This window comes from Cervus canadensis, chromosome 11 (assembly GCF_019320065.1).
Source record: "Cervus canadensis isolate Bull #8, Minnesota chromosome 11, ASM1932006v1, whole genome shotgun sequence".
In the NCBI taxonomy this organism is placed as follows: Eukaryota; Metazoa; Chordata; class Mammalia; order Artiodactyla; family Cervidae; genus Cervus; species Cervus canadensis.
Window position 1 is genome coordinate 46,026,304 of NC_057396.1, and position 72,089 is coordinate 46,098,392.

At 40.1% G+C, this 72,089-nt stretch overlaps 4 protein-coding genes across 4 annotated transcripts; 1 reads left to right on the forward strand and 3 right to left on the reverse strand.

Annotated features, from left to right (window-relative positions):
• The first annotated feature begins 14,226 nt into the window (after nucleotides 1-14,226).
• Nucleotides 14,227-27,506, forward strand: TRIM21 (tripartite motif containing 21). Its single transcript, XM_043482344.1, has 7 exons — nucleotides 14,227-14,311; nucleotides 15,634-16,077; nucleotides 16,569-16,664; nucleotides 17,929-18,159; nucleotides 23,202-23,224; nucleotides 24,451-24,551; nucleotides 24,829-27,506. Exons 2-7 carry the CDS (start codon nucleotides 15,670-15,672, stop codon nucleotides 25,377-25,379), a joined length of 1,410 nt encoding a protein of 469 aa, XP_043338279.1. The 5' UTR covers nucleotides 14,227-14,311; nucleotides 15,634-15,669; the 3' UTR covers nucleotides 25,380-27,506.
• A 3,491-nt stretch (nucleotides 27,507-30,997) lies between these two features.
• On the reverse strand, nucleotides 30,998-31,948 carry LOC122450245 (olfactory receptor 52B4-like). Its single transcript, XM_043482476.1, has one exon. The coding sequence runs from the start codon at nucleotides 31,946-31,948 to the stop codon at nucleotides 30,998-31,000; it is 951 nt and encodes a 316-aa protein (XP_043338411.1).
• Nucleotides 31,949-43,808: 11,860 nt separating this feature from the next.
• On the reverse strand, nucleotides 43,809-44,753 carry LOC122450628 (olfactory receptor 52B4-like). The gene has a single exon (XM_043483003.1). It carries the CDS (start codon nucleotides 44,751-44,753, stop codon nucleotides 43,809-43,811), a length of 945 nt encoding a protein of 314 aa, XP_043338938.1.
• A 17,866-nt stretch (nucleotides 44,754-62,619) lies between these two features.
• On the reverse strand, nucleotides 62,620-63,564 carry LOC122450608 (olfactory receptor 52B4-like). The gene has a single exon (XM_043482982.1). It carries the CDS (start codon nucleotides 63,562-63,564, stop codon nucleotides 62,620-62,622), a length of 945 nt encoding a protein of 314 aa, XP_043338917.1.
• Between the last annotated feature and the right edge of the window lie 8,525 nt (nucleotides 63,565-72,089).

Here is a 72,089-nt window from a genome sequence, read left to right on the forward strand (position 1 = left end):
ATTCAAATCATGATCAGAATACTGAAGAAAACGAAAGGAAAGCATGGACATTTAAATGAGCATATGCTTGGGGAGGAAACACAGTGATCAGATCTGTTTCAGGAAGAGATCTCCTATCATCACCTTATTTAATGATCCTCACTGGTCCCTGATACTGCAAGATCAGGTCTAAGCAAGATCCTTATACTGGGTCCAGAAGAGGAAGAGGAAGGATGCTGTTCTTCTGACATCTTTAGCCTACTCAGTCACCTCTCCCCTAAGCATAAACACTATTCATAAGGTATCTTTCTACTCAGCAAATTGACCATATTTGATAATACTTAAAATGTCTTTATATATATACATATAACTGATTCATTTTGCTGCACAGTAGAAGCTAATACAAAATTGTAAAGCAACTATATTCCAACAAAAATTAATTTTAAAAAATCTCATTTTAATTGAAATATAAAATACACATAGAAAAGTCAATATCTCCTAAATGTAAAACTTGATGAACTTCCTCCAAGTGAACACAGTCACGTAACAAGCACCCAGATCAAGAAACAGAATTTTGTCAGCCACCCAGGAACCCCTTGTGACTCCTTCCAGTCACTCCATCCTCTCAGTGATAACCACTATCCCAGCTTCTAATACCACGGATTAATTTAACCTGTAAGAATCATGCAGCATATACTCTTTTCTATCTGCCTCTCTTCATTCAAGGAGTGAACAGATGGTTTGATTTGTTTTACTCACTGTGTTACTAAACTGACTTTCCATTATGTGTCAAGTGCTGCACTAAGAAACAGCATATAGCAATGAAAGCTCACGTAAGACAGGAGTCCCCTAAAGCAGTGGTCCCCAACCTTTGCGGCAACAGGGACCAGTTTCACGGGAGACCATTTTTCTATGGACCAGTGAGGAAGGCATGATTCAAGCACATTACATGTATTGTGCACTTTGTTTCTCTTATTACATCAGTTCCACCTCAGATCATCAGGCAATAGATCCTGTAGGCTGGGCCCCTGCCCTAAAAGAATGTGCTTATTTGTTCCAATATGGGCCTGTGAGCTTCCTTCCACCCATCAGTTTCTGATGGTGATTACAACAGTAAGAGGGATTGCTATAATTTATTGACTATGTGTCAGACACTGAGTGAGCATGTTCCTACCATCTTCTCAGGTTGAATAACTTGCTGTAAGCCAAAGTGAGTGATCCTGATCTCAGCTCAGCCCTGATACTCAAGCAGAAAGCTTATGAAATATTTCCCAATCTGTCAGGCATGACATGCATTATCTGATAGGACAGAGCCCAAGTAGAAAGACTCTTCTCCATATACAACCTAGCCTATACACAAAATAGCAGCTTGAGGCCCACCTGTGTGCAACGTTTTCGTGGACTATCATTCCATATGGCATCATATAGTTTTGCATAAAGCTTCTGTCCACAGCATAGTCAAATGACAACCACGTGTCCACAATCCAATTTGAAAAAGAGAACAGCCTTCTCAAATATTTGCACCTTCTCAAGCAACTTGGACATCCCCCTTCTCTTTGGTCCCTAGAGATCCCTGTATCACTGTGCTGGAGTTACATCCACCTTGCCTTATCCTAATTTTTCCCCTTTTTGCCAGGTCCCTCGCTTTCTGACACTTCTTCAGAGTCCTAAGTTTATTTATTTATTTTTTTCACTAAATAATAGTAAGGGTCAGAAAATTACATTATTTGTCCTTTATAAATGCTCTCTACACATATACTTGGGCTTCACTTGCGATTCAGATGGTAAAGAATCTGCCTACAGTGCAAGAGACTCATGTTCTATCCTTAGGTCAGGAAGATTTCCCTGGAGGAGGGCATGGCAACCCATTCTAGTGTTCTTGCCTGGAGAATCCCAAGCACAGAGGAGCCTGGAGGGCTACAGTCCATGAGATTGCAAAGAGACACTACTGAGCAACTAACATTTTCACTTTCACTACACACATGCTTACTTAATCCTCTGACCCTGTGAGACATTTTTTGATTTTCTGATGAAGAAATTGGGGCTCGGGGAGGCTAAGTAACTTTCCCAAGTTCATGATGTTGGGTGATAGATCCAGGATTTAAATCCCAGCTGGCCTAAAGAGAAAGGCTATTCACGTAAGTGCTTCATATAAGAAAAGGCAATTCTGATACTTTGTGATTATTAGATTTTTTGTCCTCAGGATAATTTAAAGATCAGTTTTTCTGTCCCCACCCCGCCTCCACCCTCATCTCCCTTTAAAGCAGATGAGGACATCTGAGACCAGAGTAAAATCACCTAAGAGGAGTAGTCTTCAAACTAGTCCAGCCAAGCCTCTCTGCTTCCATCGCTCCCAGATTTTCCCAGCCTTTCCACACGTTGTCGCTCATCATCCGGATGCAATGGCCAAATTACCATGCACAGCCTGCCTGCACCCAAGACCCAAGAATTCAGCAGTGTGTGATACCAGGGAGGCTGCCTCCTCTTCCCTCCATTCTAATGCTGCAGGCGTTACAAGAAGCTCATCAAAAGGCTGTACCCTTATCATGCTTTAAAAAAAAAAAAAAAGAACAATAACTCTGACTTCATAGAGTCGTTGTGAACATGGAAAAGTCTATAAACTTCTTGAGCACACCATTGTTGTTTAGTCACTAAGTCATATCGGACTCTTTTTCAACCCCATGGACTGAAGCCCACCAGGCTCCTCTGTCCATGGGATTTCTCAGGCAAGAATAGTGGAGTGGGTAGCCATCCCCTTCTCTAAGGGATCTTTCCAACCCAAGGGGTCAAAGCCACGTCTCCTGCATTGGCAGGCAGATTCTTTACCACTGAGCCACCAGGGAAGCCCTGTTGAGCACAGAGCAGGCATTTATTAAAAATGTAACAATAAGCAGAGACACCTACTATTTCCACACCCATTATTTCAGCAAGTCTCCTTCCTTCCCAAACCTGTAAGTGGTGCCATTCCCCTTCTGTCAATGAGGAACTAGAGCCTGAGAAGTGAGGAAACCTGTCAGTGACCCTATTAAGAGGAAGGAGAAGAGACTGGCTTCAAGCACAGTCCATCCGACTCCAAGCCTCATGCATCTATCCATTTCTCAGTGCTATCAACTTTAAAATGTTTGAAAATAATGTGTCTCTCGAGATCAATATAGAGACTGAAATATATGCAGAGGACTTCTGATAGTGTCTTGCACATACTAAGCACTTAAAAATAGTAATGCTTGATCTGTATAAAGCAAGTACTTATGCCTTATGATAGGAATAATTTTCATTCCCATTTTGCATATAGGAAAACTGGGCACTAAGTGGTCAAATAACTTGCCTAAGCTCATAAATTAAGAAAGTGGATGAGCAAAGGTTTAAAAGTAAGCAGTCGGACTCCAGAGCCCACATTCTTTTTTTCCTCTAATTTTATTTTAATTTTTACTTTACGTTGGAGTATGGCTGTATTAGTTTAGGTGTACAGCAGGGTGATTCAGTTATACATATACATACATCTATTCTCTTTCAAATTCTTTTCCCATTTAGGTTATTATAGAATACTGAGTCGAGCTCCCTGTGCTATACTCCAGAGTCCACACTCTTAAGCACTGTGTTATGCTGCCTCTGCCTGCTAGCTATGATGGTTATTAATATTATGAAAGCTGCAAATTCTCATCCCCAAAGAAGATGAAATAGGATTTCAAATTTATGAGATCTCATTTACCATCCCTGCCTCCTCCCTGACTGCTTATATGCACCAGTCCCTGAACTGACAATTTTTGTATTGCACACTACATGAGTTTAGTTATAGGCTCATGGCTTCGGAAGAAGAACTTTCTCCTCAAATAAGAACTCTCCTGAGAGAGTAAAAGAAAAACATGGTAAAACTATATGTGGAAAGAAAAACAATGAGAAAGGGATGGTGAAAGTGACAGAGAATCAATGCATAGCACACCCTTTCAAGGATGAGTTAAAAAAAACCAAAACTGAATTACGCTCTCTGCCCCTCTACCATCTTATTCATCCAGGTTCCAGAAGGCCATGAACAGTACAAAAACTATATTTCTCTATCCAGAGAAGTCTGCCCCCAGTTTGGTTTGAGACCAAATTGTGAGCCACCAAAAAGAAATGACCCAGCTTGGAGAAGATTAGAGACCTTCTTTCCATAAGGTGATCTCACGGCAACCAATGCCCAAGAGGATACAAAGCTTTAAGCCTCTGGATTTTCCAGCTGAGTCCTGGGACCGAAGAAGCCCCAGGCATGGGGCTAAAAGGAAGGTTACAGATAAACAGGCCCTGGCACTGCAGCTCTGGCTTAGCAAGGACTATGGGGAGCTGGGGAGCCAAGTTTTCCCCAAGACCATGAAGCTGTTGTGCTTTAGCCAAGAATAGCTCTAATACTGCTCTGCTCAGAAATAAGCTTAGCATAAACCTATCTAGGCTGGACACCTGTAACTGGGCAGCCACTCGCTATCTGCAGGGCTCCAGCTCCCCAAAAATAACTCAGACCCCTTTACCTTCTGCTGCTTTCCAGCAGCTTGAAGCCTTCTTATGTTCTAGGAATGAATAAGAGATGTTCAGCCCACACTGCATATAAACTGAATGGCCACTGCTTTCATACAAGACTTAAATCCTGAAAGCTATCAGTGAAATGGGGCTTCCCTGGTGGTTCCAATGGTAAAGAATCTGCCTGCACTGCAGGAGATGCAAGTTCGATCCTAGGAAGATCCCCTAGAGAAGGGAATGGCTACCCACACCAGTATTCTTGCCTGAAGAATCCCATTGACAGAGGAGCCTGACAGGCTACAGTCCATGGGGTTGCAAAGAGCTGGACATAACTGAGCAACTAGGCACACACACCAATAAAACTGCAGTGAAATCTGAGTATAGGAAGAAAATAGTAATTCCTCTAAAGGTTTTAGTTTGTTTATAGATATGCAATTCATATAGAAAAAAATCATTATTAAATAAATCTGATCCTATCAGTCATCTAAACATTTTTTATCTCTTTATTTTTAAACAGTAGATCCCCTTCAAATCTGACTACTGTATATGTATTGTCTCATTTCAAAAGCTGGCAACCAAAACTCTTGATTAGATTTAACTGGTGAAGCCTGGTTATTTAGGAAGAGATCCCTATGGTCTGGAATGAATCCAGAATGTCTCTAAGTGTTGAATATTTAAGTTAAAATGACAGGTAGATAGGTAGAATCAATCTGGTTTAGAGGCTTGTTTGTGTAAATCACTGGTACCTGTGAATATACTATAACCCAGCCTTCTATTGGTCTCAAATGGTTTTAGCAGGTCTCATATGTCTGCAAATGTGATATCTCTTTAATTTCCTTGAAGGCCTTAAATACCATGAATAATGGTTGTTCTATTAAAATCATGAGTCTCCTCACATTAGCATTTCAGAGGTTGGAATGTTCAGAGTCGGCATCTTACTTACACATATATTATCCAGGCTAGGCAGCACAGAGTAGAAGAATGTGTTCCAGACCCAGATTGCCTAAGTTTAAATCCTGGCTCCACTACTGATTAACTACATCATCATGGGCAGATTTCTTAACATTATCTCCTAATGCTTTAACCTGTAAAAGGGAAATTTCTCTCTTGAGTTATGGTGAGGTTATCAAGAAATCATAATCCCTTAGTGAACAAATGTTAACTCTGATCAGCTGTTACATAGCTGTTAGCCTTCGTGACTTGGGTTAGCTAAGGATTAGTAACCCCTCTATGCCTGCTCAAACTAGTCAGAACATACAGTCTAAGGGGAGGTTTGCTCATTCACTTTACCCCAGATTAAGGCAGAATCCATCTTCTATGACTATCTTTGTCCCATAATCAGAAGCCCCACAGTAGGATGCAGGAAAGCTGTCAGTTTCAGCCTGGGCAAAGAGCAGGCCCTGTGGGGGGTATCTGGGGCTTGTTCTGTTGGCTTGGCTAGTTGGCTGCGGACTGAGGAGGAGCAGTGTTTCCTTTTATCATGAGGTCACCATGTTTCTCAACAAGGAACCATCAGTCTCAGAAAGGACACTAATGTGGTAAGAAATCATTCCTGATGCCCACCAAGCCCAGTGTGTTATAATAAGGAGGATCAGCAAAGGCCTTGAGGTAACTCGCACCTCTCAGTTTATGGAAAGACCCGAAGGATAGTTGCCTGCCCTAAGCAGAGATCATTCAGTGCTGCCCTGAGGCAGCATGTGTAGGGCTGAAATGCTGCTGGTGTAGGGCAGTGGTGCAAGACCTTCAGGCCCAGTCTCCTGGCCCCAGGCCGCGGCTCCGACCCCCCAGTCCCAGAACTCACCATGGCTCCAGAGCTTGCGTCTCCTCTCATCTGAACCAGTGTTTGTGAAATGCATTTTCTGCTGTCAATGAAGACCAGTACTTTATAATTCTCCTGATGAAGTTAGGGAAATAACAGGTCTGCTGGGATCTGCGTGCAAATCCAAGAGATTTTTGAAGTTGAACTTTCTGAACCCCTTGAGTGCTGGGCCAGGCAGCTGGGGGACTTGGAAGAAAGTATCAAGCAGTACATGCTGGGACTTCCCTGGTAGTCCAGTGGCTAAGACTTCACGGTCCCCAGTGCAGGGGGCCTGGTCAGGAAACTAGATTCCACATGCCACAACTAGGGAGCCCGGGTGCCACAGAGAAGATCCTGCATGAAGCAACAAGGATAACATGTGCCACAACTAAGACAGGGTGCAGCCAAATAAACATTTCAGGAAAAAAAAAAAAACAGTCCATCCTGATGACTTTCAATAGGAGGCGCCAGAAGGAGGTTAAAGTGTGCCTGCTCCTTCCCAAAGAGCCAACCCCTCAAACAGCCTGGCTATAAATGGAGGTAGGTAGGGACTAAGAGGATGGTTATGAGAAGGCTGGGGCCTGGGACCCTTTGCTGCAATGTTGCAAAGCTTGCATTTGGACACACCTCTCTTGGAGCAACAAAATACAAAGAAACTGTATGGGACTACAAATAACTGCATGCATGCACAGTGGGGGCAAATTCTGGCCCCAAAAGATACAAAAGAGACAAAAAAAAAAAAAAACTGCTACCTTGGAAGAGCCTGGAGGCAAAACATGGTGTTGGGAACAAAAGCAGGGTATTGCACAAACCCCCCTTGCAGACATCACCTCAGAGATGGGCAAAGCACCTAAGCCACCCCTCTGGCCCCACCAATAGACACACCTCTACCCTCAAGCTTGTGCCCCTCAGGGAGCAAGCAAGGAAGGGAAGATGTTGCTGGTTGTCACTTAACCCCTTCTGCAGCAGGGCCGCAGTAAGCCTTGCCTGAAGTTCTTGTCTGCCCTCTAGTCAATTAGTCCATTTCTATTGATTGGGGAAGGCCAAGAACCCTGGTTGGTAATAGAGTTCGAGCTGTAGTCTGTTCCTCTGGGGCAACAGAGGCTCCCAGGAATTTCCATTTCTAGAGAGAATGAGAAATCAGGCATGTAACCAAAGACACGTGTGTGAGTGCTTTAAACACGGAGAGTCTGTTGGAGAGGAGAAAAGTTTTCTATCTAAATTTACACCTGTACCTAGGGAATGAAGGTGGTTGAAAATAAAGTCGTAATGATGAAGCAACAGCTCTTACCTGTTAATACACTCAAGGATCAAGCATGATGTGGCAGAAAAGTGGTGATTTATTTCTGAATCTGTCACTCATCAGCTGTGATAATGAGCAAATGACTTTAACTCCTTGAACCTTTCATGCTTCACTTGTAAACTGGGAACAATTGTTATTTCATGGGATGGTTGTTAGAATTATATTAGAATGGGAGGGCACTCAGAAAGGAACATCATATAAACTTTGTACATACTCCCCTTCCTTTCCAATAGGATATTGAGAACAGGCTTCAGTCATCTGCCTGGACTTCTCTGCATTGTCCTTCCACATGCCACACTTCCTCCACCACTCAGAGTCAGAGTTTGGCATCTTTTAAAATAAATTTTATCATCTTAGGATACATACATCTTTAGATTTACAGAAAAGTTACAAAGATAGTGTAGAGAATTTCCATATACCCTTCACCCAGTTTCCTTAATGTTAACATAATACATAAACACAGTATATTTGTCAAAGCTAAAGGACCAATATTGGTACATTACTATTAATGAAAGCTCACAGATTTTATTTGGATTTCACTAGTTTTCTCACTAGTGTCTGTATTCTGTTTCAGGACTCAATGTAGGTACCATATTGCAATTAGTCATCATATCTCCTTAGTCTCTTCTGGTCCATGATGGTTTCTCAATTTTTCCTTGGTTTTCATGACCATGAGTCTTGAGAATGTTGGATAGTTATTTTGTAGAACTAACTTCATCCATTCCCTCTTCCTTTCTCTCCAGCGTAGAGAGAAGACAATGTAGAGGTGACAGACCACACTGCAGGATGCGCTGACTCCTTTTTTATTTAAATATTTTTTATTTTTTATACAATTTTTAAAGCTTAGTTTCCATTTACAGTTACTACAAAATATTATCTCTATTCCCCATGTTGTACAATACACTCTTGAGGCTATCTTTACCCAATAGTTTGTACTGCCCCATTCTCTTACTGAGTCCAAGCTTGCTCTGCTCACCACACAACAGGCCAGTAAATCCGAGAGATGAAGTGTTGAGGCAAGGAATATGACTGACCCAGAAGATGGCAGACTAATGTCTCAAAACAATCATCTTATCTGGTTCTGGATGCCAGCTTCTTTAGTAGAACAGAGATGGGGGAAGGTGAGGAAATTTTTTTTTAAAGGCTATTTATCTTGCAAAGTTTCCCTAGAATGGCAAGCCTTGGGGAGACGATGTGTTCATTTCTTCCTTCCTGCCACCCAGGTGAACTGGATCCTGAACAAAGGCACTTTGGGTTAATATTTAGACAGAGGGTCAGGTTTCCCCAAGGCAGGCCATTATGTATAAACAGTATCCTTTTGTGAAAAATAATAATGAGAAGCAAAGGTTAAAGAAACAGCAGATTCAACATGGGATCAATTCTTCCCTGTAATAATTCCCCCACCCCTATACTGCCCCCCACAATCACTATTTCTCTACATCTGTGAGTCCTGACTCCTCTTTATTCCACTCCAGGTTCCAGTGTTTCCTGCAGATCAGAGAATAGGATATTTTCAAATTCTGCCTGCTTGAGGCTGTTAGCAGTTCCTGGGGTTTTCCGGGTGGTTCTTTCAACCAGGACACCAGTTTCTGTCCTCAATGGGTTGCAGCCTAATATAAACTTTCCAATAACCCTTTTCTCATTCATTGAGATTTTAACATTTTGGGAGGTTCTTGTCATATTTCAGTTTCTAGGGGTAAAGAGATCACTTTTTAATGGATTTTTAACTGTTTGTTGAAATATTGACATTTCTCTGATGAAATGCTTTCTTTAGCTTTTCTAGCACCTAATTCTAAAATGATTTCCTTTCCTTAAAAGTAATAAATATGAGCAACCTAGATGCCCATCAGCAGATGAATGGATAAGGAAGCTGTGGTACATATACACCATGGAATATTACTCAGCCATTAAAAAGAATTCATTTGAACCAGTCCTAATGAGATGGATGAAGCTGGAGCCCATTATACAGAGTGAAGTAAGCCAGAAAGATAAAGAACATTACAGCATACTAACACATATATATGGAATTTAGAAAGGTGATAACGATAACCCTATATGCAAAACAGAAAAAGAGACACAGAAATACAGAACAGACTTTTGAACTTTGTGGGAGAATGTGAGGGTGGGATATTTCAAAAGAACAGCATGTATACTATCTATGGTGAAACAGATCACCAGCCCAGGTGGGATGCATGAGACAAGTGCTCCGGCCTGGTGCACTGGGAAGACCCAGAGGAATCGGGTGGAGAGGGAGGTGGGAGGGGGGATCGGGATTGGGAATACATGTAAATCTATGGCTGATTCATATCAATGTATGACAAAACCCACTGGAAAAAATAATAATAATAAAAAAATTAAAAAATTTAAAAAAATTTAAAAAAAAAAAAGTAATAAATATGGCTAATGCCAGATCATCTCTCAAATCAGGGATGGGATAGAAAATGATAAATGGAAGTAAGCAGGTGAAACTTCATTCTATATGCTTAGGAGAGATTGCTCCCCATTCAACTCATTCTAAAATCTAAATTATCCAACAGTCTTTGAGGCAGGAGGCAGATGGCCCCCAAACCACCCCCATAGTAAGGCAATTGGAGATTCATTCTCTATTGACCAAAACTCCAAGACAAGAATAGCAGGAAAGTTACGGGAGGAGGCTGGGCCCTGCTCAGACCACATATTTCTCAATCCAAAGTCAAGAGACTTCCCCAGTGACACATGCACAGAAAAGGTTCCTTGCAGGCCAACGGGGTAGCAATGTCAAGGGATGCTCTAAAAAGACGCCTCTTTGGAAGGATCCATCTTGGCTAAGAGATCCATGTGCATACGTGGAAAGATCCTGAGATATACCAAATATAGACTGTGAACCAGGCAAATTATAATGATTTGCCAAAGGAAAACCAAAAGAAATAACCCATAAAAGTAATTCAAACTGCCACGAGGGTGCAACTCAGGGACTCTCCCTCTGAGTCTGCCCCCGTGTGTCTATCCACACGTACTATACTCTTTTTCCTCTTAATAAATACTTTACTTGCTTCACTACTTTCCATCTTTGTGGAAATTCTTTCCTACAAAGCCAAAGGGCCAGGGCCCTTGTCACTGACCACTGGTCGAGTGGCTAGGATCTGGTGCTTTCACTGCCTCAACCGGGCCCCAATCTCTGATTGGGAACCCAAGCCCCGCTCCAAAACTTTGCAGGCCAAGGCTACCCAAAATCATATCAGCTCACAAAATTGGGGTTCATTTACTCACTGTGTTTTACCCAGGGATTAATTAGGCACCAATCCTACCCTCTAGTAGTTTATGCCTCTAAACAAGAGTACACGCTCAGTCATGCCTGCTCTTTGCCATTCCATGGACTGTAGCCCATCAGACTCCTCTGTCTATGGGATTATCCTGGCAAGAATACTGGAGTGGGTTGCCATTTCCTCCTCCGGGGGATCTTACTGGCCCAGGGATTGAAACTGTATTTCCTGAGGCTCTTCCATTGGCAAGTGTATTCTTTAGTAAAAGTGCCTAAAAACTAAAGTGGTATATTATTCTCTACTCTAGCAGACAAAGAGAAAGAGGAAATGTTTTATACAAAAGAGGATGGTGTTTGAGTTGAGACTTTAAGGATAAGTTGGCCTTAAATATATATATATTTTTAAAAGCCTGCCTAGATTATAGTTAAGATTACCGTATATGGAATCAAGCAGAACTTCGTTAAACTCCTTACTTTTAGTTAAACTAGGTACCTTGTGCCAGGTACCTGGACTCTAAATGCATCAGCATCCACTCTATAAAATTGAAATGACAAGACTATCTAGAGAGGTATAAATGAGATGACATGTATAAAACACTGAGCCAATCACTTGCTCTCAAATATATCCCTTCTCCCTCTTCATTGCAAGAGGTTAATTCCTAAATGCTGGGTTTCCAAGGCTCCCTTGTAACCTGGTTACTAACTGGGTTTAGGCATTGCAAATATTGAAGGAAGATTGACCAGATCCTCTAGATGAGCTGAGGTATGGTTAAATTAGTGATCTTTATTCAGCAAGCAATGAGAGTAAGAAAAAAAAAAAAAAAGGAAGACAAGCAGCCTTGGAGAAAAGGGAAGTGAGGCAAGGAAAAACACAAAACAATGCAATACATTATCACAGTGGATGACATTCATAACAAGTTTCAAAAACATATGACAGGCCCCTCAGTCAGTGGGTTTGCTCATCAGAACTACAAAAGGGAACCTCACCTTGAAATAGTCCATGGGAGGAAAATGAAGGGAATTTACCTTTCCCACTTTCTCCCATCAATGCTCACCTCATGAGGAACTAACTCCCTGCAATTTTTGTACTTGTGCCATTTGCTTATAACAACTGCTCAGAAATCTGGGTCCCATGCCCTGTATGTGATGTCTCATCAAATCCAAAAGTGTGTGTACAGAACAGTAACCAGCACTGCTAGGGTGCTGACTAAGAGAATAAGAGGGGTTCATGAGAATCTGAGATGGTACACAAGATTAGTATCCAATACACATCACCCTGAAAGACAATGGTGATGGAAACTCTTCCCAGTGTACAGAACTTGAAGCAAGAACTTGTCCATTTTGCTTGAAACCAAAGATGAATTGATATATATGATGTATATGCACCACCTGATTTTGCCTTACAGATTGGCCTGTAGGTCCAGGACTGAAAAAAAGATTGAAAGATTGATGACAGAGTTATGGGTAGAAGTATACACTGAACATCTAGGAAAGGGCCCAGAGTGAAAATGTTTTTGTCTTATGTGAATTCCCACCAGAGGACATATAATGCAGAGAAGGCACCCAATAATCAGGGGAATAAGATGACCCATCCTATTCACTGGAAGGACTGATTTTAAATCTGAAGCTCCAGTATTTTGGTCATCTGATGCAAGCAGATGACTCATTAGAAAGGTCCCTGATGTAGGAAAAGATTTGAGGGTGAAGGAGAAGAGGGCATCAGAGGATGAAATGGCCGGATGGCAATACCAATGCAATGACCACGAACTTGGGCAAACTTCAGGAAATGATGAGGGACAGGGAGGCTTGTCTCGCGTGGTCCAGGGGAGCTGCAAAGAAACAGACACAACTGGGCGACTAAACAACAACAATCAGGTAAATAAGATGACCCATCCTCTGAGTATTGATCAGTCTTTTCTCAGTCACCTGGTGTTTATTCAATGGACTCTTGTACAAGTATCCTTATCAGTAGTGGTAAATGGATAAACCCAAGGAATCCATACTCAGGCAGCAATTGTATTTCTACTGCTATAGACACCTGTACATAAAAGACCAACTCCGAGCCTGATTTTTCCATATTTCTAAGAGAATCTAGACAGTCTTTTAGTGACACGTTAATGACATTGAACCAACGGCAATTTATCCTCACAAAATAGGTACTATTTCAGAGAATAATTCATTTGCTGTCTTTTATTGCTCCTGCCAGCACCACTGTTTTTTGATTTACAACATCAGGGTCTCCAACAACATCCCTTACAACCAAGAAACTGATTTTACAGTCCAAAACTTCTGATAATGGGATTGCACTATGGAATGCAGTGGTTTTACAATGTACATCATCAACCAGAAAAAGATGGTCCAGTAAAAATATGAGATGCAATGCTAAAGGCTCAGATATGGCAGCAGTTTGAAAACCCTACTCTATGATATAAGAACACTGTACCATAAATTCTGGTGCACACCTAAGATCAACAACTAATAGGTGATGGTATTTTTCATAGCCATTATAAACACACTCTTCATAGAATAAAGAAGGGAGGTGGTTGCAGCTCCTATTTCCCTCAAACTGGTAACGCATTTACAGATCATTTTCTTTCCATCCCCCAACATAGGGCTCAGCCTTGTTCTAAGGGTCTAGTAAAGGAAGAAGTTCTTCCACCAGAGTGAAAACTCTGATTCTCATAAAGAGAAATTTGCCACTACTCCCTGGCTCTTTGAGGTTTCTTGTGCTTAATCACTCAGTTGTGTCTGACTCTTTGAGACCCCATGGACCGTGGCGAAGTACACAACTGTAAATGTATTTAATGCCACTGAACTACACACTTAAAAAGGGTTAAGATGGTGAATGTTATACGTACTTCACCACTTCACTTCACTTCAATAAAATAAACATTTTATTATTTAAAATAATAATAAAACAACCTGAAAAAGTCCCTGGCTCAGGGAGAAGTGCACAGTTGGTGCCTCAATAAATGGCAAGTCCCTTCTTACCACTCACTGGTGTGATAATGCCCTGAGGTACTGCGGAATAAATCGCTCTCCCCCTGACGTTAAAAGAATATCAAGTCTCCTGAAAAGGGAATTGTTTTTGGAAGTAGGGAACAGAAGGTGGCCTTTAGAGGAGAGCTCCAGGCACCGCTGTCCATCCAAACCTCCTCAAAAGCAGCTCCCACACAAGGGCACAGCACCTAGGCCTGGGGTGATGACCTGCATCAAAGAAAGCAGCATGGCTCCTCCACGTAGCAGATACGCTGCTTCACTCTATTACACAAGGAGGACACCGGAGGGAACGCAAAGCAAGGACTAAACGCTGCGGAGTTTTCAGTCCCCCAGCAAGAAGCTCCGGACTCTAGCGGCACCTCAACCCCTCCTCCTTCCTCCTCCCTTGGCCCCGCCCACTCTCCGCCCCCTCTGCCCGCCTCCCTTTCAGATTTGCAGTGGACGGGAAATCGAAAGTGAAATAAGGAAGCGGCTGCTATCTACTGCGTCCGTTGAAAAGGTGAGTGAACTTGACTAGACCGAGATACCCCAACTCTCCCTGGGGGACCTCTCTCCCCTGCCCCGGGCCGGAAGAGCCTCATTCTAGCCGTCCCCACCCCTAGAAACTTCGATCTCAGGTTTTCTTTCGCAATAGGTTTCCTTCAACCCTAACCCAGCTGTTCTTCCCCTGCAGCCTGGGAGGAGGCTGGGCTGTCCTCCTGACTGGGATGTCCCCTGGAAGGAGCTCGGATTGCCCTGCTTCCGCCGGCACCTGAGCTGGGAAGAAAGACCCAGAGAAACTGGGAGAACTAGGATGGCAACCTAGCTCGGGGTTGGTCCAGGGGAGCCCGGTGTGGGGGTAGATCCGCGATCCCTGAGACTGCTGTCCCCAAAAGGCCCCCTCTGGAGGTGAGAGAGACAGGGTTGCTTAGGATATTAGAAAACTATGGGTCTATGCCCTAGAAGAAACAAAGGCGGTGCCAGGTTCAGAGTAGCTGAGAGAAGAGCCCAGGAAGTTCTTAATAAACCACACGCTTCTGTGTGTATGCACATACATATATACACATACATATACATATGCGTGTGTGTGTGTGCTCTGTCGTGTCTGACTCTTTGCTACCCCATGGACTGTATGTAGCCCGCCAGGCTCCTCTGTCCATGGTATTTCCCAGGTGAGATACTGAAGTGGGTTGCCATTTCCTTCTCCAGGGAATCTTCCCAACTCAGAGATCAAACCTGCTGTCTCCTGTGTCTCCTGCATTAGCAGGTGGATTCTTTACCACTTGCACCACCTAGGAAGCCCATGTACTTAATACAGATATACATGTATCCTTAGGAGAATATGTAAGAATAAATATAAATATTCTTATATATATTCATGTTACTGATAATTAGATACCAATAACCCCTGCCTATTGCAAAGATTAATGAGAATGTATGTGAAGTATGTGGCACCTGGCACGTGGAAGGAGCACAGTCAATGGTCGCTACTGTTAAGATTAGCTTCTCAACAGAGTGGAAGACCAGTGGCCTGAGGCGGAAGATCAATAGGTAAAGCCTGGACTCTGAGGGGTTAAGCAGAGGTGAACATGATGAAAGTCGAATTGTAAGCAGCTGTCTCTCAGGTTCTCAACAATTTTTGCTATCTCTTGGGGATTCATTGTCCCCTTCTGTCTGACTGGATCAGTGACCCAGACTATGGAAGAGGAGCACTTGCTGTTCAGGTTGAGGTCCTTGTCTTTTCTTGTTTTCACTCCCTCCAGGTCACCCTCCCTCCGGTTCCCTTTTCTCACCTGGCTCTTCTCTTCCCTCCCTTTCCCCTTCTCCTCCCCTCACCGCAAGATCTCCCCAGCACTGCTGAAGAGGAGCATCACGCCAATGGCCTCAGCCATACCCTTGACAATGATGTGGGAGGAGGTCACGTGCTCTATCTGCCTGGATCCCATGGTGGAGCCCATGAGCATTGAATGTGGTCACAGCTTCTGCCAGGAGTGCATCTCTGAGGTCGGGAAAGACGGCGGCAGCGTCTGTCCTGTGTGCAGGTGCCACTTCCTGCTCCAGAACCTCCGGCCCAATCGACAGGTAGCCAACATGGTGGACAACCTTAGAAAGATCAGCCAGGGTGCCAAGGAGGGCCCCCACGGGGAGCTGTGTGCGGTGCACAGAGAGAAACTTCACCTCTTCTGTGAGGAAGATGGGAAGGCCCTTTGCTGGGTGTGTTCCCAGTCCCAGAAACACCGTGATCATCCCATGGTCCCTATTGAGGAGGCTGCTCAGGAGTACCAGGTGAGGCCTCAGCACAGAGGCAGGAACAGGTAAAAAGGAGATGGGGCCCTGTTGACGGCTTTGTTCCCCAGAGCTGGGAATGGGAGAGAGTTACCTGTGGGGCTGGGGAAAGGATAGGGGTCTCCTGCCTTCTACGTCTTATTTAAGGGGGAAATGGCAAGCTCAGCACAGTTTTCTCATTTTCCAGGAGCAGGGATGTGCCATGGGAAAATGCTTCAAGAATCATCTTCCCTTGTGCCCTCCTGCTTAATTAGGAACAAGCAGTGCCCCCACCCTTTGTACCCCAACCATGTGGCCCTGTTTTGTAAGAAATATCAGGCTTTTTCCAAAACCTTCCCATCCACAGAGTTCCTACCCCGAAGAGACTCTAGTCCTTCCTTGTCCTCTGCACTCAGGCCCTAATAAGAACCGGTATGATCTTCCCCCACTTTACACCCCTGCACCCTCCTTCTTGACCTGATTGGGTATCATCTTGCTTTCATTCTCTGCAGGAGAAGCTTCAGGTGGCATTAAAGAAACTAAGAGATAAGCAGGAGTTGGCTGAGAAGCTGGAACTGGACATTGCAATGAAGAAAGCATCCTGGAAGGCAAGAGTCATATCCTGAAGGGAATCTTAGATCAGAAACCTGGGGAGGGTCCAGCTATGCCAGTCCCTATATCTCACTCTCCAAGAACCAGCTGCCCCATAGGTCTCTTGATGGAGGGGATTGAAAGAGTATGGAGATCAAAAAGCGCTCCCAATCAGATGGAGAGAGAGTCTTAGGAGAAGGTGCTGAGGGACAAGATACCCCCTAATGCTCCTGCTTCTTGAGCCCAGTCTCTGGAGATGACAGCACAGGGCCTCAGGGTCTGGGACAGAGGAATGCCAGGAGAGATGCCCAATGTCAAGAAATGACAAGTTGTCAAGAAATGACAGTGACTGTGAGGACCAGACTTAAGGGAACCATAAAGGCCTAAGATGGACTTCCCTGGTGGCTCAGATGGTAAAGAATCTGCCTGCAGTATTGGAGACCCGGGTTCAATTCCTGGATTGGGAAGATCCCCTGAAGAAGGGAATGGCTACCCACTCCAGTATTCTTGCCTGGAGAATCCCATGGACAAAGGAGCCTGGCAGGCTACATACATCCCATAGAGTCGCAGAGTCAGATATGACTGAGCAACTAACACTTTCACTTTCAAAGGTCTAAGATAGGAAAACCAGTCTGACGAGGTAGTTACTTGACCATGTCCAGCTCACTGGTCCAAAATGTAATGGGAGAGCTACAGCTTGTTCCACCCCAGGGATTAGGAGGTGGGGTGGGTCAGGGACTAGAAAGGAGCAGAAGGAGCTCATGGCCAAGAGGTCCCAGAAGAGGAAGACTTGAGACCCAGGAAGGGTAAGGCAGGCTGTGGTGATCTTGAGTGACCCTCCAGTTAGAAGCAGGAGAGGGCAAGCATAGAATATCTCAAAGAGTCCTTTGTCCTAGACTTCGGAACCAGGTTATGAGCCTGGCTTTGCAGGTTTGTTGGAGTAGGGCCAGGTGTTACTCGCTCAGTTACTAAGATATGAAGACAAAGGGGCACATTGGGGGAGCGGGGGTGACTTGAAGGAGGTTGAGGAAATCTCTGATACCACAGGCTGATGCAGCTGTGATAGGAGAGCAACTACGGTGCGCCTCCCCCACCGCGCCCCACCAGTCCCATTCCCCTCAGGCCCAGAAGCCTCACCCACCTTCCTTCCCAGCACGGTTGTGTATGTGTGTGTTCCCAGACAGAGCCAGAGTGGAGTAGGAGTAGGTATGGATACTTGCATTCCCAAATCTTAGGGGATTATGATTAAAAACCACCTCTTTCTTTCCATTGACACCAAAGGGGAAAGTTGAGGCGCACAAATTGAGAATTCATGAAGAGTTTGTAAGGCAGAAAAACTTCCTGGCTGAAGAGGAGCAGAAGCAACTGCAGAAGCTAGAGGAGGAGGAGAGGCAACACCTGAGAACCCTGGGGGACACAGAGGCCAGGCTGGCCCAGCAGGTCCAGGCCTTGCAGGAGCTGATCGCAGAGCTGGAGAGGAGGAGGCGGGGCTCGGCGCTGGAGCTGCTGCAGGTGAGGCCTGAGAAGAGCTCCCCTCTGAGATTCAGGGAGTAACTGAAAAAACCCAGAGTGCCTTGGGGCTACCTTCAGGGCACACAGAAACTTGGTCCCTGGCATTTTCTTAAATAAACTGGAATTCAGACCTATGAGTGGTTTGCATTCAAGGCCTGGAAAAGTACAAATTAGAAAGGAATATTCCATGCAGCAATGAAAAGAAATGGACATCACTAGTAAGTGTCTGTTCTAATACACAATCAGATTCATGATCTTGAGAACATACCTTACTCTTTCCGAGGATTAGGTTGCTCCTATGTTAAATGGATATTTTAATATTACATATCTCAGGGCCCCAACCTTGCCACCAATTCCTTCCGTAACTCTAAATTAAGTCATTTTCTTTCCCTAGACCTAATTTCTCCATTTGTGAAACAAGGGCAGCGGGAATAGACTGAATGACAAGGAGTTCCCCAGGCTTTAGTTGTAAATGTAACATGTTTACACTTCTATGAGCTATATATGTATAAATGTATATATGTATAACTGTATCACTCTGCCATATACCTGAAACATTGTCAATCAACTGTGTTTCAATTTTATAAAAAGAAAAAAAAGAGGCAGAGAACACAAGGGATCTGTTCTTGGGAGAACCCCATGGGGTCTGCTAGGTTTCCATACATAAACATAAAATGCTTAGAACAGTGCCTGGCACACAGTATGTGGCTGCATAAATATTATTTAATTTTATTATCATTTATGTTATAAAATACCTACTGAATACCTACCTCTGAGGAGGCCTTACAAATAGCTGAGAAAAGAAGAGAAGTGAAAGGCAAAGGAGAAAAGGAACGATATACCCATTTGAATGCAAAGTTCCAAAGAACAGCAACGAAAGAGAGATAAGAAATAAGAAAGCTTTCCTCAGTGATCAATGCAAAGAAATAGAGGAAAACAATAAAATTGGAAAGACTAGAGATCTCTTCAAGAAAATTAGAGATACCAAGGGAACATTTCATGCAAAGTGAAAATAAGTGAAGGTGAAAGTTGTTCAGTCATGCCCAACTCTTTGCGACCCCAAGGGCTATTCAGTCCATGGAATTCTCCAGGCCAGAAGACTGGAGTGGGTAGCCTTTCCCTTCTCCAGGGGATCTTCCCAACCCAGGGATCAAACCCAGGTCTCCCACATTGCAGATGGATTCTTTACCAGCTGAACCATAAGGGAAGCCCAAGATGGGCACAATAAAGGACAGAAACAGTATGGACCTAACAGAAGCAGAAGATATTAAAAGGAGGTGGCAACAATACACAGAAGAACTATGCAAAAAAAGATCTTTATGACCCAGATAACCACAAGGGTGTGATCACTCACCTAGAGCAAGACACCCTGGAATGCGAAGTCAAGTGGGCCTTACAAAGCATCACTATGAACAAAGCTAGTGGAGGTGATGGAATTCCAGTTGAGCTATTTCAGATCCTAAAAGATGATGCTGTGAAAATGGTTTACTCAATATGCCAGCAAATTTGGAAAACTCAGCAGTGTCCACAGGACTGCAAAAGGTCACTTTTTATTCCAATCCCTAAGAAAGGCAATGCCAAAGAATGCTAAAACTACCACACAATTGTACTCATCTCACACACTAGCAAAGTAATGCTTAAAATTCTCCAAGCCAGGCTTCAACTGTACGTGAACCGTGAACTTCCAGATGTTCAAGCTGGATTTAGAAAAGGCACAGGAACCAGAGATCAAATTGCCATCATCCGCTGGATCATCAAAGAAGCAAGAGAGTTCCAGAAAAACATCTACCTCTGCTTTATTGACTACACCAAAGCCTTTGCCTGTGTGGATCACAACAAACTGTGGAAAATTCTGAAAGAGATGGGAATACCAGACCACTTGACCTGCCTCCTGAGAAATCTGTATGCAGGTCAAGAAGCAACAGTTAGAACTGGATATGGGACAACAGACTGGTTCTAAATCAGGAAAGGAGTATGTCAAGGCTGTATATTGTTACCCTGTTTATTTAATTTATATGCAGAGTACATCATTCAAAATGCCAGGCTGGATGAAACACAAGCTGGAATCAAGATTGCCAAGAGAAATATCAATAACCTCACATCCATAGATGATACCACCCTTAGAGCAGAAAGTGAAGAAGAACTAAAGAGCCTCTTGAAAGAAAGTGAAAGAGGAGAGTGAAAAAGTTAGCTTAAAGCTCAACATTCAGAAAACTAAGATCATGGCATCTGGTCCCATCACCTCATGGCAAATAGATGGGGAAAGAGTGGAAACAGTGGCAGACTTTATTTTTGGGGGCTCCAAAATCACTGCAGATGGTGACTGCAGTCATGAAATTAAAAGATGCTTGCTCCTTGGAAGAAAAGCTATGACTGACCTAGACAGCTTATTATAAAGCAGAGACATTACTTTGCCAACAAAGGTCTGTCTAGTCAAAGCTATGGTTTTTCCCGTAGTCGTGTATTGATATGAGAGTTGGACTATAAAGAAAGCTGAGCACCGAAGAATTGATTCTTTTGAACTGTGGGGTTGGAGAAGACTCTTGAGAGTCCCTTGGAGTACAAGGAGATCCAACCAGTCCATCCTAAAAGAGATCAGTCCTGGGTGTTCATTGGAAGGACTGATGCTGAAGCTGAAACTCAAATACTTTCAACCCCTGATGTGAAGAGCAGACTCATTTGAAAAGACCCTGATGCTTGGTAAAGATTAAAGGCAGGAGGAGAAGGGGACAACAGAGGATGAGATGGTTGGATGGCATCACTGACTCAATGGACATGAGTTTGAGAAATCTCTAGGAGTTGGTGATGGACAGGAAAGCTTGGCGTGCTGCAGTCCATGGGGTCTTAAAGAGTCGGACACGAATGAATGACTGAACTGACTGACTGACCTACTGAATATAAAAACAGTCGGTTGCAAATGACAAAATAAAGCTAAAAGTAAAATAACTGAGAAAATAAAATTAAACCTTGTGCAAGTTATTTTGCCCTCCCAGGAAAATATGGACAAAGAAATGAGAATTTTAGAGAAATATTAAAATATGACTTTGTTTCTCCCTTATTTGGCCTAAGCCAGGGTTCTCATTTGGTAATACAGCTTTGATGTATATGCTCATTGCACAGATTATTGAGTTATATAGCCATCCTTGTCACTGCTTTTTCTGTGCCTGTTTACTAATCTTTAAATGGAATATAAATAACAGTACTTACCTAATAGGAGTTTAGAAATAATTAAACAATTTATACCACAAAAAAAATCTGTTCTAAGCCATAGTAGCCATGTGTTGTTACTGCTACTTTTCCTAATTTTTGTTTTTTGTTGTTCAGTCACTAAGTTGTGTCTGACTCTTAGCGACTCCATGGACTGCAGCACACCAGGCTTCCCAAAGTTTGCTCAAATTCATATCCATTGAGTCAGCAATACTATCTAACCATCTCATCCTCTGCATCCCTCTTCTCCTTTTGCCCTCAATCTTTCCCAGCATTGGGGTCTTTTCCAATGAGTCGCCAAAGTATTGGAGCTTCAGCATCAGTCCTTCCAATGAATATTCAAGATTGATTTCCTTTCAGAGTGACAGATTTGATCTCCTTGCAGTCCAAGGGACTCTGAAGAGTCTTCTTCAGCAGCACAATTCTAATTTATTTCATAATACCATGAATAACTGAAAATTCTTAAATAGCACATAAAATTGTCAGGCATTCAGTCCCTCATGACAATGAAATGAGGTGGATGCTATTATTATTACCCCTAGTTCATAGATTAGAGAACTTAAGGTACAAAGAAGTGAAAAGATTTAGTGATAGACTGAAGCTAAGAAACTTAACCCAGTTGACCTGAATAAGAGGTATTATCACCTGAGTAAGAAGTATTAAGTAGAAAACACATCAATGAATTTATTTTTAAAATAGTTTTTGTGTTTTTTTTTTAATAAATTCACTGATGTGTGTTCTACTTAAAAATCATCTCACACCCAGCAATGATGAGCTTGCCTCACTTTGAGAAACTTTGGACTACATGGTCTCAAAAGTCCCTCTGCTGTAACATTCTGTGGTTCCTCTTTTCCCCATACCTCTTCATTGTCTCTTGGTCAGATACAGTCATGGGAAAATTTGTTTGTGCATAAAAGCCAATAAGATTGATTTGACTTGGCAGCTCTCTTCTTCCCATGATCTAAATCATCTGCCCTTCTCTGAGTGGAGCTCTCTGAGGCACTTTTTGACAGGGCCTAGGAGCCTGCCAATTCCTGGGTAAGGACCCTAGTCCCTGCCACAGAACATTCTCAGATGCTTTGGTTTCACATACATGACAGGGACATTAACCATAGCATAGGACAGCGCTTTAAGCCCTTCCTCCCCAGCACTGCAAGTCTACTGATGAGAGCAGTTTCTGTGCATTCATGTGTCCTGACTCGGCCATTCTCTCTGTGACTGGGTCTGGGCCTCAGCCAGGCAGAGCTATTTGTGCCTTTCTTCTCCCCCACCAAGAATCTGATCTTTTTAATTTGTTTTCTGAATCAGATTTTGTAAGCTACTTTTCCTTCCCCTCTCGGAGAAGGCAATGGCACCCCACTCCAGTACTCTTGCCTTGCCTGGGAAATCCCATGGACGGAGGAGCCTGGTAGGCTGCAGTCCATGGGGTCACTAAGGGATGGACATGACTCAGCGACTTCACTTTCACTTTTCACTTTCATGTTTTGGAAAAGGAAATGGCAACCCACTCCAGTGTTCTTGCCTGGGGAATCCCAGGGACAGCGGAACTTGGTGGGCTGCTGTCTATGGGGTCACACAGAGTCGGACACAACTGAAGCGACTTAGCAGCAGCAGCAGCAGCTTCCTTCCCCTGATTACAGGTCACACCCATGCTGGGTTTCTGCTTCCTCATCCATTTCAAGGTGGTCAGAGGCATTTTTCAGGCCTTGGTCCAGAAGCTTGGGGCAGAGCAGTGTTCTGTAGATCTCAGAGTGATATCGCTTTACCCACACAACTGAAGTCTCAGTTGTAAACTAAGGACTCCAGAACTTACTGTCTGTTTCTTATCTCCTCAGGAGGTGAAAAGTGTCCTGGAAAGGTAAGGAAAGGTTTTCTTCATTAGAGGAGGGGGCAGTATATACCTTAAAAAAGAGTTTTAGTTAGAAAACATGCATTGAAGTCATCCCCATCCTCCTTCCTATTCTCAAAGACCCAGTCCTCCTTAAAATATGTCCTGGTCTCAGAAGGCTAATTAATGGACAGCTCAGTTGGTGAATGTCAACCCACTCCAGTATTCTTGCCTGGAGAGTCCCATGGACAGAGGAGGCTGGTGGGCTACAGTCCCTGGGGTCACAAAGACTTGGACACGACTGAGCAACTGAACACACACAGTTGGTGAGGTGCCCAAAGTAACTGGCATGTCATATCTTCACAAAGTGAACTTATAACAGACAGGGAAGTTGAGTTTACAGCCTGCTGGGACTCTTTTAAAAAGTATCTAACCGGTTTCAAACCTCTCCAAAAGAGCCATGGGTAAGACCCACAGCATGGGCGAGACTCCTTGAGGTTCCTCATGGAGGTGATTCAGCCTGTATCAGACACCTTGAGTTATGAAGTGAAACAGAAGGTACTTGTGTAATGACCCAGAGAGACATACAGGCTGGCCAGATGATACAGACGCTCATGTAGCCATCAAGGCTTAGACTGAAACAAAATCCTACCTACTTTTGCCCTCCGTCCACAGGGATCCTAACACAGATTGTTGTGGTTGTTGTTGTTTAGTTGCTGAGTTGTGTCCAGGCTTCCCTGGTGGCTCAGATGGTAAAGAATCCGTCTGCAATGTGGGAGACCTGGGTTCGATCTCCAGGGAAGATCCCCTGGAGAAGAGAACAGCTACCCACTCCAGTAATCTTGCCTGGAGAATTTCAAGGACAGAGGAGCCTGGCAGGCTACAGTCCATGGGGTCACAAAGAGTTGGACATGACTGGGCAGCTTTCACTTCACTGTGTCTAACTCTTTGCAACCCCATGGACTGTAGCCCCAGGCTCCTCTGCCCATAGGATTTCCCACACAAGAATACTGAAATGGGCTGCCATTTCCTTCTCCCGGGGATCTTTCTGACCCAAGGGATTGAACCCATGTCTCCTGCATTGGGAGGTGGATTCTTTACCACTGCATCACCTGGGAAACCCCCCTAACACAAGAGCAGTTTGCAAATTTGCATTGAATTAAATTATCAGTCATCCACAAGGGTGGTATAGCCATCGGATTTGGGCAGGATGAGGTAGGAGTTGGAGACAGGTTCTCTAACTCTTTTTCCCACAGGAGTGAATCCTGGAACCTGAAGGAGCTGGATGTCACCTCCACAGACCTGAGGAATGTATTCTATGTGCCCGGGATTAAGAAGATGCTGAGGACGTGTGGAGGTAAGGCCAGCACCAGGGGTGTGGGACTGGCTTGCCAAGGGAGTGAAGGGGATAAGGAGGGTGCCCAGTGCATCCCTGGGTTGGAAAAAGATGGCAGGTTAGAGTAGGTGGGGCAGGTGCAGAAATCGAGAAGGTGGTTCCCTCAAAGGAGTTGGCTAGGGATCTTCTCCTCACACAGTGAGGCTCAGGGTCACCCCTTCATCCTCATCCCCCACCACCGGCACAGGGTTCTGACTCTGCACACCCTCCCAGCCTGACTGTGACCCTCTCTCTGCAGTACACATCACCCTGGATCCACAGACAGCCAATCCATGGCTCATCCTTTCGGAGAATCGGAGACAAGTGAGGCTTACAAACACCCGGCAGGACGTGCCTGAAAATGAGGAGAGATTTGATGCTTACCCCATGGTACTGGGTGCCCAGCGCTTTAACTCCGGGAAAGTTTACTGGGAGGTAGATGTGACGGGAAAGGAAGCCTGGGACCTGGGGGTTTGTAGAGACAATGTGCGGAGGAAGGGGCAGTTTTCGCTCAACTCCGACAATGGCTTCTGGATTATCTGGCTGTGGAACAAACAGAAATATGAGGCTGGCACCTGCCCCCAGACTCCCCTCCACCTTCAGGTGCCTCCAAGCCGAGTTGGGATCTTCCTAGATTATGAGGCCAACACTGTCTCTTTCTACAACATCACTGACCACGGCTCCCTCATCTACACCTTCTCCGAATGTGCCTTTGCTGGACCTCTGCGGCCCTTCTTCAATCCTGGTTTCAATGATAGAGGAACAAACTCAGCCCCTCTGATCCTCTGTCCACTTAAGACAGGCTGGTAGGGATCCAGATGATTCTGTCTGGACACAAGCAACCCCTCTGTTGGTTCCACTTCTTAGCCAGTGACCCTGTCTCATGTGCCCATGAACTCCAAACCACCTTTGTCTCTGCATATGTGTCAGGATGCCGCAGGCAAACTGGCACAAAGGTCACCCGCGGTCTATGTCAAATGACCTACAGCACCAGTATTCCTGTCCTATGTTGCTTTATGATTCCCTCCATGAAAGAAACTACTTGCATTTGGCCCCCAAACTCATCTGGATCAACTAAAGCATGTTTCTACCTTCATGTGACTCAAGTTTTGCTTTTTCCTCTCCATCTTTAGGCTTTTGGTCCAATCTCTACTATATATCTTGCAAAGTGAAAGTGAAGTCACTCAGTCATGTCCAACTCTTTGCAACCCCATGGACTGTAGCCTACCAGGCTCCTCTGTCCATGGGATTTTCCAGGCAAGAGTACTGGAGCGAGTTGCCATTTGCTTCTCCAGGGGATCTTCCCAATCCAGGGATCGAACCTTGGTCTCCCGTGTTGTAGGCAGACGCTTTACCATCTCAGCCACCAGGGAAGTCCCATGTATCTTGCAAAGGACTTCCTAAATAAATTGGTCTCAATCTATCCTATCATTCCTACCTTGTACACCTCGAGGATTATCTTCCCAACAGACATCTGATCAAGAGTGGCTTCACAGTGCCTATAGGAAAACAGGCATTAACTTTTAAAATAAAGGCTGAATTATGCATGCCTTAGGTTGCCATGTTAAATATCTAACCAGCTGTGATCCCTCATTTCCACTGTTATCTCCCCACCACATCTTGTTGACAGTGGAGTTGGTTAAAGAACATATCAACATAAATGGCCAGTGTGATAGTTTTTTGATAGACCAACTTGCCTAGGCTATAAGCCCCCAGATTTTCAATCAAACACTAATCCAGATTGTTGCTATAAAGGTATTTTTGTAGATGTCATCAAAGTCCATAATGAAAGTGAAAAGTGAAGTCGCTCAGTCGTGTCTGACTCTTTGTGACCCCATGGACTGTAGCCTACCAGGCTCTTCCATCCGTGGAATTTTCCAGGCAAGAGTACTGGAGTGGGTTTCCATTTCCTTCTCCAGAGGATCTTCCTGACCCAGGGATCAAAGCCGGGTCTCCGGCATTGCAGGCAGATGCTTTACCATCTGAGCCAAGTCCATAAAGATTTGACTTTAAATAAGAGAGGTTGTCCTAGATAAGCTGGGTGGGCCTAATGTTCAATCAGGTGGAAGTCTAGAGGCGGAGCTGAGGCTCCTGTGAAGAAGATAGTCCACTTGTGAATAGCAGCTCCAACTCATGCCCAAGAGTCTGAACTTCACCTTCCTGGATAATCTGCCCTGTGGATTTTATGACTTGTCTGGCCAGCCCTCCCAGATGTATAAGCGAATTTCTTAGCATAAGCAAATCTCATAATATTTATTTCCTGTTCTCCTCTGGTTGAACCCTGACTGGTGTGAAGGCCAGGAAGGAGGTAACAGCATCACCTGATTTCAGCAGACACTTTTCTTGAATTTAAACTTTTTAAGTTGGCACAATGAAGCTCTACATGTGAACATCAGTAGGCTCCCTGAGAGCCACTGTCCTTCCAGGAAATATGATTCCTTATCTAAAATAGAATCTCAGATTGCCCTTAGCACATATGCTAAATATTTCATGAAAAACTTAGATACTACACAAAGATGTCAGTGACCTTGAAAAAAGCTGTTGTTTTTAGGTCTTAACCCTGGACAGAAAGAAGGTACTTTGATGGAAAGATAGCAACAACGGAGTCCTCAGGCAAGAGACATCATAGAGCTAACTCATTGTAAGTTGTCGAAGGTGACCAGTGCTTTGGTTGATAACACTAGAGAGAATATGGAGAATTTAGTTCATCATGAATGGGATGTGCTGGGGGAGGGTTGGATTCTGTATATCCAATATGGGTCAAAGAGAAATATTTTTTATTAGAAGGGTAGATTATGAAATCAGCTTTTCTACCTCTCTGCTCTGGGCATGACCAATGTAATTGATGGTGGGTTTTTTCCCCCTTCAGTTGATATGCTGATGTGAGGACACTGCCATAATGATATAAACTTAAATAAATTTTTATTTCTCAAAATCTGAATACCTTGGCATATTGGGTTACCCTGATGTTTGCAGATATATTACACAGATGACATACTGCCATCCCCTGCATCTCCACCAAAAAGAATTAAATAGTAGAGGTTTCATAGTATCTCAACTTTTATCCCCACCGATAATTACTAACAAGTGATCCAGGTACACTCCAGCATGTTACACATAAGATTATCATACTAAGTGAAGTAAGCCAGAAAAAGACAAGTATCAATTATATGTGAAATCTTAAAAAAATGATATAAATGACCTCATATATGAAACAGAAATAGACCCACAGATATAGAAAACAAACATGGTTATTAAAGGGGAAAAGGGGGTTGGAAGAGATAAATTGGGAGTTTGGGATTAACATATATACACTACTTTATATAAAATATATAACTGAGAACCTACTGTATAGCACAGAAAACTATACTCAATATTTTGTATTAACTTAATAGGGAAAAGAATTTGAAAAAGAATAGATACATGTACATGTATAACTGAATTACTTTGCCATTCACCTGAAAATAACACAGCACTGTAAATCAACTGTGCTTCAAAAAAATTTTTTTTAGTTCTCTTGAGAGATGAGAGATTTACCAGCACCAATTCTAATTTTGATTAATATTATCCTTTAAAATTCAAATAAGATCTCTTGACTTTTTGATCTCCTTTGTTACCACAACTTCCTTTTGAAGTATTGATAGAAGAAGCAGAAATTATCATAGCAAAGTTTTAAAGATAAACAAGCTAAGACAGGAAGACGTTAAAAATCTATCCAGTGCTTACTCTTTGTCAATATTCAAGATCCTATTTATACTTTAAATTTTCAGTTCTATCACAGCCATATGATAAAAGCATGATCAAGAAATTTAAAGATTATGGTGCCCCTCACTTACTTATGAAAATATTTTAATTAAAACATTTCTTAAGATCAAATCAGCAAATTTCAAGTATATAATACCATGTTTTAAACTATAGTCACCATACTGTACATTAGATCCCCAAACTGAGTTTGTACCCTTCAAGCTATATCTCCATTTCCCCTACCCCTGTGCCTCTTGAAACCACCTTTCTACTCTCTACTTCTGTGAGTTCAGTTTTTTTTGGATTCTCCATGTAAGAGAAATCATACTGTTTTTGTCTTTCTGTTTCTGGCTTATTTCATTTAGCATTGCATGCAGATCCTTTACCATCCGAGCTGCAAGGGAAGCCCTAGTATAAGGTACTCCAGGTTTATTCATGTTATCAAAAGTAGCAAGATTTCCTTATTTTTATGATTGAATAATATTCCATTGTGTGTATGTACCACATTTTTCTCTTTTTTCTCCCAGCTTTATTGAGATATAACATTTTTTAAATTTAAGGTGCACAATGTAATGATTTAATACACATACATATAGCAAAATTTTTACAATAAACTTTGTTAACACATCTATCACCTCACATAGTTGTATTTGTATTAATACATGTTTGTGGTGAGAATTTTTAAGATCTAGTCTCTTAGCAACTTTCAAATATACAAAGAAGTATTATTAACTATAGTCATCATGCTATATGTTACATCCTCATAAAATACTCATCTTAAATACTGAAAGTTTGTACCTTTGACCACTTTTACCCGTTTACCCTACCCCCAGACCCTCACCTCAGGCAACTACCAATCTTTTCCCTGTTTCTATGAGTTTCTTTTTAATTCCACTTATAAATGAGATCATACAGTATTTATCTTTAGCTTATTTCATTTACTTCAATATTCTCAAGGTTCATTCATGTTGTAACAGATGGCAAGGTTTCCTTCTTTTTATGGCTGGATAACATAAATGTGTGTGTATGTGTGTGTGTGTGATATTTTATCTATCAATTAATTTTTCAATGCACATTTAGGTTGTTTCTATGCCTTGGCTATTGTAAATAATGCCTCAGTGAACATGGGGATGTATATATCTCTTTGAGATACCAATTTTATTTTCAAATACACAGAAGTACAATTTCTGAATCATATGATAGTTCTACTTTTAATTTTTTAAAAACATCCATACTGTTTCCATATTGGCTCCACAAATTTACATTCCCATCAACACCACACAATGGTTCCCCTTTCTCCATATCCTTGCCAGCATTTGTCATCTCTTATAGTTTTGATAATATCCATTCTAACAGGTTTGAGTTGATACCTCATTGTGGTTTTAACTCACATTTCCCTGGTGATGTTGAGAATCTCTACATGTTCCTATTGACTGTATGTCTTCTTCAAAAAATGTCTCATCAGGTCTTTGCCTATTTTTTAGTCAGGTTATTTCTTTTTGATTTTGTGTGTGTGTGTGTGTTATTTTACTATTGAGTTTTGCTAACTGAGTTTCATTGGTTCCTTATATATTTGGATATCAACCCCTTAGCAGATATATGGTTTGCAAATATTTTCCCCTATTCCATAATTACCTTTTCACTTTACTGATTATTCACTTTGCTGTGCAGGAGCTTATGGGGTCTTCCCAGGTGACTCAGTAGTAAAGAATTTGCCTGTCAATGCAGGAGACACAGGAGACATGGGTTTGATCCCTGGGTCGGGACTGTCCCCTGGAGGAGGAAATGGCAACCCATTCCAGTATTTTTGCCTAAAAAATCCTGTTGACAGAGGAACCCGGTGGACTACAGTCCATGGGGTCACAAAGAGTCAGACACGACTGAGCACGCACGCAGGAGCTTTTCAGTTTGGTGTAGTCCCACTTCTTATTTTGCTTTTGTGTGATATCAAGAAAATCATTGCCAAGACTGATGCCAAGAAGTTTTTCTCCATATTTTCTTCTAAGATTTTTACAGTTTGGGGACTTAGAGTTAAGTCTTTAACTCACTTCAGGTTAACTTTTGTTTATGGTGTAAGGTAAGGACCTAATTTCAATCTTTTGTATAGGAATATCCAATTTTCCTAATACCATTTATTAAAAGGTTGTCCTTTTTGAGAATTCTTGACATCCTTGTTAAAGTTTCACTGACCAATATGCAAGGGTTTATTTCTGAGCTCTTTTTTCTGTTCCACTGGTCCCATTTCTAATTCAGAATAAAAGTTTGTTATACCTCAAATGTATATATTATTAAATGAATATGTATTCTGTCTAGATGTTTTAGTAGATAAGTTTATTATAGGAAATAATTCTCATTGTTTAATATGACTTAGTTTGGTTTTGATATTTCTGTTTTTCTGGGGCCCTATGCATACACTGAGAAGTCTTTAAGAAAATAAGCTGACTTCCCCAAGGTCAAATGCATCACTTTTGGAAAATCCAGTACTCAAATGTAATTTTGATCCAACGGTTCATGCTCTTTCCTAAATACTACCCTTCTCAAGATAACATTGCATTCAGTCTTTCAAAATCACAACAAATCGTTTTGTTCACAGTCAACACAACCATAACTTGATAAATCTCTACAAAGTAAGCAAAGGAATTGCAAGATCCTATGTTGGTAATCATATCACCTGTCATACAAACTCAGTAGAGTTTCCACGGTGAAGACAAAGTACTAACCACACATTCTCGAATCTGCCTGGTCTTAACACCATAAATGATGGGGTTTAGCATAGGAGGAGCTAACATGCAGACATTTGCCAGCAGAATGTGGATATAAGGAGGAACCTGATGCCCAAATCGCTGGGCGATTATGGTAAAAATACCAGGCAAGTAGAACATGGAAATGACACCAAGGTGGGAGCCACATGTGCCTAGGGCCTTTTGCCGAGCTCCTTGGGAGGGAAGGCGGAAGACTGCATTGAGGATGAAGATGTAGGAAACTAAGATGAGCAAGGCATCTACCACTACAGTAGAGAGAAGGACAGACAAGCCATACCAGACATTGACACGAATATCAGCACAAGCAAATTTGGCAACAGCCATGTGCTCACAGTAGGTATGTGGTAGCATGTTGCTATGGCAGAAAGGCAGTCTTTTCACCAGGAACACATCTGGAAGGATCACAGAGAAACTCCTCAGGACCACAGCCAGACCAACCCTTATGATTACTGCCTGACTGAGCACTGTGGTATAGCGCAATGGGTCACAGATGGCTACATAGCGGTCAAATGCCATGGCCAACAGAATTCCTGATTCAGCAATGAAGGTGGCATGGATGAAGAAGATTTGGGTGACACAACCATCAAGGGAAATCTCTCCAGCATGGAACCAGAATATAGCCAGGGCTTTGGGCACGGTGGTAGTGGACAGGATGAGGTCCGCCACACCCAGCATGCAGAGGAAGAAGTACATGGGCTCATGGAGGCTGCGTTCAGTCATGATGATGAAGACAAGGAGGCTATTCCCTAGGACAGCAACAAGGTAGGAAAGAAAAAATGGGAGGGAGATCCATGTGTGCTGGTCTTCCAGGCCAGGGATCCCCAGCAGAATGAAGAGTGAATGGCTGGGACTAGTGTGGTTGGGGGTTGCCATGGCCAGGATGAGTCATCTGGATGTTGGTGTATGGGATTTGGCAGTCATCTCTTTTCTCTTTCCAAACAGGTGACTGGAGCTGGAGTGGGGGCAATGGAAACAGATCACTTTTCTCTGGATAAGAAGTGGAAATGGTCCTGATTAGAAACAAGGAAACATGGGTTAAAAGTCCTTGCCATTCTATTCAACAGCTATGTTATCTTGGTAACATTACTTCCCTGCTCTGGGTCTCTCTTTTATTTGTCACTTTAAAACTAAAGTCAGGGAGACTCTGGATTAGATATTTCTAAGTGAGTTCTCCCAGCTCTAGAATGCCATAGACCTTAGCATTTATAAACAGTTGAGAGCTGTGAATAACCCTGCATTTTCCACCTTATCAGAATGTGATCTACATCTCAAAAGGAAAATGGTAACTGAGTTCATTATCAATTTAACAAACCTTACTGAACACATACCATGGCTCCTGGAGGACCTCCCTGAGAAGAGTCAGACAATTAAACAAAATATCTATACAATACAAATAGGTTAGAGGAAAAGGAGGAGCTGTGGAAACATGGAAAGCTTCCTAGAAGTTCAGAAAAGGATTTCTAAAGTTGCCACTCTGAGATGAACCTTAAAAAATTAAATAAAGAGTTTGCCAGGTAAAGTCATGTGAGGAGGAAGAACATGAACAAAGTCACAAAGATCTGAAAGGACAAGGAGTTTGTAGGGAAATAATGATTCAGGGTTACTATAGCCTGGAGGACATGGCACGAAATGATAGGAAATAATGTGAGGCAGTGAAGTAGGGGTCAACTCACTGAGGGTTCTGGGTACTGATGTAAGGAGTTTGGGGTTTATGTTGAAGCAGGAAGAGCCACTGAAGGGTTTGCCGTGAGAGGGGGGCATGGTGAAGTTTGTATTTGAGGTCACTCTCTCTCTGGCCCTGCTGTGTAGGAAGGATGTAGAAGGGAGGAGGCAGGTTGGAGAACAGGGACCAGGGACGAGATCAATTGAGAGTATCTCTATTCTAAGGGCTACACGTGCATTTTCTCAATCAACATAGCAGGAAATGACTATAGTCATTTTCCCATTTTACTGATGGAGAGCAAACAGAGCTTAGAGTTTTTCATCCCCCGTACGCAAGGTCACCTGGCTAGTAAAGGTGAAGCTAGGATTTGGCTACCCACGAGATGCTTTGAAAATCACACCATGTCCACCTCACTCCACCTGGGTCCCCTTCATCAGGTGATTGCGATTTCCTGGTTCCTGGTTCAAGGAAAAAAATATCTGTTAATTCCCTTAACCGCCCTCACTCTGCCAGCTACAAATTTATATTTGAATTGTCTTCCTATTTCTCCCACTCAAGGCTCAGCTCTCCATCTGTGCACTGGACCCGAAGCGTCTCTCCATTAATCTGTCACTCTGGTCATTTCAAACTCTCCCTCTCTGCTGACTCCTTCTCCTTACTGTGTCTCTTCCCCCATTCACCTCGGTTTCAGAAAAGCAGGGCTGGCTGCACTCTCTCTTCATTTATCCCCTTACCACCCTCCCAATCTTTACCCCATGCCATTTTACTTACAACACCTAAAACTTCCTTTTCCTTTTTCAGTGCTTCTCATTGTGGTAGGTCACATATTATAAAGCATACTACTTTAGCCATATCTGGCTGCACGTTTCAGTGGGACTAAGTGCATTCACATTGTTGTTCGACTCTCATCATAATCCATCCTCCAAATATTTTATCTTTCTAAACTGAAACTCTGTCCCTATTAAACGCTAACTCCCCATTTCCTCCCCCACCACTCTTACCCCCAGCCCCTGGCATCTGCCAATGTACTTTCTGACTCTAAGAATTTGATTATGTAGGTACCTTGTATAAGTAGAATCAAACAGTATTTGTCTGCACCTATCACTTCATGCGAAATAGATGGGGAAACAGTAGAAACAGTGGCTGACTTTATTTTTGGGGGCTCCAAAATCACTGCAGATGGTGATTGCAGCCATGAAATTAGAAGACGCTTACTCCTTGGAAGGAAAGTTATGACCAACCTAGACAACGTATTAAAAAGCAGAGACATTACTTTGCCAACAAAGGTCCATCTAGTCAAGGCTATGGTTTTTCCAGTAGTCATGTATGAATGTGAGAGTTGGACTGTGAAGAAAGCTGAGCACCAAAGAATTGATGCTTTTGAACTGTGGTGTTGGAGAAGACTCTTGAGAGTCCCTTGGACTGCAAGGAGATCCAGCTAGTCCATCCTAAAGGAGATCAGTCCTGGGTGTTCATTGGAAGGACTGATGCTGAAGCTGAAACTCCAACACTTTGGCCACCTCATGCGAAGAGTTGACTCACTGGAAAAGACCCTGATTCTTGGAAGGATTTGGGTCAGGAGGAGAAGGAGACGACAGAGGATGAGATGGCTGGATGGCATCACCTACTCGAAGGACATGAGTTTGAGTAAACTCCGGGAGTTAGTGATGGACAGAGAGGCCTGGCGTGCTGCGATTCATGGGGTCGCAGAGAGTCGGACACGACTGAGTGACTGAACTGAACTGAATGTATATTGGAATGCATTTTTAAGGTTAACTTAATATTCCCTGTTAGCTCAGTTGGTAAAGAATCCACCTGCAATACAGGAGACCCCAGTTCAATTCCTGGGTCAGAAAGATCCCCTGGAGAAGTGATAGTCTACCCACTCCAGTATTCTTAGGCTTCCTTTGTGACTCAGCTGGCAAAGAATCCGCCTGCAATGCAGGAGACCTGGGTTCAATCCCTGGGTTGGGAAGATCCCCTGGAGAAGGGAAAGGCTACCCACTCCAGTATTCTGTCCTGGAGAATTCCATGGACTATATAGTCCATGGGGTTGCAAAGAGTCAAACACGACCGAGCAATTTGCACTTTAATATATGTCCTAAAAACAGATTGCATCTTCTTTTTTCCCCCCCTCTGCTATACAATAGGGTCTCATTAATTGTCTGTTTTGTGCATAGTGGTGTGTATATGTTAATTCCAATCTAGTACAGAATGAAGTAAGTCAGAAAGAGAAAAACAATATTGTATGTTAATGCATATATGTGGAATCTAGAAAAATGGTACAGATTAACCTATCTGCAAATCAGAAATAGAGACACAGATGTAGAGAACAAACATATGAGGAAAAGATGGGTGGGATAAATTGGGAGATTGGGATTGACATATATACACTACTATGTATAAATCTTCCTTTTCTAAAATAATCTGTCATATCATGGTTGCCAAATCTAATATTACTTTTCATTTCTTATTGCTAGTAATATCCAATTTCTGTCATTAATACTTCTTTGATGATAGCAACCATTACTACTGTTAGATGTATTTATTATTTCTAATTATTGTACAAAACCTATGGAATTGAAAGTATCACTAGTTCATGCAAGAAGAAGCTAATCTCAGATAAGCAACAGCCCAAAGTCAAACAACCTGTTAGAGGCTAAGCTGATATTTGAGTCCCAGATTATTGAGTCAAACCTTCCATTAGTTTTAGAAACAGACATTTTTTTTGTTGATTACCTAACCACTTTTCTTTGGTGTCCTCTCCACTCCCTTCTCATTCTCTTATTTCACCAGAATGTCTAAGACATATAAACAATATAATATAGGAAAAATTATATGGACTTTAGACCTACCTGAGTTCAATTCCAGCTCTGCTTGCTACAGATCCACTTACACACAATCTTCCATTCGTATTACCGTATCATCAGACACATTCATTTATACAGTCACAACACACACTATTTACTCATACAAATTTTGATGATTTACATACTAACACACATTTTCCCTGTTCACACAAAACACCCCTTCACCATAAGTACACACACACACACACACACACAGAGTTTTAAATTTTCCTTCGTATATATACCCACCCAAACTCATAGTCATTACCCCTTCAAACTCACTCTCACTTATCTAAGTCATAACTTTGCCAATCTCCATTCAGTATACTGGCTCTCCTCTCATTAAATCAGTTTCCTCAAGGAGGTGGATATTCCAAAGTTTATTCAGCTCTTGCCCCTGCTTCCAGCCTGACAGTTCTCTAATCTATGCTAGAAGGAAGAATTGTCTCTGGGAATGCGATTCACAAGATAACCTCCTGCTTCACCAGTTCCCTCTGGAATTGCCCAAACATGAATCAGAGATGTAAAATATCAACACTGGTTGGCAATTTATATCAGCAATCATTAAACTGCAGCCGGTGGGCCAAATCCTGCCCACCACCTTCTTTTATAAATAAAATGTTATTGAAACACAGCCATGCCCAGTTATTTACATATTGTCTATGACAGCTTTCATGGGACAGATTGAGTAGTTGCAACAGAGACCATGTTCAAAACTTAAAATATTTGCTGTTACTCTATAAAAACTTTTTGGTGATCCCTGTTTTAAAATAATCTTGTATGATTTATTATTTATGAAGGAAAGGCAATTTTCCCAAGGTCACAGAGGAACTGAGCTAAGATTTCTTGCTTCTCATTCCACTATTTCCACCAAACCACAAAGCTTCTGCAGACACATTTTGGTCTGCCCTCTGACTCTGCTCTCAAGGGACGGAGAATTCCAAACAGAGCCTCTACTGGGTGACCAAATGGTGAAGGCAATCCATTATTGTTTCCCATGTCTCTCATTAATAAACTCAGCATTTCCCACCTCCTTTATCCCCACCATTCCTGCCCATAGGCAGAAGGACCCAAAGAGGCACCAGGCTACCCTGGTCAGTACCAACCTACATCTCTCCTCACCCCAAACTGTCATCATAGCCATTTGGAACCACAGACTGGAGTCATGCCCCTGCCTAGATTGGTGTTCCCATGGCCAGCAGACTGTTCAGTGGCCAGGAGATCAAGGTGGAGGAGAAACTGCAGGGCAAGTTATTTGTTCTCTGAGCATCTTTGGGGACCATGGTCTTACTCATGTTGTCTTTCTTTCCCCCAGGATCTCCTCTATTGCTGGTCTCCTCAGTGACATAACCAGAAAGTCCTTAACCCTTCTTGTCTGAGTGCTGGAAGCCTCCTGTGGAAAGTGTGCCTGATAGGTTATATGAACTTAGGAGAGAAAGGAGTTGCGAGAGAAGATTTGGAGTCTGACTCTTTGCAACCTCATAGACTGTAGCCCGCCAGGCTCCTCTTTCCATGAGATTTCCCAAGCAAGAATACTGGAGTGGGTTGCCATTTCCTTCTCCAATCCCGACCCAGGGATTGAGTCTTCTGTGTCTCCTGCTTGGCAGGCGGATTCTTTACCACTGAGTCACCTGGGAAGCCCTAATGAACCAATACTGATACATTATTATTGATGAAAGTCTGTAGCTTATATCAGGGTACACTCTTTGTGTTGTATAATTTAGGGGTTTTAAAAAATGTATAGTGACATGTGTACACCATTATAGTGCCTTTCAGAATATTTTCAAAAACTTAAAAATACTTGCAAGCCTCCTATTTATCCCTCTTCTGTTCCCTCAGAATCCCTGAAACCCACAGATTTTTTTTTTTTTACTGTCTCTGTAGTTTTCCCTTTTTCCAGAATTTCATAAGATTTATATCATACAGTAGGTACCTTTACAGATCACCTTATTTTGCTTAGCATAGTGCTTTTAAATTTCCCCCACATCTTTCTGTGGCTTCATATCTCACTTCTTTCTATTGTTGAATAATATTCCATTGTTTGGATGTACCAGAGTTTGTTTATCTATTCACCTGTTCAAAGATATTTTGGTTGCTTCCAAAATTTGGCAATTATGCATAAAGTTTCTGTAAATATCTGTGTGTAGGCTTTTCTGTATACATAAGTTGTCAACTCGTTGGTTAAATACTAAGAAGTGTGCTTGCTGGATCATGTGGTAAGAGTATGTTTAGCTTTATAAGAAATTGAAGAACTGTAGAAGCCATTTCCAAAGTGGCTTTACCATTTTCATTTCTGCCAGCAATGAGTAAAAGTCCTATTGATCCATACTCTAAACAGCATTTACTATTGTCAGTGTATTAGGTTTTAACCATTCTAGTAGGTATGTAGTGGTATTTCATTGTTGTTTTAATTTGCATTTCCTTAATGAAATATGCTGATATTGGGTGTTTTTCATATATTCATGTGACATCTCAATGGATTCTCCTCACCAGGACAGCTACTGGTTAATTTCTCAGTGTTTTTTTTTCCCCCCAGACAATACAATTACTGCAATTTTTTGCACAAATAATGCTTTGCATGTTCATGGCTCTGAATGCTCAACCTAACATTTCTTATTGGTGTCCAGAAAACAAACAGAGGAATTATTTCTTGGTAGGAGAGACAGTTCCTCCAGCAAGATGGAAGAAAAGGGTGGTGGGAACAGATATGTGCATGTATGTGCTGGATATAGATGTGTTTTAAATTTTAGTATCTTGAATTTCTGTGAGTTTCTTACTGATTAGTTCTGATTTAGCAGGCAAGATTTTCTGTCAAAGGTAAATACGTAGGTTCTTGTATCAAGGAAATGGTTATGAGTGCATAACTACAGTGGAGTTAAGGGAAAGGCAACTGAGTTTAGGAGGAAATAGAATCAAGAGCACAGGATGAAGAATTAAGTTTTCCACGTGGACACCAAAGTCCCTATGGTACTAGTATAATGACTTGCATGCATTCTGGGGAGAATTGAGAGGAACTTAAGACAGCACTGAAGAGTAGAATGGAGATAGCATGAGTCTCAAAGCAGCACTAGTCTTTAAGAACATGAATGAGCATTATTTTGAAAAAAAAAAAAACCTGGGAAATATTTGGAAATAAAAATGGCCCCAAATGGGCTTATAACTTTAAAATATGAAGAACTTCTACAAGTTCCAAATATATGGCACCAAAGTATTAATGAAAAAAAGCACTTAACTGGAGGATTTTGTTTTTGGTCTCTGTATAATAAATTCTACAAAGGCACTGTCTTGTTCACTCTTGTATTGCATACTGCCTGGCACAGAGCATGTTACCAATGAAAAAATTTAACTTCGTAAAAAAAATAGAACAGCAAATAATTATTAAAGTATGGAAGTTTTGCATCAACAAAAACTACATGGAAATAGAAACATAGCTATAACAACTTCTTTCTTTTGAACATTGTATATTTAAATAAAATAATCCAGAACACATATAGAAGTTTATATATAACTATACTCATCAAAGAATATTTTCTTATTGAAGTACATTGTGTTAGTTCCAGGTGTACATCAAAGTGATTTACACTTCATTAGGATTTTCAGATTATTTTCCATTATAAGTTATTACAAGATGCTGAATATCATTGGGTCTTCACTGCTGGCTCAGATGGTAAAGAATCTGCCTTCAATGTATGCGACCTGGACTCAATCCCTGGGTCAGGAAGATCCCCTGGAGAAGAGAATGGCAACCCACTGCAGTATTCTTGCCTGGGAAATCCCATGAACAGAGGAGCCTGGCAAGCTACAGCCCAAAGGGTCATGAGTCAGACATGACTTATGTCTGACTAAAACACATTGGTTCATTAAGTGTAACAAATGTACCAGGAAAACTCTCTTATCGAGGGAGGAGGAAAGGGGTAGGAGGTATATAGGAACTCACAGTTCTTGCCACTCAATTTTTCTGTAAACCTAAACTTACTGTTAAAAAATCTATTAATTTTTAGTAATCTTTGAAATTGAAATAGTGTATTGTTTAAACAATTTATTAGATAGATCTAAAGAGATCTGACAAAGCTAGACAGTGTATTGAAGAGCAGAGACATTACTTTGATGACCAAGGTCCACACAGTCAAAGCAATAGTTTTCCCAGTAGTTATGTATGGATGTGAGAGTGGGACTGGGAAGAAGGCTGAGTGCCAAGAATTGATGCTTTTGAACTGTGGTGTTGGAGAAAACTCTTGAGAGTCCCTTGGACTGCAAGGAAATCAAGTCAGTCAATCCTAAAGGAAATCAATCCTGAATATTCATTGGAAGGACTGATGCTGAAGCTGAAGCTCCAATACTTTGACCACCTGATGCAAAGAGCCGACTCATTGGAAAAGACCCTGATGCTGGGAAAGATTGAAGGCAGGAAAAGAAGAAGACAGCAGAGGGTGAGATGGTTAGATAGCATCGCTGGCTCAATGGATATGAATCTGAGCAAACGCTGGGAGACAGTGTAGGACAGGGAAGCCTGGTGTGCTGCAGTCCATGGGGTCACAAAAAGTAGGACATGACTTAGTGACTGAACAACAACAGAACAACAATGAAGGGATTATCAGAAATTTAAAGATAGATTAGAAAAAGGTGTCCTGCACAGTGGGGAAGGAAAGGCTAGGAGAAATTGTGCAAGTAGCATTAACAGAAAAACACTATCATGTGTAAAATAGATAACCAGCAGGAAGCTGCTACATAACACATGAAGTTTAGCTTGGTGCTCTGTAACGATCTAGAGGGGTTAAATGAGGGGGAGGAGAGGCCCAAGAGGGAGGGGGAATATATATATAAATAAGACTGTATGTTACGTATGGCAGAGACCACCACAACTCTGTAAAACAATTATCTTCCAAAAAATAAAATAAAGAAAAAAAAAAAGGATAAATGTGACACAAAGAAACAGAGTTACAAAATAATAATGAAGGGTTAAATTTCTTGTAGAAAAGAAATAGGATATGGAGCTTTTTTAAAAATATCTTATTTCATAAGAAATGTAACTGGACTACAGTCATCTATTAAAATTCAAAACTTATCAGATATAATGGAAAAAATAAAATTTTATGTGGTTTAAAAGTCATCAGCTTTAAAACCTTATAGGCACACAATGCTTGGGAGAAAGGATATAAAATTATTTACTAAGAAAACCAATACAGAACTTACTCAGTTATATTCATATTCAACTAAATAGTATACTTACAATTTCAAAACTGCTTAGAAGACCAGTTGTTCCAGAGCAAAACTTACAAGAATTACAAGAAACTGGCAAGTAATAATTACTATGAGAAAAATAACTTTTCCCAATAATTGTTGAATATTTTAAATTGGTATATATATAGAAGGTTTGAACAATACTTGTCAACCATATTGTTCATTCCTTAACTCATATGACATGTTAGAAAGTTTCCAACAGTTTTATTGCATAACAAACATATAATGTTACAGAAAAAAATTTAACTATACCTGTACAGAAAGATATAATCATATAAAAACTGAAAAACATACTAAAATTTAGTAATTATGCCTCAGTTTTCTGTTTATTGGTCATTGAATTTTGTTTTCTTTATTTTGTTTAGTTTTGTTTATTTACATAGATTCTTGTAAATTAAATATAAAAGTGTATACCATAAAAAATAGAAGACAAATCTAAGAATAATAGTCAAATCTTAGATTGAAGAAAATAGTCCAAGATTAAAACAATGAAACCCATAAAAGAAAATGATGGATTTGAAAATATTTTATTTCTTTAAGTAAAACAAAAATAACCAAAGAACGAAAATTAAAGAAATTAAAATTTAAACGACCTGAGAAAATACTTTCAATAAATATTAATACCCTGGGGAAGTTATATATCCTCTCTGAGCTTCAAACTACAAGTCTGTAAAATGGAAAGACTAGAAACAATAACAACTCTGAACTGACGTGACGATTAAATAAGGTGTAAAATAAGTTTTGCGCAAATTCAATAAATAGTTGTTACTATTAATCCACAAAGAAATACAATATGCAATAATCACAATATAAATTCTTCAATGTGTCTATTAATAAATTCAGAGTAAAAGAAAATGAAAAAATGATTTTACCATATCACGCAGCAAATTTCTAGAAATAGAACTATTTACTAAATGCTAGTATTGTGTTTGTTGCTCAGCCATGACCGACTCTGCAGGCCTGTGGACTGTAGCCCACCAGGTTCCTCTGTCCATGGAGTTTTTCAGACTAGAATACTGGAGTGAGTTTCCATTCCCTTCTCCAGCAGATCTTCCCAACCCAGGAATCATACCCAGGTCTCCTGCATTGCAAGCAGATTCTTTAACATCTGAGCAACTAGGGAAGCTAGTAGCTCAATTCAGTTCAGTTGCTCAGTCGTGTCGGACTCTTTGCCACCCCATGAACCGCAGCACACCAGGCCTCCCTGTCCATCACCAACTCCTGGAGTTTACCCAAACTCGTGTCCATTGAGTCAGTGATGCCATCCAACCATCTCATCCTCTGCCATCCCCTTCTCCTCCTGCCTTCAATCTTTTCCAATATCAGGGTCTTTTCAAATGAGTCAGCTCTTCGTATCAGGTGGCCAAAATATTGGAGTTTCAGCTTTGACATCAGTCCTTCCAGTGAACACCCAGGACTGATTTCCTTTAGGATGGACTGGCTGGATCTCCTTGCAGTCCAAGGGAGTCTGAAGAGTCTTCTCCAACACCACAGTTCAAAAACATCAATTCTTCGGCGCTCAGCTTTCTTTATAGTCCAACTCTCACATTCATACATGACTACTGGAAAAACCATAGCCTTGACTAGACAGGCCTTTCTTGACAAAGTAATGTCTCTGCTTTTTAATATGCTGTCTAGGTTGGTCATAACTTTCCTTCCAAGGAGTAAGTGTCTTTTAATTTCATGGCTGCAATCACCATCTGCAGTGAAGGGTGCAATAAATTTTGGCATGTATTTCACAAGAATGAAAATCAATAGTAACTTCTCTGAAGCAATTTTCCAATGTTCCAGGTGAGTCTAAAATCTTGATATCCCTCCTTAAGGCTAAAATCATTGTAAAGCTTGGAACTTCCCTGGTGGTCCTGTGGCTAAGACTCCACACCCCTAATGCAGGGGGCCTGAGTTCGCTCTCTGGTCAGGGAACTAGATGCCACATGTCACAACTAAGATATGAATATGTATGTAGTTATATTTGTTACAAGTATGTGTATATATATATATATATATATATATATATATATGTATATACATAAAACCTGGATGATTATACACCAAAATGAACAGCAAATTTCTCTGGGTAGTAAAATCATGTACAAGTTTAATCTTCATCTTACTAATTTTCTATAGAATATTTACATAAAATGAAATGTTTTCAAAAGAAGTATAAACAATATGATCTCATGTTATAGAGAAAGTAGTTACTTCACCTTGAGATGAAGTGGTTGTAATTACCTCATTGGATAGGTGACACCAAGCTGAGCCTTGAAAGATAAATGGTGAGAATTCATTAAAATGTGAAAAGTAGAGGACATTCCAGTCAAATGGATTATTTAGGGAAAATGTACCAAGACACCTGAAAACATGACTGAACATGGAGACGTTAAAAATATGCAGTTCCTTAAGACTGAATAATAGGCTGTATGAAAGTGATGTGGAAATGGTTGCTGATAAGGAAGCCTGCATTTATCTGTACCATTTTGAAGGGAATGATCTTTGAGAAACAATCCCCAAAAGTCAAAAGTTAGAAGTATAGCACCTCTTCACTACCATCACACTTTGAGTAGGGATATGAAGCAATGAAGGTTTTACATGAGTGTCCAGAGATGTGTGAGATGTCTTGGGACTTAACATAGCTCAAGACAGAAAGCCTACTTTTTTTTTTAATCTAATTGGGACTTAATATTACATTTGACTATTCCCAAAGTTGAACTGAATATTACTGAGTTAGACATGACTGCCAGAGAACAACCTGTCCACTCCCAAATAATAAGTTGTAAGTATCTCAGTCAACCCACAGGCACGGCTTTCAGACTGATTTGAGAGGCAAGGCTCACAGGCTCAAGTAAGTTACTCCGGAGCCTGTAACTCCATGAGTCATTTTTCCTGCTGACTTAGTACTAGTTCTCTTGTTCACTGCTGCCAAAGTACATTTCATGGAGGACCACAATTTCTGAGAAACCAGTCTCTGTCATCCCCAAAGTCATTTCTGCTTATTAAACAACACGTAAACGACTTGGTGTCGTATCTGTTTCGTCTTGACTCCATAAATGATGGGATTAAGCATAGGTGGAGCAAGCATGCTGACATTGGCCAGTAGGATGTGGATGTGTAGTGGGATGTCACGTCCAAAGCGCTGAGTGAGGACTGAGAAGATCCCAGGCCCATAAAAAAGGATGATGACACAGACGTGGGAGCCACATGTGTTGAGAGCTTTGTGACGAGCCTCTTGGGAAGGAATGTGGAAGACAGCATGGAGAATCAGAACATAGGAAACAAAAATGAGGGCAATATCTAGGATCACTGTTGACATCAAGACAAAAAATCCATACCAGATGTTTACTTGGATGTCATCACAGGCATACTTGGCCAAGCCAATGTGTTCACAGAATGTATGTGGGAGGATGTTATTTCTGCAAAAGTGCAGCCTCTTCAGAAGAAATACTATGGGGAAAATGGTACAATGTGCTCTCAAGAAAACAGCCACACCAATTTTCCCTATCAGAGAGTGGGTGAGTATTGTGGTGTATCTCAGTGGGTAACATACTGCAATGTAGCGGTCAAATGCCATAATTAGCAAGATGCCTGACTCAGAAATGAAGGAGGAATGCTGGAAGTAGAGTTGGGCAATGCAGCCATTAAGAGATATTTCCCTCCTGTTACACCAGAAAATGGCCAATGTCTTGGGTTCTGTGGTTGAGGCAAAAACAATGTCAACTGCAGCCAGCATACAGAGGAAAAGATACATAGGTTCATGAAGGCTGCTCTTGATGAGGATGATGAAGATGAGCAGACCATTTCCAAAGAGGGCAATGACATAGGAGATGAAGAAGGGGATGGAAATCCACAGGTGTAGGTCTTCTTGGCCTGGAATGCCCAGCAGATAGAAGACTATATGGTTAACACCACTGTCGTTGAAGCCATCCATTCCTAAGACACGCTAATGTGGACTTATCCTGAATTTCTCCTAATAGAGACAAAGAGAAATACAAGTTATATATGTTTTCCTAGGTTTTCTGCTTAACTGTATCAAATTAAATGTCTGCATTTACCTCTATTTCCTCCTAATATCCTGCCAAAATATCAGTAAAATAACAAAAATATCATAAACCAAAAAAGCAGAAGAGAACACAATAGCAGAGAAGGAGTGGTAATGTTTTGAAAGCAGGTGGACAACTATTGACCAAACAAATGGGAAAAAACGAATAACTTCTGGATGAAAACAAGAATCTAGGCAATTTTCACTGAAGAATGCAGATAGTTTCCAGAATTAGAGATATCAGATACTTCTCTAAATAAGGATAAAAATAGGTTTTAAAACATTATTGGTTGAAAATCTGTTTTAAGAGCAGTTAGAGTCCTAGATCCTCTTTCTCAACCTGTTCACCCAGGTCCCACTTTCCTTATCCAGCAGAATACTGGAAGTTTTTTCCCATGTGAAGTTAAGCCTGGAGATGATAGGCATAACTTGCGCAAGAATGCTATGCTAAAAAGCAGGGATTCCATAACCCTATATTACAGATCTTACAATCCCACTTGAATTTAAGAATGAGGCACTAAAAAAAGTAAAGCACTGTATAGAAAATAAATCATGAGAAAAAATTGCCGGGAGAGGCTCGTGAGGTTGTGCCTGCTGACAGTGACTGCCAGCAGGTCAGTCTGTGGCCACACAAGCACTTTGAGTACCCATTCTCTCCTGAGGAAAGGCATCCATCCTCCTGAAGGAGATGGAAGAAGTAAAAATAGATATGATGGTGCACTGAGGTTTGGTGGCCAGCTGTTCATACAATGCTGATGAAAACCTAGCGGGAAAAAGAGATGAAGCAAAATAAGAGCCAGAAGAGGACCAGATTTTAGATGGTTATGCTCATTGGGTACTTTCAGAGGGGCAAAGAGGCTTTCTTTACTGGGAAGCATAAAATAGAGGCTAAGGGGCACAAGAATTGAGTCTATAAGTGAAGTTGTATGATAGAGTTGTTGATTGTCTAGCTGGGATCATTCGATGATTATCTCTCAAATGCCTCATGAAGACTTCAGTTGCCTTCCTCTCTCTGGACAATTCACCTCCACCTTCCTGTCTCATGCTGCAGAGAGAACTAACTTTATTCAGATTGCTTATCATCTGCCTAATATATTGGAATATGCTTATTGATACATCTCTCTATAAACCACTCCTTTCACTACATTTTCACCAGGAGTCTAATCATCAGAAGACCTCTCTCAGATAGAAGCATATCTGATTACCTGTCAATGTACCACCAATTAATTGGGAGCTTTCTGAGACCTGAGTATTACTTCTTTTCTTTGTGCATCTCCAGAAACAAGCATACTGAGGTACAATATAAATTCTCAAAATGTTTCATGAAGCAACAAAATGCAAACATTGGATAGGTGCAATGAGGATTAGGGCAAGGAAATTGTGAATAAGATCCTTTAAATGCTTTAGATATTTACAGCAGTACAGACCAGTGCAAATACAGAGCCTTATCTGGAGGGACTCAAAGGTTTTTGGCACCCTGAGAGCTAAAGAGAGTCCCAGTGCCCAGCACATCTTCACTACAGGCAACACTTCCCACTCTACTTGGACAGCCCTTATTTCTGAGTCTGGAACAGTGGTGTGCTGGTAAACCAGCTCACTACATGTGTGTGTGTGTATATATATATATACACACTTACATATATATAAAATGTATATATAAGTATATACATATATACTATGTATAAATAGTACATATATAGTATGCATATATGAAATATGCATATATGTATAGCATGTATATAAAAGTATCTATATATATATATAGTAAAATTAAACCCTGATTTAATGTATTTGCCAATTTCCATGGTGTATATTCATCTACCATGGTCAATTTCATTTACCAATAAAAAGTCACTCGAGTTTGACTTTGAAAGAAATGCACACAATTGATTTTGCTAGCCAGTGAATGTGGCTCCAACAGACAACTGCTCTTGTCTCTCTGCTTCACTCTAGACAATGGTCCTAATATTTTTAACCACCTAAGATTCAGTACACCTAGCTGAAATTATACCCCACAGCAATAAAATATGACTCACCTGCTTCAAACGAAGTGTTTATGGGCTAGAAGAGAATTAGTCACAATAGGAATCTCAGAGTGATGAGCACCAAGAGCTGAGATTTTATATATTTGCTAGAAGATCTCAGGGGTACCTATTACCCCCAGGGAGTCCATAATTAGAATTGTCTTTTTAACATCTGCTCCTCTGATCCATACACACAGGTAACATATTTATGGCTCTCCAAGCAGCCAAAGGTGGAGAAGCTCTATACAGTCAGCAAAAACAAGACCGGGAGCTAACTGTGGCTCAGATCATGAACTCATTGCCAAATTCAGACTTAAACTGAAGAAAGTAGGGAAAACTACTAGACCATTCAGGTATGACCTAAATCAAATCCCTTATAATTATACAGTGAAAGTGAGAAATAGTTTTAAGGGACTAGATATGATAGCCAGAGTGCCTGATGAACTATGGGCAGAGGTTCGTGACATTGTACAGAAGACAGGGATTAAGACCATACCCATGGAAAAGAAATGCAAAATAGCAAAATGGCTGTCTGAGGAGGCATTACAAATAGCTGTGAAGCATACTAACACATATATATAGAATTTAGAAAGATGGTAATGATAACCCTATATGCAAAACAGAAAAAGAGACACAGATGTACATAACAGACTTTTGGACTCTGTGGGAGAAGGCGAGGGTGGGATGTTTCGAGAGAACAGCATGTATATTATCTATAGTGAAACAGATCACCAGCCCAGGTGGGATGCATGAGACAAGTGCTCGGGCCTGGTGCACTGGGAAGACCCAGAGGAATCGGGTGGAGAGGGAGGTGGGAGGGGGATGGGGATGGGGAATACATGTAACTCCATGGCTGATTCATGTCAATGTATGACAAAACCCACTGCAATGTTGTGAAGTAATTAGCCTCCAACTAATAAAAATAAATGGAAAAAAAAAAACCAAATAGCTGTGAAAAGAAGAGAACCTAAAAGCAAAGGAGAAAAAAAAAAGATATATTCATTTGAATGCATAGTTCCAAAGAATAGCAAGGAGAGATAAGAAAGCCTTCCTCAGTGATCAGTGCAAAGAAATAGAGGAAAACAATAGAATGGGAAAGACTAGAGATCTCTTCAAGAAAATTAGAGATACCAAAGGAACATTACATGCAAAGATGAGCTCAAAAAAGGGCAGAAATGGTATGGACCTAACAGAAGCAGAAGATATTAAGAAGAGGTGGGAAGAATACACAGAACTATACAAAAAAGATCTTCATGACCAAGATAATCATGATGGTGTGATCACTCACCTAGAGCCAGACATCCTGGAATATGAAGTCAAGTGTGCCTTAGGAAGCATCGCTACAAACAAAGATAGTGGAGGTGATGGAATTCCAGTTAAGCTATTTCAAATCCTAAAAGATCATGCTGTGAAAGTGCTGCACTCAGTATACCAGCAAATTTGGAAAACTCAGCAGTGGCCACAGGACTGGAAAAGGTCAGTTTTCATTTCAATCCCAAAAGAAGGCAATGCCAAAGAATGCTCAAACTACTGCACAACTGCACTCATCTCATATGCTAGTAAAGTAATGCTCAAAATTCTCCAAGTCCGGCTTCAACAATACGTGAACCATGAACTTCCAGATGTTCAAGCTGGTTTTAGAAAAGGCAGAGGAACCAGAGATCAAATTGCCAGCATCAACTGGATTATCGAAAAAGCAACAGTTCCAGAAAAATATCTATTTCTGCTTTGCTGACTATGTCAAAGCCTTTGACTGTGTGGATCACAACAAATTGTGGAAATTTCTGAAAGTGATGGGAATACCAGATCACCTGACATGCCTCTTGAGAAATCTGTATGCAGGTCAGGAAGCAGCAGTTAGAAGTGGACATAGAACAGAAGACTGGTTCCAAATCGGGAAAGGAGTACGTCAAGGCTGTATATTCTCACCCTGCTTATTTCACTTATATGCAGAGTACATCATGAGAAACGCTGGGCCGGGTGAAGCACAAATTGGAATCAAGAGTGCTGGGAGAAATATTAATAACTTCAGATATGCAGATGACAGTACCTTTATGACACAAAGCAAAGAACTAAAGAGCCTCTTGATAAAAGTGAAAGAGGAGAGTGAAAATGTTGGCTTAAAGCTCAACATTCAGGAAACTAAGATCATGGCATCTGATCCCATGATGGCAAATAGATGGGGAAACAGTGGCAGACTATATTTTGGGGGGCTCCAAAGTCACTGCAGATGGTGACTGCAGCCATGAAATTAAAAATTGCTTACTCCTTGGAAGAAAAGTTGTGACCAACCGAGAGAGTGTATTAAAAAGCAGAGACATTACTTTGCCAATAAAGGTCCATCCAGTCAAGGCTATGGTTTTTCCAGTAGTCATGTATGGATGTGAGAATTGGACTATAAAGAAAGCTGAGCACTGAAGAATTGATTCTTTTGAACTGAAGTCTTGGATAAGACTCTTGAGAGTCCCTTGGACTGCAGGGAGATCAAACCATCCTAAAGGAGCCCTGGATTTCCTAAAGGAAATAAGTCCTAAATTTTCATTGGAAGGACTGATGCTGAAGCTGAAACTCCAATGCTTTCACCACCTGATGCAAAGAACTGACTCATTGGAAAGGACCCTGATGCTGGGAAAGATTGAAGGCAGGAGGAGAAGGGGATGACAGAGGATGAGATGGTTGGATGGCATCACTGACTCAATGGACATGAGTTTGAGTAAACTCCGGGAGTTGGTGATGGACAGGGGGGCCTGGCGAGCTGCAGTCCATGGGGTTTCAAAGAGTCAGACACAACTGAGCAACTAAACTGAACTGAACTGAAGCCTGTGCATCCCCTCCTCCACAACACATGTGTGCATGTGTTATTTTTAATGAATGGATTGTTAGCATTACTGCACCAAATAATCTTGTTTCCAAGTTCATCAGAGAGGGTATAGGGCTTTAGTCTTCCATCATCAAAACAGCCTGAGAAAGAAGTAGCTTGTTTGACTGAGCAAACAGCCACCTCCTGCAAAGACCTTGAAACAGGATGGAATGATTTTCAGAAGTCATCTATCCTTAATGGCACCATAGCATGATCTTCAGGAATAGACAAAGTGAGAATGGTGCTCTGGCCTAGGATTTGCTCAGCTATGCCTCACTGAGTTTCTCAAGCTCTGAGACAGCTAGTGATGTCCTTAGACAATTACATACAAACCTCTATTCTTTAATGTCTCTTATTCTAGCTATGTGACATTCTTAGAATCTGTAATTCCTGGATTTTAGTATTCCTATTATATCATAATTTACATCCTATCAACATGCATGTCTGTAATAAGAGAATGTAAATGAATTGTGTGTTTCATGTTTTACAGAACAACCCTTGAGGAGACTGAGGAGACTGAGACTAATAACTCCTGTCATGGGAACATTAATGTGGCTTCTGAGGGAGTGATGATTGCTGGGAGAAACCTCCAATCTCACTGTCAGGCCATGTTCTTCGGTAATCTCTCAAGGGTGCATTCGAAACCTTTAATGATCTGATTCGTGACCTGCTTTATAGCAAGACTTCCCACATCACCTTCAAAGGAAACTGAGGTTCAGACACACCAGGTCATTAACTCCTCAACTTTCCCAGGTCATGTCATATCCTCCAGGTCATTAACTCCTCAACTTTCCCAGGTCATGTCATATCCTCCAGGTATTTCTGCTCTGTCTTGGGATAATCTCCACTGATTTATTGAAAATACTTATTCCCCTTTTCATACCCAATTCTCATCTTGTCTCCCCTGTGACACTTTCTCTAACCACAGCTCCCTCTCAATGTGTTGTTTAGATGGTAATTCCTCTCTGATAAAAATAGCATGTTGTCGGTAATTATTTAATAACTTTTGACTAAAAATCTATGTTCCTTGTAGATAGCATTAGAAATTATGAATAAGGATAAATGTGAAATGGAACTCATAAACCCATAAATTTATAGCCCTCAAGCAACTTTATTGTAAAATGTTGTTTTCTATGGTTGTACATATGCATATATATTTATATGTTATGTCTACAACTAACCTGAATCTGTATCTGAATCTGTGTCTGTATTTTATCTCCATCTGTACCTAAAGATTTATCTATTCCTATATCTATCTGGAAAACATAATATGATACATATATATAGTTTTGATCATAGTACATACCATATTATATATATGACCTGTAAGCTACTTTTCTATCAGTACAATGTTGACATTGATCATTTCTAATATATATGAGTACACATAAACAATATAAAATTATTATAAGTAATAAAATTACTGTGTCTATATCGTATTTCACTACAGAGTTTACTATAATTTATTTAACCAAGCATTTTTCTTTTAATTCCTTTCTGCATGGTATTATGATTATATATTTGCAAATTTAATACTCAGTTTTACTTGTTGTTTAAGTACCAGCATAGATATGCTCTAAGTAAATTTATTTTTAAGTATTATCTTTAAATATAAGATGCAAAAGCTCAACATAATAGTTGGGAAACAATAAAAATATGAAGAAAATCACTAGTCAGAAGAAAACCACTGTTAGCATTTTGGTTTACTGCTTTACATTCCTTTCTCGCTCCATATATATCTTTATATATTTTCAATAATGGGCATTTAGAGCTTTCTATTTTTAGCTATATAAACAATGTTCCTCTGAATATCTTGTATATAAACCTTATTCTAATTGTTCAATTTTTATTTTAAGAATAGTCCTAGAATCAATCCTATGTTTCACACATTATAGATATTTTTAATGAGTCCTATGAAATTGCACTTAGAAAGGCTGCATAGTATATATATCTCTTTGCACTAACAATACGGTTGAGTATTTTCATTTTTAAAAACTTCTTTCATTCTAAAGGACAAAATGATATTGTATTTCAATTTTAATTGCATTTGTATTGCTACTGAGACTAAACATTTATCAGATACTCATATTTTATCCTATGACATAATGATAACTACCATTTGTTGAGTACTTATGTTACAGCTCCCACACTAAGCTTTTTATGTACACTACCTCACATAATCTTCACTTTGGCTCCATAATAAATGCTAAAGATGAGGATATGGAAATCTACCAGGGAAATGGCAGAGACAGGCGCTAATTCATTTTTTCTATTTAAGTTTGTGCTGTTTATCTCCTAGATGATTCTGGCTGCTCCCACTTATGCCTAATTACCTTTTTTTTTCAGGTTATTTAACTCTTGAAAACTCTAATGTTATCCTTATCTTTTATCATTATTTTTTAATTTATTGATAATAATGTGTTAACATTCCCATATTTAAGTATTTATCTAGTATGTCTGCCCTTCTTAATATTTTTATAAACTGATTTAAATATTAATAGCTATATTTGTGTCTTTTCTTTAATGTTTCTTTCATTGGTTAATCATAGGAAATTCTCCTTAAGCCAGGATTTGAATATTATTAACATCCATTTCTCTATTTTCATTTTCTGATCTCTAAATTAGGATTATTTCGTTAACATTACAGAGTTCTTATGGGGATTAAATGGCTTAATATATGTAAAGTGCTTAGAATGGCATTAGGCATATATGCGTTTGCTATTATGCGTTTAACACTATTAAAACATAGTGTTATGTATGTTTGCTATTATTATTATTATTAAAGATGATCTTCATTTGTCTTGAGATATCTTTATTTCACACTCAACAGTTTTTTTGAGTTTTATATTTAAATAATTATAGATTCACAGAAAGTTGCAAAACAAACTATAGATCGAAGATACTATTTATCCTTCATCCAGATTTCCCCAGCAGTGGCATCTTGCATGACTAAGTACATAAAAGTTACATAAAAGTACATAAAAGCAAAACATAAAGTTGACATGGGTACAAACCGCAGAGCTCACTAGATTTCACTAGTTTTATATTCTCTACTTGTATGTATGCTTCTGTCTGTGTGTGTCATTTTATAATTATATAACATTAAAGACTGACGAAACCATCACCACAATTAAAATACAAACTTGTTCTGTCACCATTTATGATATCCTTTGGAGCCTCACCCACATCCCTGTTTCCATGGCTGGTCCTTGACAACCTTCTTCTCTAAAATTTTGTTATTTTGTGATATATATAACCTCTAGAGACTAGGTTTATTTCACTCAGTATAATTCCCTTAGGATTCATTCAAAATGTTACATATATTAGTAGTGTATTTCTTTTTATTGTTGTGTCAAATGTCATGGTGAGAATGTACGTTGTGTTTTTAAACATTCACAATAAATAACACTTGGGTTGTTTCCAGCTTTAGCTATTACGGATAAAGAAAGCTGCTATGAACATTCACGCAAAGGTTCTCATGTAAATATAAATTTTCATTTCTCTGGGATAATGCTCAAACATGCAATTCTGGGTTATATCATAGTGAAAGTGTTAGCTGCTCAGTCATGTCTGACCTTTACAACCCCATGGACTGTAGCCCACCAGGTTCCTCTGTCCATAGACTTCTTGGAGTGAGAATACTAAAGTGGGTTGCCATTTCCTTCTCCCGGGGATCTTCCTGACCCAGGGATCAAACCCAGGTCTCCTGAATTGCAGGCAGATTCTTTACTGTCTGAGCCTGGTTTACCATTCTTTACCAGGGAAGCCCATAGATTATAAGTTTATAAACATGAGCTGATATTTAACTTTGTAAGAAACCACCAAAATGTTTTCCTGAGTAGCTTGACCACTTTACATTCCCACTAGCAGTGCCAAAGTGATCCAGTTTCTCTGAATCCTCACCAACATTTGGCATCATCACTATTTATTGCAGCTAGTCTGATTCTGGTCTTAATTTACATTATCTCTGGATGCTAATGATGTTATACATTTTTCATGTACTTGTTTGGCATCTGAATATTCCTCTTCAGTGAAGTGTCAGTTCAAATATTTTGCCTATTCTTTATAACTCTAAGCACAAGGGCTTTGTCATATGTGTGGTGTGCAGACTTGCCCAGGCTTTGGCTTGCCTTTTCATCCTCTTGATAGAGACATGTCTCAGAGGATAGAGTACAGGTGTTGGGAATAGTGCTGCGGGAAGGGAACTGAGAGTCTCATACTACTTGCTGTCCGTACTATTTGCTGATACTCTCAAGGATTCCCATTTTCACAGGGCAAATAAGACTACTAGGCATCTAGCGAGAAGCTACATTTCAGCAACATATTCTTTTTCACCATTCATAAAACCTGTTCCTCAAAAACAGCACATTATTTATTCATTTTTCACCCCTCTTTGGTCATGCAGTGCTCTTCCCATGTGCAGCATGGATTGATATATGAATATAGGGATTGATAGGAATATGATAAAGCAGACAGAAGCAAAATTTAACAGAAGAAACTAGATGGTTGACATATAGTTGACAATTGTAAAAGTCTTTCAGATATTCTCTATGCTTGAAAATATTTGTAATAAAATGCTATAAAAAGTGCATTTATTGTTTGACTAAATCATGGCCACTCTTTTAAGAAACAGTCAATACAGACTAATGGAAATAAAATGATTCCAAAAGTCACCAATCTTTCGGTGTTCTGAGATAATCATTGTCAAAACTTCTTAATGTACATTGTCACATATTTTTCATGTATGAGCATTTGTGTGTTTGTGTGTATGTGTGTGAACAAAGATCAACATTCTATGTGTATCTGTGTGTGTGTGTTGTTTCCCTAGTACGTATTAGATCTACTAACATTACTAACATAGCAAATACTAAATTAGGAAAATAATTGTTTATTTTAAAGAGCAGGTGTATGAAATTCTCATTGTAAACTATTTGGAAATTATTTAAACGCATAAACAAAATTTTGTATGACTTATATTTATGATATAATTCCATCTTATCATTTCAAAGTTTTAAAGCTTTGTGACCTAATCTTGTGTAAAATCTTACATCCTATTGTTTTCACAGAGATTTTTTAAAAGCGTTTTATGTTTGAAACATATTTTAATTAATTTGTACTAACTACAAATTGTAACAACTTAAGAATTATCATAAAGTGACTAATCATTCGTATCTAACATATATGCAGTATTTCAAAGTAACATTCTTTGCAAATATTTCCTCATTTTATCTGTCTTCAATTTTAATTACATGTGTGCTTGGGTGCTAAGTCACTTCAGTCATGTCTGACTCTTTGCAAACCTAAGGACTCCTCTGTCCTTGGGAGTCTCCAGGCAAGAATACCGGAGTGGGTTGCCATGCCCTCCCCCAGGGGATCTTCCTGACCCAGGGATTGAACCCACATCTCTTATGTCTCCTGCATTAGCAGGCAGATTCTTTACCATAGCACCACCTGGGAAGCCCTTAATAACACTGGAGGACCTAAATGTTATGTAGTAAAGTCCCCAGGCTTTTCCTTCAGATATTTCCTCTTTGTTTTTAACTTCAAGAAGTTGTTCTAAGATAATTCTGTTACTTTTTTTATTCAATATATTTTAGATTTTAATTTTTTACATTTACTATTTTAATAATATCTGTTTTAGAAAATGAAACACAATATATATAATTATATTCACAAAACATAATTGCTAACTCTTAGAAAATATTCTTTCATTTAATCATATTTTATATATTAGTATATTGTATAGTGATTTGTATGTCATATTTTTATTTAATGTTACAAAACAAGCATTTTCTTTCATACAAATATACTTAATATGTATATTAAACTTATTTATTACTGCCTAATATTTTCATATAAACAATATATGAAACCTATATTTTAGTTAACCTGTAGATTCTTGTTGAATATTTATTTTCAAATGATTGCCAGTATCAATAAAGTTGTTGTAAATGTTATTATGCATAAGCTTTTGTCTATGCTCCATGGATTTTAACATGGAATAGATTCTTGAAAATTTTTGTTTACATTTGATATGCCTAAGGTCAGTTTGAATATGTACAAAGTGCTAAGAAAATACATGTTACAAATAATCAGGTCATCTATGTTTTTCAAGTATACTGAAAATAATTAAATAAAGTATTTTTTTAAATTAAGACATCAGTATAAATTATAGTTTAACAGATTTTTAGCTAGCAGATATTTCTATACAAGTTTTTGTTTCTGCAAAAATAATGACCTTCTACCAATAGCTGAGAATACACAAAGTGCACTTAGCAATGTCAAAAAAATTCAACAAGAGTAGACTTCTCAGTGAGGTTAGTGACACCATCTTAGCACAGTCAGTCTATGGCCCTCAAGAACAAGCTTGTGGTAGAATAAATTCAGAGATTTTTTAAAACCCATTGCAAGGAGGGAAAACAGTAGAGCAGTACTATATCACAACAAACAAATGAAAATATAGTCATTACAAGATTTAGAGTACAGATTGATTTTATGCAATTTATAAATATATCAGTGCTTTGGTGAGCTTCAGGTAAAGCAAAGGATCTATATAGGGATTAACGTAAGTTATTGAGTCTTGTTAGGACCCTACTGCCTGAACTGAGAACGGGTAGCTAAGCTGTTCTGGTTGGCATCTGATGACTTTACTTTATGAATTCTGACTTGAAACCATGTAATTCCCTACTTTAGGCATATGTAATTAAAATATATGGCCAGAGGAAGTGTTCACTGGGAAGAGATTAACTGGCTGAGGCTTATCTGATAAGTAGCAAGTCATAGAAAAATAGAGCATTTTGGCACTCTGAGGGGAAAAAAATTTCAAAGGGTCTAAACCTAAAAACAAGAGAAAACTCTACACATGGACATCACCAGATGGTCAACACCAAAATCAGATTAATTATATTCTTTGCAGCCAAAGATGGAGAAGCTCTATACAGTCAGCAAAAACAAGACCGGGATCTGACTGTGGCTCAGATCATGAACACCTTATTGCCAAATTCAGACTTCAATTGAAGAAAGTAGGGAAGACCACTAGACAATTCAGATATGACCAAAATCAAATCCCTTATGACTATACAGTGGAAGTGAGAAGTAGATTTAAGGGACTAGATCTCATAGACAGAGAGTCTGATGAACTATGGACGGAGGTTCGTGACATTGTACAGGATCAAGGACCTGTACAAGGATCAAGACAGGGATCAAGACCATCCCCATGGAAAAGAAAAGCAAAAAGGCAAAATGGAAGTCTGAGGAGGCCTAAAAAATAGCTGTGAAAAGAAGAGAAGCAAAAAGCAAAGGAGAAAAGGAAAGATATTCCCATTTGAATGCAGAGTTCCAAAGAATAGCCAGGAGAGATAAGAAAGCCTTCCTCAGTGATCAATTCAAAGAAATAGAGGAAAGCAACAGAATGGGAAAGACTAGAGATCTCTTCAAGAAAATTAGAGATACCAAGGGAACATTAAACACAAAGATGGGTTCGATAAAGGACAGAAATGGTATGGACCTAACAGAAGTGGAAGATGAAAAGGTGACAAGAATACACAGAAGAACTGTACAAAAAAGGTCTTCATGACCCAGATAATCACAATGGTGTGCTCACTCACCTAGAGACAGACATCCTGGAATGTGAAGTCAAGTGGGCCTTAGAAAGCATCACTATGAACAAAGCTAGTGGAGGGGATGGAATTCCAGTTGAGCTATTTCAAATCCTAAAAGATGATGCTATGAAAGTGCTGCATTCAATATGCCAGCAAATTTGGAAAACTCAGCAGTGGCCACAGGACTGGAAAAGGTCAGTTTTCATTCCAATCCCTAAGAAAGGCAAAGCCAAAAAATGCTCAAACTACTGCACAATTGCACTCATTTCAAACTCTAGTAAGGTAATGCTCAAAATTCTCCAAGCCAGGCTTCAGCAATACATGAACTGTGAACTTCCAGGTGTTCAAGCTGGTTTTAGAAAAGGCAGAGGAACCAGGGATCATTGCCAATATCCACTGGATCATCGAAAAAGCAAGAGAGTTCCAGAAAAACATCTATTTCTGCTTTATTGACTATGCCAAAGCCTTCGACTGTGTGGATCACAACAAACTGTGGAAAATCCTGAAAGAGATGGGAATACCAGACCACCTGACCTGCCTCTTGAGAAACCTGTATGCAGGTCAGGAAGCAACAGTTAGAACTGGACATGGAACAACAGAATGGTTCCAAACAGGAAAAGGAGAATATCAAGGCTGTATGTTGTCACCCTGCTTATTTAACTTATATGCAGAGTACATCATGAGAAACGCTGAGCTGGATGAAATACAAGCTGGAATCAAGATTACCGGGAGAAATATCAATAACCTCAGATATGCTGATGACACCACCCTTATGGCAGAAAGTGAAGAGGAACTAAAAAGCCTCTTGATGAAAGTGAAAATTGAGAGTGAAAAAGTTGGCTTAAAGCTTAACATTCAGAAAACTAAGATCATGGCATCTGGTCCCATCACTTCATGGGAAATAGATGGGGAGACAGTGGAAACAGTGTCAGACTTGATTTTTTGGAGCTCCAAAATCACTGCAGATGGTGACTGCAGCCATGAAATTAAAAGACGCTTACTCCTTGGAAGGAAAGTGATGACCAACCTAGATAGCATATTAAAAAGCAGAACATTACTTTGCCAACAAAGGTCCATCTGGTCAAGGCTATGGTTTTTCCAGTGGTCATGTATGGATGTGAGATTTGGACTGTGAAGAAAGCTGAGTGTCAAAAAATTGATGCTTTTGAGCTATGGTGTTGGAGAAGACCCTTGAGAGTCCCTGGGACTGCAAGGAGATCCAACCAGTTCATCCTAAAGGAATTCAATCCTGGGTGTGCATTGGAAGGACTGATGCTGAAGCTGAAACTCCAGTACTTTGGCCACCTCATGTGAGAAGTTGACTCATTGCAAAAGACCGTGATGCTGGGAGGGATTGGGGGCAGGAGGAGAAGGGGACGACGGAAGATGAGATGGCTGGATGGCATCACCAACTCGATGGGCATGGGTTTGTGTAGACTCCGGTAGTTGGTGATGGACAGGGAGGCCTAGCGTGCTGTGAATCATGGTGTCCCAAAGAGTCGGACACGACTGAGTGACTGAACTGAACTGGAACCTAAAATGACATTGAAGAGTTAAAAGAAAAGAAAGTCATACATATGCACACATATAAGAAGTACATAGCTAATAAGGACCTACTGTATAGCACAGGGAACGCTACACAATACTCTGCAAAGGTCTATATGGGAAAAGAAGTTTAAAATGAAGATGTGATTTGTAGATTTCTTTTTCCTGGTTGATTCCTGGAAAATCACTGGGAAGTTATAGGAGGAAATTGATGTCATGGAAGCAAAATAGAGAGAAGACAGAACAGTGAACCATTTTCAAAAGCTATTTAAAGTATAAAAATTACCTTGATTTAAACACAAATTGCACCATTGTGGCCCATGTAATAAAGGTACTACAAAACTATAGGGTGATTTGCCACTACATTCTCTTCAGAAGAAGAATAAAATTGTTGATTGAGATTGTAGGTAGTTAAGAAGAGGGGGAAAGAATACACGAAAGAACTGTACAAAAAAGATGTTCACGGCGCAGATAATCACGATGGTGTGATCACTCACCTAGAGCCAAACATCCTGGAATATGAAGTCAAGTGGGGCTTAGGAAGCTTCACTACTAACAAAGCTAGTGGAAGTGATGGAATTTCAGGTGAGCTATTTCACGTGTCATACGGTGATGCTGTGAAAGTGCTGCACTCAATATGTCAGCAAATTTGGAAAACTCAGCAGTGGCCACAGGACTGGAAAAGGTGCGTTTTCACTCCAATCCCAAAGAAAGACAATGACAAAGAATGCTCAAACTACCGCACAATTGCACTCATCTCACATGCTAGCAAAGTAATGCTCAAAATTCTGCAAGCCAGGCTTCATCAATAAGTGAACTGTGAAGTTCCAGATGCTGAAGCTGGATTTACAAAAGTCAGAGGAACCAGAGATCAAATTGCCAACATCCTTTGGATCATCAAAAAACCAAGAGAGTTCCAGAAAAACATCTATTTCTGCTTTATTGACTATGTCAAAGACTTTGAAAGTGTGGATCACAATAACCTGTGGAAAATTCTGAAAGAAATGGGAATACCAGACTACCTGACCTGCCTCTTGAGAAATCTGTACACAGGTCAAGAAGCAACACTTAGAACTGGACATGGAACAACAGATTGGTTCCAAAAAGGAAAAGGAGTAATTCAAGGCTGTATATGGTCACCCTGCTTGTTTAACTTATATGCAGAGTACATCATCAGAAATGTGGGCAGGATGAAGCACAAGCTGGAATCAAGATGCTGGGAGAAATATCAATAACCTCAGATATGCAGATGACACCACCTTATGGTAGAAGTGAAGAGCTAAAGAGCCTTTGATGAAACTGAAACAGGAGAGTGAAAAATTTGACTTAAAGCTCAACATTCAGAAAACTAAGATCATGGCATCTGATACCATACTTCATGGCAGATAGATGGGGAAACAGTGGAAACAGTGGCAGACTTTATTTTTGGCGGGCTCCAAAATCACTGCAGATGGTGACTGCAGCCATGAAATTAAAGGTTGCTTATTCCTTGGAAGAAAAGTTATGACCAACCTAGACAATGTATTTAAAAGCAGAGACATTACGTTGACAACAAAGTTCTGTCTAAACAAGGCTGTGGTTTTTCCAATAGTCATGTATGGATGTGAGAGTTGGACCATAAAGAAAGCTGAGCACTGAAGCACTGAAACTTTTGTGGTGTTGGAGAAGACTCTTGAGAGTCCCTTGGACTTCAAGGAGATCCAACCAGTCCATCCTAAAGGAGATCAGCCCTGAGTGTTCACTGGAAGGACTGATGTTGAAGCTGAAACTCCAATACTTTGGCCACCTGATGCGAAGAACTGACTCATTTGAAAAGACTCTGACATTGGGAAAGATTTAAGGCAGGAGGAGAAGGGGATGACAGAGGATGAGATGGTTGGATGGCATCACTGACTCAATGGACAGGAGTTTGAGTAAACTCTGGGAGTTGGTGATGGACAGGGAGGCCTGGCATGCCTCAGGTCATGGAGTTGCAAAGAGTTGGACATGACTGAGTGACTGAACTGAACTGAACTGAACAAATTTCTCAGAAATTACTGGATTCGCCTGACAGGATTGGTGGATGAAAAAAAGTCTAGAAATTCATGATATTCTTAAAAATGCTCATTTTGGGGGGAAAATGTGTGGCTATGAGAAGTACACTATGTAAGATAATTAAGACAATAAGTAATACTTCTGTCTTCTTGGTATGATGGAAATAATGTACCACGAGAGTAAAATAGAATGCTGAGTCAAATTTTATTAGGTTCATGATTGTAATCTTTAAAAATACTAAGGTAAGTTGGTCCCTTTATTTTGTGTATATTCTTGATGCAGGTTAAGACTCAAAAATTACTTCGTTTTGCATTTTATGTATATACATATATTCTACTACAAGTTGAGGAATACTTAAAATCCAAAATTAAATGAATCTCAAATTATGATTAAAAGAACTATGACCTTTTTTGCATTCAGATGAAAATGGTAGAAGTAATACATCTTAGTCATGCAAAAGCATATATATTTATTCTCTTCAGTCTAAATGTTATTGGTTTGTTATTTTTGTGTTGTCAGGGTAAACATCAATCAGTCTGAAATCTTTGTTTTGGATATGACACAGTAGGACATGTCATGATAATGTTTCCATTGTGGCAACAAGAAAAAGACAAATTTCAAGAATGATATATTAAACCATCAGATAGCTAAGAAAGTAACACAGACCAAATGAACAAAACTTTAAGAGACAGGATAACCATTCAAAAGCAAGTTGACAATTGCTAACCACTTTTCCCTCCAGCGAACTATTTGCTGTCTGGACATGGGCTGAGGATCAGTCCTGACCCAGGAGAAGGGCTTCGCCTGGGGGACAGGGAAGCCAGCAGAGTTTCAGCATCCATACAAAATTGCAGTAAAAATTTCAAACCTCCAAGGCCTCAAATGCATACCTAGGTTTTCCTATGAGACACTTGCTGAGTACTATGGCTGCACTAGGTGCTGGGGATCTAAACCCAGACAATATATAAAAGGCAGTATGAAATCTCTTGCATTCTTGTGATTCTTAAGATAGAAAAACTTGCCAGTATGAGGGGTTTCCGTATTCTGACCTCTCAATTCTGTCATTTTCCAAGATTTGAAGCTGCAAAGACTGGAGTCTAGAAAGCTAAGTTAAAAGATCTCTGAAAGGAAGAACTGAATCTTCCACTTTTAAGATGAGGAGAAAGTGTCCTCCAGTTTCTTAGTTTAAATTTCTGAATAGTTCTGTCCTAGAAATGAGAGCATAGAAGACAAGCTAAGTGTGATTAAAACTGAAAACCAACCCTAACATGGGAGTGAAGTGATCAGCTTTTACCTTATATCTATAAAAGAAGATAGAAAAAAGACTTCTGTTAAAAGATAACACTATCTGTAGCCTTTATAGATTTTTATGAGCAACTGTTTTTCAGTCACTAAGTCATGTCCAACTCTTTGTGACCCCAGGGACTGCAGCACACCAGGCCTCCCTGTCCCTCACTATCTCCTGGAGTTGGCACAAGTCCATGTCGATTGAGTTGATGATGCTATCCAACCATCTCCTTTATGAGCGTAATAAGTATAAAGTTTTAAAGAACTAGGCAAAAAAACAAGAAAATCTTTGTGAATGTCAATCATGAAAAAAACTGAAAAGAAAAGCAGGTTGATACTAAAACTCACCTCATGCACAGAGAGAATTGTTAAGAACAGCACAAGGTTAGTTTCCATCAACATGTTCATTTCTGCTTTGTAAAGAACACATGAATCACCTGGTCCCTGATTTGTTTGGTCTTGATCCCATAAACGATGGGGTTCAGCATAGGTGGAGCCAGAATATAGACATTCGCCAGCAGGACATGGATATGGGGTGAGATGTGATGTCCAAATCGCTGAGCAAGGACTGAGAAGATGCCAGGTACATAGAAGAGGATGATGACACAGACATGGGAGCCACATGTGTTGAGAGCTTTGTGATGAGCATCTTGGGAAGGGATGTAGAAGATAGCATGGAGAATCAGCACATAAGAAATAAAAATTAACACAACATCTATGACCAAAGTTGACATCAACACCAAAAACCCATACCAGATGTTTACTCGTATGTCATCACAGGAAAGACGGGCCAAGACAATGTGCTTACAAGCAGTGTTTGGGAGGATGTTACTTTTGCAGAAAGTCAGTCTTTTCAGGAGAAATATCACGGGGAAAATTGTACAACAGCTTCTGAGAATTAAGGTGACACCAATTTTCCCAATCAGTGTACGTGTAAGAACAGTGGTGTACCTCAGGGGACAGCAAATGGCAATATAGCGGTCAAATGCCATCACCAACAAGATCCCTGACTCATAGATGAAAGTGGAAGAGAGGAAGAATACCTGAGTAATGCAACGATCAAGAGAGATTTCCCCAGCATGGAACCAGAAGATAGCCAAGGCCTGAGGGACTATGCACGTGGAGAGGACAATGTCTGCTCCAGCCAGAATGCAGAGGAAGAGGTACATGGGTTCATGAAGGCTGCGCTTTGTGACAATAATGAAGATGAGCAGGCTGTTCCCAAGCAGGGCAGTGACATAGGAAACAAAGAAGGGGATGGAGATCCACACGTGCTGGTCCTCTAGGCCAGGGATGCCCAGCAAGTGGAAGACTGTGTGACTGACACCAGTGTAGTTTAAGGCAGCCATATTTGATGAGACCACTAGGACTCCACCATCTATGTGCAGAGACAGAAAAAAAAAATGAAGATTATAATTAAAGATTTCTTTAATATCACCAGCACCTTGGCACCTTCCTGATCCCATTCTGTTCAGAAGATGCCATGAGCTATGTTATATATAAAGATGAAGAAGGTATGCTATATGGATGTTATATAGAGAGATGAAGATGCTTGTTCTCTAAATGAGATCTTATTCACAAAAACAATATAGACACTTTTATAACTAAAGAAAATGCAATTATGAAGTTAATATGTTAGCTGTACAAAAAATTAATACAGTGACACAAGAGAAGTAATGCTTTCTGTATTTGTGAAGTTCTATCCAACCAGTCTGAAAGAATAAGTATATATCTGAAATAGCTCCTGAAGAGAATGTAATATACCAATAGGGGAAGGAGTGGCAAAAGGTTTTTCTTATGAGAGGCACAGAATAGAACTAAGGAACTTGAAATAAGGTCTAGTTCGTACATAAACTTGCATGTACTAGAGTGATTGGTTGTCTAATCCAACATCATTCTAAAAGCCTTCTCAGAGGCTTCATGAAGGTTTTCATGGTTGTGATCTAAATGTCTTCAGCATCCTGAGAGGTCATCTCAATTCAGGGGACTTCTCACCATGTGTGTAATACATCTCTCCTTCATTTACTCTTTTCCCTGATTTCACAGGGAGCCTTATATTAGAGTGTCTATCTCATGGAGAGGAGTACATCTGATTAGCTCTTGATGATCTCCCCAATTGATTGTGAACTTACTGAGGCTTGCGTGACTTCCATTGCTCATTTCCAAAACCTAGCACTCTGAAACACAGCATAGTCCTCAAAATGCCTAACAAAATATCCCATAACAGATATTGCATGGGTGAAATGGTAGATCATGGCAATAAAATCATGAATAAGCCATTAATTGAATACTTTGGATGTTTACAGTGGTCAGGATCTGTGGGCCAATGTAGAACTTTTTCTGTTAGTTACTCAGGGTTCTTTGGAACAATAAGAGCTAAAGATTCCCTCAAGTTCGGTGTTGCCTCACTCCCCCCTCCTTTACAGAACTTTCCATTCTACTAGAACATTCCATGAATGTAACACTGATCCAGTAGTGTACTGGTAAATGGCTTATCAAAATAAATAAATATATATGCATACATATTACATATATACATATAAATAAAATAAAGCTGTTTTGTAGTATTCCCACCACAGTTTGTTGCAAACTACTAATATGATGTCACTGATATGCTGTCTGAATGAAATATGTACAATTGCACAATTTCATTTTTCATGAATCTGTATCAGTGCTTTAGGCACACAGCTGCTCTATTCTCTCCCGCTGTGTCTATTTCATACTAAACAAAGGTCTCAATATTTTCAACCTCTGATAGGCCTCATAACAGCTAATTATGATATAAAACCTAGCAAGTCTTCCCACCCCCTGCAATTTCACCCCACAGCAATACAATTTCACTCACTTGCTTCAAGTGGAGTTCTCATGAGCTAAAATGAATCCATCACAATAGGACTTTCAGAGTGATGGAGAACAGTGATCTGAGGTTTTATCATTTGCCTGAAGCCCTCAGGGACAACTATTACCCCAGGGAATGTAGACATAGAGCTGCCCTTCTAGCAATACCCGCTCTGACCTATAGAGTTGGGTCACTTCATGACAGCTGTCCAACCCTGTCCACACCACCCTGTTCTCCACAATATCCTTCCTGCATAGGTGGGCCCATGTGCTTTTTTCCATTAATAAACTGTTAGTATTACTTCACAAGTCTTCCTGTTTCCATTTTAATGGGAATTAGAAAACATAAATTCTATTTTTAATCAGCACAAGAATTTAAAATTAACATATAAATTATTTTTAAGCTGAATAAAATATTTCTTCAAAGTTGAGACATACTTGAAATTCAAAATATGCTATATTTTTAAAGTCATTTAAACTTTGAAAATTATAATAATAATATTCTAAATAATAATCTAGAATAAAAATTTCTAAATATTCTAAATACTGTTCTAAATACTATTCTAAAATAATAATACTCTAAATTCTAAAAACAAATAATATTCTATTATTGGAAATAAAAGTAAAAATAAACAAATGGGACCTAATTAAACTTAAAAGCTTTTGCACAACAAAGGAAACTATAAGCAAGGTGAAAAGACAGCCCTCAGATTGGGAGAAAATAATAGCAAATGAAGCAACAGACAAAGGATTAATCTCAAAAATATACAAGCAACTCCTGCAGCTCAATTCCAGAAAAATAAATGACCCAATCAAAAAATGGGCCAAAGAAATAAACAGACATTTCTCCAAAGAAGACATACAGATGGCTAACAAACACATGAAAAGATGCTCAACATCACTCATTATCAGAGAAATGCAAATCAAAACCACAATGAGGTACCATTACACGCCAGTCAGGATGGCTGTTATCCAAAAGTCTACAAGCAATAAATGCTGGAAAGGGTGTGGAGAAAAGGGAACCCTCTTACACTGTTGGTGGGAATGCAAACTAGTACAGCCGCTATGGAGAACAGTGTGGAGATTCCTTAAAAAACTGGAAATAGAACTGCCATATGACCCAGCAATCCCACTCCTGGGCATACACACCAAGGAAACCAGATCTGAAAGAGACACGTGCACCCCAATGTTCATCGCAGCACTGTTTATAATAGCCAGGACATGGAAGTAACCTAGATGCCCATCAGCAGATGAATGGATAAGGAAGCTGTGGTACATATACACCATGGAATATTTACTCAGCCATTAAAAAGAATTCATTTGAATCAGTTCTAATGAGATGGATGAAACTGGAGCCCATTATACAGAGTGAAGTAAGCCAGAAAGATAAAGACCAATACAGTATACGAATGCATATATATGGAATTTAAAAAGATGGTAGTGATAACCCTATATGCAAAACAGAAGAAGAGACACAGGTGTACAGAGCAGACTTTGGGACTCTATGGGAGAAGGCAAGGGTGGGATGTTTCGAGAGAACAGCATCGAACCGTGTATATTATCTAGGGTGAAACAGATCACCAGCCCAGGTGGGATGCATGAGACAAGTGCTCGGGCCTGGTGCACTGGGAAGACCCAGAGGAATCGGGTGGAGAGGGAAGTGGGAGGGGGGATCAGGATGGGGAATACATGTAACTCCATGGCTGATTCATGTCAGTGTATGGCAAAAACCACTACAATATTGTAAAGTAATTAGCCTCCAACTAATAAAAATAAATGGAAAAAAAATAAAAATAAAAATAAATAATATTCTAAATATTCTAAATAATAATATTGCAAATAATAGTCTAAATTTTAATTGTTCTAAATAAAAATATTATTCTAAATAGAATAAATAATATTCCAAAATTCCAACTAGAAATAATAATGTTTTAAGTATTCTAAATAATATTCTAAATAAATAATTAAATAATATTCTAAATATTCTAAATTCTATGTATTCCTAAAAATACATAGGAATACTTTAGTGTATTTTTTAAGTTTATTTACACTACCTATGTGAATCAAGGTGAACTATAAAAAATATTCTCTACCCTTTTCTCCTTTGGCTACCAAATAATGCATTTAATTTTCAGTTATTTTATGCAGCAAAGCTCCTCTTGATAAAATTGTCTCCTTTTTATATTGTGTTCATATATTTGTGTTTTTATTTAATCTAAGTAAATAGTATATACATATTGGCAAAGGAGAAACAGCTTTATGCCTTAGAATCACTTATGTGTCTGTGTGTATGATAATAAAACCACAGAATTCTAGTCAAAATGATGTAAGAAGTGATTCAGAAGAACTCTTTTCCCACTTAGAGAGGAGCTCAGCAGAAGTTCTTACTTTGTGGTTCTTTGTTGTTGTTCTGATGAGTTGTACTTTCATTGTGCAAAAATATCCATTCTCATTGATGGAAACTGTGACAGTTCTAGCTACAGGTCAACTTGCCTAGGCCCCAGGTTCTAGATATTTGGTCAATCAGTGTTCTGTGTTTTGCCATGATGTTATTTTTTTAGATGAGATTAACCTTTAAATCAGACTTTTGAGCAAAGCAAATTACTCTCCATAATATGGGTGTGCCTCATCCAGTCAGTTGAAGACCTTAGGAGAAAGCAAACTGAGGTCCCCCAAAGAAAAGGAATGTTTTCTTCCAGGCTGTCTTTGGACTGGAGTTGCAATATCAGCTCTCCCTGGTTGCCAGCCTGCAGTCTACCCTGCAGATTTTGGACTTGCCAATCTCCCCAAATGTGTGAGCCAGTTCTTTAAGCTAATAAATACACACACACACACACACACACACACACACACACACACCCCTTATTGGTTTTGCATTCCCTGGAGAACCCTAATACAGAGGCCAAGAGTACTTTTGGTGGACATATGATTTCATTTCTTTTAGGCAAATACCTGGGATTGGAATTGTGTGGTCATATAGAAAGTATATATCTAACTTCATAAAAAAATGCCAAAACTTCTTTCAAACCAATATGCTCTCACCAACCTGCTATGAAAATTCTATTTGCTCCACATCCTACCAATATCTGTTATTTGTGTTTATAGTTTTAGCAATTGTGTTAGAAGGCTAATGGTATCTCACTGATGCTTTAATTTTAATTTTTAATAGCCAATAAATATTGAATACATTTTAATGTATTTATTGCCCATTTGCCAGTCTTGTTTGTTGTTGTTCAGTCACTAAATCATGTCCAACTCTTTGTGACCACCTGGACTGCAGCATGACAGGCTTCCCTGTCATTCACCATCTCCCAGAATTTGCTCAAACTCATATCCATTGAGTTGGTGATGCTATCCAACCATCTCATCTTCTGTCATCCCCTACTCCTCCTGCCTTCAATCTTTCCCAGGATCAGGGTCTTTTTTAGTGATATGCTTTTTCTAATGATTTGCTCATTTTCAACACATTTTTTCTTTTTATAATTCATTGTTGGAGGTTTCATGTATCCTGGATACCAGTCTTTTGTCAAATACATGTTCCATGAATACATTCTCTTGACCTATAACTTGCCTTTTTCACTTTAACTTTTTTTTAATTTTTAAAAACTTATTTTTTTAAAGACCCTGATGCAGGGAAAGATTGAAGGCAGGAAGAGAAGGGGATGACAGAGGATGAGACGATTGGATGGCACCACCGACTCAATGAAGATGAGTTTGAGTAAACTCTGGGAGTTGGTGAAGGACAGGGAGGCCTGGTGTGCTGTGGTCCATGGGGTTGCAAAGAGTCAGATATGACTGAGTGACTGAATTGAACTGAACTGAGCTGAAAAACTATTTTTGGTATGTGTTTTGATGATAGAAGCTTTCATTTTAATGAAATATAACTTACAAATGTGTTTTGTTTATTCCTTTTGTGACCTGGTAAGAAACCTTTCTCTACACTCATGTCACATAAACATTCTACTTATTTCCTTCTAAAAGTTTTATAGTTTAAACTTCATGTTTAGACCTATGGTCATTCCTTTTTTTAATTGAAGTGTAGTTGATTTACAGTGTTTAGTTTCAGATGTACAGCAAAGTGATTCAGTTACACATATATTTTTTTCAGATTCTTTTCCCTTATAGGTTATTACAAACTATTGAGTATAGTTTCCTGTGCTGTATAATAGGTTCCTGCTGGTTATCTTTTTTGTATCTACCACTGTGTATATGTTAATCCCAAACTCCTAATTTATGCCTCCCCCCACCCTTTCTTAGAGAAGGAAATGGCAACCCACTCCAGTACTCTTGCCTGGAAAATCCCATGGACAGAGGAGCCTGGTGGGCTGCAGTCCTTGGGGTTGCTAAGAGTCAGATATGACTGAGCTACTTCACTTTCACTTTTCACTTTCATGCATTAGAGAATGAAATGGCAACCCACTCCAATGTTCTTGCCTTGAGAATCCCAGGGATGGGTGATGGGGTCCCACAGAGCCGGACACGACTGAAGCAACTTAGGAGCAGCAGCAGCAGCAGCAGCCACCCTTTCTCCTTTGTTAACAATAAGCTTGTTTTATATGTCTATGAATCTATTTCTGTTTTGTATATAAGTTCATTTGTATCTGTTTTTAAGATTCCACATAAAGTGATATCATATATTTGTCTTTTTCTGTATGACTTACTTCAGTTCAGTTCAGGTCAGTCATTCAGTCGTGCCTGACTCTTTGTGACCCCATGAACCACAGCACGTCAGGCCTCCCTGTCCATCACCAACTCATGGAGTTTACCCAAACTCATGTCCATTGAGTTGGTGATGCCATCTAACCATCTCATCCTCTGTCATCCCCTTCTCCTCCTGCCTTCAATTTTTTCCAAAATCAGGGTCTTTTCAAATGACTTACTTCACTTAGTATGATAATCTGTAGGTACACCCGTGTTGCTACTAATGGCATTATTTCATTATTTTTTATGACCAAGTAATGGTCTATTGTATAAGTATACCACATCTTCTTTATGCATTCATCTTTTGGTGGACATTAGGTTGCTTCCATGTCTTGGCTATCATAAATAGTGCTGCAAGGAACACTGGTCTGCATGTATCTATTTGAATTATGATTTTCTCTGGATATATGCCCAGGAGTGGGATTGCAGGATCATATGTTAGCTTGAAACAATCCCGTTTACTGTTGTGTCAAACAAGAATAAAATACCTGGAAATAAATCTACCTAAGGAGGCAAAAGATCTATATTCCAAAAACTATAAAGCATTCATGAAAGAAATCAAGCATGATAAAACAGATGGAAACAGAAGAATAATGTGTTCTTGGCTTGGAAGAGTCAATATTGTCAAAATGATGATATTACCCAAGGCAGTCTACAGATTAATGCAATTTCTATCAGATTACCAATGATATTTTTTCACAGAGCTAGAACAAAAGAAAATTAAAATTTGTTTGGAAGCACAAAAGATTCCAAAATAGCCAAAGCAATTGTGAAAAAGAAAAAAGAGCTAAAGGAATCAGGCCCCCTGACTTCAGACTATACTACAAACCTATGTTAATCAAAGCAGTATGGTACTGGCACAAAAACAGAAATGTAGATCAATGGAATAGAATAGAAGGCCCAGAAATTAACCCATGCACCTTGGTCAATTAATCTGTGACAAAGGAGGCAAGAATATACAATAGAGAAGAGACCATCTCTTCAGTAAGTGCTGCTGGGAAAACTGGACAGCTACATGGAAAAGGATAAAAGTAGAATATTCTCTAATGCCACACATAAAAATGAACTCAAAATGGATTAAAAACCTAAATGTAAGACCAGATACTTTATTTTTTAATAAATTTATTTATTTTAATTGGAGACTAATTACTTTACAATATTGTATTGGTTTTACCATACATTGACATGACTCTACCACAGGTGTACATGTGTTCCCCATCCTGAACCCCCCTCCCACCTACCTCCCCATCCCATCCCTTTGGGTCATCCCAGTACACCAGCCCGGAGCACCCTGTATCATGCATCAAACCTGGACTGGTGATTCGTTTCACATATGATAATATACATGTTTCAATGCCATTCTCCCAAATCATCCCACCCTCGCCCTCTTCTGCAGAGTCCAAAAGACTGTTCTATGCATCTGTGTCTCTTTTGCTGTCTCACATACAGGGTTATTGTTACCATCTTTCTAAATTCCATATATATGCGTTAGTATACTGTATTGGTGTTTTTCTTTCTGGCTTACTTCACTGTGTATAATAGGCTCCAGTTTCATCCACCTCATTAGAACTGATTCAAATGTATTCTTTTTAATGGCTGAGTAATATTCCATGGTGTATATGTACCACAGCTTTCTTATCCATTCGTCTGCTGATGGACATTTAGGTTGCTTCCATGTCCTGGTTATTATAAACAGTGCTGCGATGAACATTGGGGTGCATGTGTCTCTTTCAGATCTGGTTTCCTCGATGTGTATGCCCAGAAGTGGGATTGCTGGGTCATATGGCAGTTCTATTTCCAGTTTTTTAAGGAATCTCCACACTGTTCTCCATAGCAGCTGTACTAGTTTGCATTCCCACCAACAGTGTAAGAGGGTTCCCTTTTCTCCACACCCTTTCCAGCATTTATTGCTTATAGACTTTTGGATAGCAGCCATTCTGACTGGCGCTTAATGGTACCTCACTATGGCTTTGATTTGCATTTCTCTGATAATGAGTGATGTTGAGCATCTCTTCATGTGTTTGTTAGCCATCTGTATGTCTTCTTTGGAGAAATGTCTGTTTATTTCTTTGGTCCATTTTTTGATTGGGTCATTTATTTTTCTGGAATTGAGCTGCAGGAGTTGCTTGTATATTTTTGAGATTAATCCTTTGCCTGTTTCTTCATTTGCTATTATTTTCTCCCATTCTGAAGGCTGTCTTTTCACCATGCTTATAGTTTCCTTTGTTGTGCAGAAGCTTTTAATTTTAATTAGGTCCCATTTGTTTATTTTTGCTTTTATTTCCAATATTCTGGGAGGTGGGTCATAGAGGATTCTGCTGTGGTTTATGGCAGA

Bases quoted from the DNA above. Each gene is read 5' to 3' on its own strand.
- LOC122450628 (XM_043483003.1), bottom strand. From the start codon at position 44,753: ATGGATGGCTTCAACGACAGTGGTGTTAACCATATAGTCTTCTATCTG.
- LOC122450608 (XM_043482982.1), bottom strand. From the start codon at position 63,564: ATGGCTGCCTTAAACTACACTGGTGTCAGTCACACAGTCTTCCACTTG.
- TRIM21 (XM_043482344.1), top strand. From the start codon at position 15,670: ATGGCCTCAGCCATACCCTTGACAATGATGTGGGAGGAGGTCACGTGC. The intron at 16,078-16,568 runs GTGAGGCCTCAG...CATTCTCTGCAG, and splicing joins AGGCTGCTCAGGAGTACCAG to GAGAAGCTTCAGGTGGCATT. The intron at 23,225-24,450 runs GTAAGGAAAGGT...TTTTTCCCACAG, and splicing joins GTGAAAAGTGTCCTGGAAAG to GAGTGAATCCTGGAACCTGA.
- LOC122450245 (XM_043482476.1), bottom strand. From the start codon at position 31,948: ATGGCAACCCCCAACCACACTAGTCCCAGCCATTCACTCTTCATTCTG.